The 72,089-nt window shown below is 38.6% G+C and overlaps 1 protein-coding gene across 1 annotated transcript; it reads left to right on the forward strand.

Annotated features, from left to right (window-relative positions):
* The first annotated feature begins 11,887 nt into the window (after positions 1-11,887).
* NUF2 (NUF2 component of NDC80 kinetochore complex) lies at positions 11,888-44,243 on the forward strand. Its single transcript, XM_003415027.4, has 14 exons — positions 11,888-12,149; positions 15,753-15,895; positions 18,246-18,320; positions 19,469-19,545; positions 20,220-20,281; positions 25,482-25,579; positions 29,486-29,559; positions 30,754-30,850; positions 31,735-31,797; positions 36,018-36,155; positions 37,940-38,080; positions 39,018-39,193; positions 40,133-40,268; positions 43,875-44,243. Exons 2-14 carry the CDS (start codon positions 15,773-15,775, stop codon positions 44,007-44,009), a joined length of 1,395 nt encoding a protein of 464 aa, XP_003415075.1. The 5' UTR covers positions 11,888-12,149; positions 15,753-15,772; the 3' UTR covers positions 44,010-44,243.
* Positions 44,244-72,089: the final 27,846 nt, after the last annotated feature.

Raw genomic sequence — 72,089 nt, forward strand, 5'->3', positions numbered from 1 at the left:
AAATACAGAGAGAATTGTTGAAGATATGTCGGCAGAAAACTTTCTTGATATCATGAAAGATGAGAAGATATCTATACATGATGCTTATCAAATCCCACACAAGGTAGACCCCAAAAGAAGGTCAATAAGACATATTATAATCAAAATTGCCAAAACCAAAGATAAAGAGAGAATTTTAAGAGTGGCTAGGGATAAATGAAAAGTCATCTACGAAGGAGAGTCAATAAGATTAAGCTCAGACTACTCAGCAGAAACTATGCAGGCAAGGAGGCAATGGGATGATATATATATAAAGCCTTGAAGGAAAAAAAAATTGCCAGCCAAGAATTATATATCCAGCAAAACTGTCTCTCAAACATGGTGGTGAAATTAGGACATTTCCAGATAAATAGAAGTTTAGGAAATTTGTAAAAACCATACCAAAACTACAAGAAATACTAAAGGGTGTCCCCTCTGGTTAGAAAATCAATAACATCAGACAATTATCCAAGACTAGAACACAGGACAGCAACCAGATATCAACCCAGATAGGAAAATCACAAAAATAAATCAAAGCTAAAATGCTCAAAACAGGGAAACAGAGACTTCATTATGTATAATATGACCAACAGTAAAACAAAAAGAGGGACTAAAACATGTAGTCATAGATCTTTCATATGGTAAGGAACTAAAAGGTTGGTTTAAACTTAGAAAAATAGAGGTAAATATATATAAATATATATACTGCCTACAAGAGACACACCTTAGGCTTAAAGACACAAATAAACTAAAACTCAAAGGATGGAAAATATATATCAAGCAAACAACAACCAAAAAAGAACAGGATTGGCAATATTAATTTCTGACAAAATAGACGTTAAAGTTAAAGCCACCACAAAGGATAAGGAAGGACAGTACATAATGATTAAAGGGTCAATATACCAGGAGGATACAGCCATAATAAACATTTACGCACCCAACAGCAGGGCTCCAAAATACATAAACTCTGACAGCATTGAACAGAGAGACAGCTCCACAATAGTAGTAGGAGACTTCAACACACCACTTTTGATAAAGGACAGAACACTCAGAAAGAAGCTCAATAAGGACATGGAAGATCTAAATGCTACACAATCAACCAACTTGACCTCATAGACATATACAGAACACTCCACCCAACAGCAGCCAAATATACCTTCTTTTCCAATGTACATGGAACAGTCTACAGAATAGACCACTTATTAGGCCATAAAGCAAGCCTTAACAGAATCCAAAGTACCAAAATATTACAAAACATCTTTTCTGACCATAAAGCCATAAAAGTAGAAACCAATAACAGAAAAAGCAAGGAAAAAAAAAAATCAAACACATGAAAACTGGACAACACCTTGTTCAAAAACTACTGGATTATAGAAGAAATTAAGGACAGAATAAAAATATTCACAGAATCAAATGAGAATGAAAACACATCTTACCAGAACCTTTGGGATGCAGCAAAAGCAGTATTCAGAGGCCAATTTATAGCAATTAATGCACACATCCAAAAAGAAGAGCCAAGATCAAAGAATTATCACTACAACTAGAACAAATAGAAAGAGAGCAGCAAAAGAAGCCCTTGGGCACCAAAAGAAAGCAAATAATAAAAATTAGAGCAGAATGAAATGAAACGGAGAACAAAAAAACAATTGAAAGAGTTAACAAGACCAAAAGCTGGTTCTCTGAAAAGGTCGACAAAATCGATAAACCATTGGCCAAACTGACTAAAGAAAAACAGGAGAGGAAGTAAATAACCCAAATAAGAAATGAGATTAGTGATATCACAACAGACACAAATGAAATTAAAAGAATCATAACAGAATACTATGAAAAACTGTACTCTAAGAACTTTGAAAACCTAGACAAAATGGACAAATTTCTAGAAATACACTACCTACCTAAACTAACATAAACAGAGGTAAAACTACTAAATAAACCTATAACAAGAGATTGAAAAGGTAATTAAAAAACTCTCATAAAAAAAAAAAAAAACCCTGGCCCTGATGGCTTCACTGGTGAATTCCACCAAACTTTCAGAGAAGAGTTAACACCACTACTACTAAAGGTATTTCAGAGCACAGAAAAGGATGGAATACTCCCAAACTCATTCTATGAAGCCAGCATAACCCTGATACCAAAACCAGGTAAAGACACCACACACACACAAAAGGAAATTACAGCCCAATAACCCTCATGAACTTAGATGCAAAAATCCTCAACAAAATTCTAGCCCATAGAATACAACAACATATCAAAAAAATAACTCACCACGACCACGTGGGTTTCATACCATGTATGCAGGGATGGTTCAACAGTAGAAAATCAATCAATGTAATCCATCACATAAATAAAACAAAAGACAAGAACCACATGCTCTTATCAATTGATGCAGAATGGCATTTGACAAAGTCCGACACCCATTCATGATGAAAACTCTCAGCAAAATAGATACAGAAGGGAAATTCCTCAATATAATAAAGGGCATTTATACTAAGTCAACAGCCAACATGATCCCAAATGGAGAGAGTATGAAAGTATTCCCCTTGAGAACAGGAACCAGACAAGGATACCCTTTATCTCCACTCTTATTCAACATTGTGCTGGAGGTCCTAGCCAGAGCAATTAGCCTAGATAAAGAAATAAGGGCATCCAAATTGCACTGTAACTATAGATCGCTTGGGGTAGAATAGACATTTTCACAATGTCGAGTCTTCCTATTCTACCCCAAGTGATCTATAGATACAATTCAATCCCGTTCCAAATTCCAATGATGTTTTTTAATGAGACGGAGAGACAAATCACCAACTTCGTATGGAAAGGTAAGAGTTTCCAGATCAGTAAAGCTTTACTGAAAAAGAAGAGCAAAGTGGGAGGCCTCACACTACCTGATTTTAGAACCTATTATACCGCCACAGTAGTCAAAACAGCCTGATACTGGTACAACAACAGATACATAGACCAATGGAACAGAATTGAGACTCTAGATGCAAATTCATCCATTTAGGAGCAGTTGATATTTGACATAGGCCCAAAGTTTGTTAATTGTGGAAAAGGTAGTCTCTTTAACAAATTGTGCTGGCGTAACTGGATATCCATCTGCAAAAAATGAAGCAAGACTCATACCTCATACCATGCACAAAATCAAACTCAAAATGGATCAAAGGCCTAAATATAAAATAAAAAATGATAAAGATTATGGAAGAAAAAATAGGAACAACACTAGGAACAATAATGCATGGCAGAAACAATATACAAAACATTACTAACAATGCACAAACACCGGAATACAAACTAGATAACTGGGAGCTCCTAAAAATCAAACACTTATGCTCATTCAAAGACTTCACCAAAAGATAACCTACAAATTGGGAAATTATCTTTGGCTATGACAAATCTGATCAGTGTCTAATCTCTAAAATCTACAAGATATTGCAAAAACTCAACTTCAAAAAGACAAATAACCCAATTAAAAAATGAGCAAAGGATATGAACAGGCACTTCACCAAAGAAGACATTCAGGCAGCTAACAGGTACATGAGGCAATGCTCACAATCATTAGCCATTAGAGAAAAGTAAATCAAAACTACAATGAGATACCATCTCACCCCAAAGAGGCTGGCATTAATTCAAAACACACAAAATAATAAACGTTGGAGAGGTTGTGGAGAGACTGGAACACGTATACACTGCTGGTGGGAATGTAAAATGGTACAATCACTTTGGAAATGGATTTGGTGCTTCCTTAAAAAGCTAGAAATAGAACTACCATACAATTCAGCAATCCCACTCCTTGGAATATAACCTAGAGAAATAAGAGCCCATACATGAATAGATGGATGCACACCCATGTTCACTGCAGCACTATTTACAACAGCTAAAAGATGGAAACAACCTAGGTGCCCATCAATGGATAAATGCATAAACAAATTATGGTATATTCATACAACGGAATACTACTCAATGATAAAGAGCAAAGATGAATCCATGAAACATAACATGGATGAATCTGGAAGGCATTATGCTGAAATTAGTGAGTCACGGAACTACAAGTATTATATAAGACCACTATTATAAGAACTCAAGAAAAGGTTTAAACACAGAAGAAAACATTCTTTGATGACTACGAGGGTGGAGAGGGAGGGAGAGGGGTATTCACTAACTAGGTAAAAAAAAAAAATGATAGTAGACAAGAATTATCTTTGGTGAAGGGAAGGACAACACACAATACAGGGGATGTCAGCACAACTGGACTAAACCAAAAGCAAACAAGTTTCCAGAATACAATCAAACACTTTGAAGGCAGAGTAGCAGGGACGGGGCCTGGGGGCCATGGTTTCAGGGGACATCTAGGTCAACTGGCATAACAAAGTTTATTAAGAAAACGTTCTGAATCCCACTTTGGTGAGTGGCATTTGGGGTCTTAAAAGCTAGCAAGCGGCCATCTAAGATGCATCCATTTGTCTCAACCCACCTGGCACAAAGGAGAATGAAGAACACGAAAGACACAAGGAAAATATGAGCCCAAGAGACAGAAAGGGCCACATAAACCAGAGGCTCCATCAGCCTGAGACCAAAAGAACTAGATGGTGCCTGGCTACCACCAATGACGGCCCTGACAGGGAACACAATAGAGAGGCCCTGACTGCAGGAGAAAAGCAGAGTGCAGAACTTAAATTCTAGTAAAAAGACCAGACTTAATAGTCTGACTGAGACTGGAGGGACCCTGGAGGACATGGCTCCCAGACTCTCTGTTAGCCCAAAACTAAAACCATTCCTGAAGCCACTCTTCACACAAAGACTAGACTGGAATAAGGCAGAAAATTATACTGGTGAAGAGCGTGCTTCTTAGACACATGAGACTAAGTGGGCAGCTCCTGTCCGGAGGCGAGATGAGATGGCAGAGGGGCACAGGAGCTGGTTGAATGGACATGGGAAATACAGGGTGGAGAGAAGGCGTATGCTGTCACATTATAGGGAGAGTAACTAGGGTCACATAACAATGTGTGTATAAGTCTTTGTATGAGAAACTGATGTGAATTGTAAACTTTCACTTAAAGCACAATAAAAAGAATTAAAACATACTAATATAAAAGAATATATAATTTTGTGCTATAGATAGTAAGTATACATAACAAGAGACCAAATACAAGAAATATCTATACATACTAGAGTAAGAAGTAAAGCATTAGTGGAAGAAGGGGTAGGTGAACTGAATTTAGATAGGAAAGAGGGCAAAAGAGAAGCCAGAATGGAAACAGAACAAAACACACAAGGTTGAAAGTAAGCTGATAAGGGCGCTACTGACATAAGCCAGAATCGTAAGGGCACCAACCTGATTAGAAGAAAGGATATGTTTTAAAAAGTAGTTACTGTAAGATTAGGTTGGATATAAAGGTGGTCTGGATAATGTGAGCAATGGAATTGTTAATGAACTGAGCTTGGGCAGATAAAAAAGCATTACAGTGTCTCACATAGGAAAGGATCCAAAGTTAAAACATTATTTTGCACTGACAAGTAGTATGTTATAAATTCTGGTTCTGAAACATGGTGCTAACACATACAAGTCCTGAGTCAATTTCTGTTGAAGGGTACAATGGCCACTACATTTATAATCTATGCATACTCTTTGCAATGTCAAGTCTGGTTTAGCCTAGGAAAAAAGAATCTTAGTTTGAATTTGTACTGTACTTCGCCACCCGTGAGGTTTGCCTCTTTGCTTTCTCACTCCAAGCCTAAAATGAAAACATTAAACAAACAAACAAAAAACTGTATTCCACAGGATTTTCAGTGGCTGATTTTTCAGAGGTGGATTGCCAACACTTTCTTCTGAGGGGCCTCTGGGTGGACTCAAACCTCCAACCCTGTGGTTAGCAGTAAGAACCTTAACTGTCTGGACCACCCAGGGACTCCAGTGAAACATTGCTGTTGTTGTTGTGTGCCGTCGAGTCCATTTTGCCTCACAGCAACCCTATAGGACAGAGTAGAACTGGCCCATGGGATTTCCATCGGAGCCCTGGCGGCACAGTGGTTAAGAGCTACGGCTTCTAACCAAAAGATGGGCAGTTCGAATCCACCAGCTGATCCTTGAAAACCCTATGCAGCAGTTCTACCCTGTCCTATAGAGTTGCTATGAGTTGGAACTGACTCTACATCAATGTTTTTGTTTTGTTTGTTTGTTTTTGTTTGGGTTTCCAAGGTTGTAATCTTTATGGAAGCTGACTGCCACATCTTTCTCCCACCAACTGGGTGGTGGCTTCAAACCTCTGACCTTTTGGTTAGCTGAGCACTTAGCCACTGTGCTACCAGAGCTCCTTAATGAAAACATAGTAGGGTGAAATAAAATGTCCTTATCCACCACACTTACATGCCCCCATTGTGGTTAGGGAAGAAGTAAAGTGACTGAAGATAAATAATTCATTGCAACTCAGGGTAAGAAGGGCTGAAATGTTCTCTTAGCATAAGATAGTCTCGTTTTATTGCTAAGAAATGAGGTCAAAATCATGTTAATACTATGGTTATGAATTCCTCATGTACAGCAAATAGGGGTTTTCTTCAGGAAATTAACTTTTGGGGTGTTAAATGTTTTAATTAATATTAGTTACAGGAGAAAAATCAGAGGTTTACCCCCTTCACAGGGGAAGCAGACACTGAGTCCTCTCAGAGGAGCTCTCGTCAACCGGTAGAACCAGAAGCAATTAGCAATGTGTAAGACAAAGGAAGAACCTGAAAGAGCCTGGGACTTCATCCTTCCTCCTTAGGCTGGTAGTACATCCTAGGCGAACAGGAGCTGGGAGAAACCCTGGAGTTTGGCAGAAGTGTTGGAAAGGAGGGTTGGGGAATGAGAGAATACCCATGTTGGGCATTTCTGAAGGCTTAGAGAGGGCTGTGAGACTTCCAGCCCACTCAAAGATCTGGGAGACCACGAGCCTTGTACAAAACAAGGGAGCAAAGTAGCTAGAGCAAAGAATCCAGTCAAGTAAATCCTTCCGAAAAGATATGCTTAACCCTTTGTAGGTCTCAGTGAGTATTTTGTGTGTGTCGTAAGGAGGTGATACAACCTGTGAAATACAAAAAGGGTCTATTGCACAGGGTTCAAGACTGGGCAGAATTATAGGTCAGCTAAGGACAGAGCTTCAGCCATTGAGCTATTGTTCTTGCTAGTTGCCTTCAAATCGATTCTGACTCATGGCCACCCCATGCGTTACAGAGTAGAACTGCTCCCTAGCGCTTTTGTGGCTGTAAACTCTATGCAAGCAGATCGCCAGGCCTTCCTTCTAATAACATCGATGGGTGGTTTCCAACTGCCAACTATTCAGTTAGCAGTCGAGCACAAATTGTTTGCACCACCTATCGGCCTTACTCGAGTTTAAATTTTGGCTCTCTGATTTACTAGATATATGACCTTGAGCAAATTGTTTAAGTTCTCTCATATAATTTAAATTTAAGTTTTTGTTTTTCCATATAAAAATGGGATAGAAACTACTTCATGCAGTTGATGTGAGGACTAAATGAAACATTTGGAAGCCTGGGTACCTGGGTATCTTCTATAAATGTGAGCTATTATTATCATCATTTAAGGTACCATACGAAAAATGCATATAAATGGAAATTATCTCAACAGGTTTTCCTGGGAACAATATTCAGGTACTGGGAATTCTTAATTTATATGGTCAACTGGTATTTACAAAGCACTCTATCTGTTTAATGAATACCAAAAAACCCAAACCATTGCTGTCAAGTTTATTCCAACTCACAGTGAGCCTATAGGACAGAGGAGAGCTGCCCCGGAGGGTTTCCAAGGCTAAATCTTCAAGGAAGCGGACTGACACATTTTTCTTCCGAGGAGCGGTGGCTAGTGTTTGACCACTGCAACCACCAGGGCTCCTTATAAAATAAAATAGCTGGGAGAAAATGGTAGTGCTGCTGTTTTTCAAAAACCAAGTATGAAATTAGATATTATTACTTGGTACCTACATAGAAATATCTGGATAAAACACTCAAATGTAGTCTGCTTTACAGACAGAATTATTAAAAAAAAAAAAAAATCCGTTGTCCTTGAGTCGATTCTGACTGGTAGGGACATATAGGACAGAGGGTTTCCAAGGAGCTGGTGGATTTGAACTATCAACTTTTTGGTTAGCAGCGGAGCTCTTCCACTAGCCGTCAGGGCTCTGCATAGACAGGATTAAGACCTGTGGAAAGATGCTGAGAACTTAGAAGTTATTATCTTCTAAGGGTTCACTGAATAGGGTCTATATTAGAGGTTTACTCTAGATAATAAAAATCACTAGTATAAAATAATGCGTGGATGGTAACATGGACACCAGACCGTGACTAAAAAAACGTTATCCCAAAACTTTTCTGACTTCTGATACTGTCATTGGTTTCATTTTTTTCAAACTTCCCCTTCCAAAGTAATGATTAATTTTTAAATTAAAGTGCATTCATACAATTTTTTTTCCTTGAGAATCTCTGTAACTCCCTGGAAATTACTGGAAACACCACAGGGTAGTTTAATACCAGTATTGGAAATGGTATAAAAATTGAATTTTTTTTAAAAAGTCTCATTGGACAAGTCTTTTAATCAGCGTCCAATACTCCGCCGTTAATTTCTAAGGGTCTCATAACTATGTTAAAATGATACCACTTGATGTAAAAGTAGGGGAAAAGGATACTCACTAACCGAGTTACAGCGTAACACTCCAAATTTCTGCTTCCTTGGATTTGGTTTAGACCTCTTCACAAATTAGCAAAGGATATGTATTTTATAGACTCAAACTAAAAAGTTTATCTGAGTCCTCAACAAAGATACTGTTTAAAGTATTGCAAACGTCTCAGTTCCCAAACCCACCAATAAAGTTGAACACAGCTGAGGCGTGGGCGGGAATGATTAAAGGGTAGTAAAAAGCCAACAGCTACTTTGAATTCAATCCTATTTTTCTTTAAGCCTGAACCCTAAACGTGTATCTTAAAGCCAATAAATTTACAATCTATTTTTTCTTTACCCCGAACATTGTCTTCAATGTTTATCACTCTAATTCTGTTTACTCATGGAAAAGAAAAAGAAAACTTACAGTTTTTAAGGTTACCATTGATACAACAGCGCCACCTAGTGGAAAAAAGTATACTATAAATATAAAAATGTTACTAGACTTCACCAGTTTAAGTATTAGTGTATTCTCAAGGTATCTATAGCACAAGGGTTAAGGCTGGGCTGCTAATTGCAACATTGGCAGCTTGAACCCACTCAGTGGCTCTGTGGGAAAAAGACCTGTCGATCTGCTTCCATTAAGATTCTGGAACCAGACTCACTGCGGTTGAGTCAATTGCGACTCATAGTGACCCTACAGGACAGTGCAGAACTGCTCCACAGGGTTTCCAAGGCTAATCTTTATTACCAAAGCAGATTACATCTTTTTCCCTGCGGAAGAGCTGGTGGGTTCGAACCGCTGACCTTTCGGTTAGCAGTTGAGTACGTAACCACTGTGATACCAGGGCTCCTCTGTAAAGATTACAACCAAGAAAACCTTACAGGGTAGTTCTCCTCTGTCACGTGGGGTTCCTATGAGTCAGGATTGACTGGACGGCACCCAATAACCTTCTATAAAAAATTATCAAGTAAAATACTATTTAAAAACTATATAAAGGGATTATACTTTTTTACCCACTCATTCACAATTAACTATAGTTAAGCTGTGCGAAGGATATTCCAACACTTTTGAGTGAAGGGCTTTGCATAATAAATGTTGCCATTAGGTGCCATTGAGTCAATTCCAACTCACAGTGACTCCACGTGACAAAGCAGAACTGTCTCAGAGTTTTCTTAGTTTTGTAATATTTATGCGAGCAGACACCCAGTCTTTCTCCCACGGAGATACTGGGTGGGCTCCAACCATTAACCTTTCTTTAGCAGGTGAGCACTTAACTGTTTGTGCCACCAAATCGCTGTTGATTGTGCCACCAGTGCTCCTTAAATATTACCTGTAATATTGGCAATCAACTAAATGTTAGTTGACAGGTGACAGACACGTCATTGTTTCCTCCACCATGACACGTTACTCAGGGATAAAACTACAAAGTAGCTTTTATCTATACCTCAAATATACAGTATCAGAGGCTTTTTGTTTGATGCCATGATTACAGAATGCATGTTCACAATTTCACTTCACCCTGTTCTTCGCGGTCAGTCATCAGTTTTTAAAATATTATTAAATACTCATGGAGTTCCTGTGTGGTGCAAACAGTTAAGCACTCGGTAACAGAAAGGTTGAAGGTTCAGTCCACCCAGAGGCACCTAAGGAGAAAGGCCTGGTAATCTACTTTCAAAAAAATCATTGAAGACTCTATAGAGCCCAGCACTACTCTGACACACGAGGTCGCCATGATTCTGAATCAGCTCTACAAAAACAGCTACTGGTTATTAAATATTATTCACTATTCATATAAGTGAACTGGACGATGGCATCAATGATGTACTCACAGAAACTGTACATCAGCCAACAACATGACGTGGCCAATAACACTAAGATGATCTCAGGTTGTATTAGTATCCCACTCTATACTGATCAGACCAGAGCTAGAGTATTGTTTTCAGTTTTAAATCCATAAAAATTGAAGGGAACACTTTTTGTCATCTTTTTACTTCTCATAGGACATACATGCACATGGTGAGGTGGGAAGGGGATATAAAAAGAAACAAAGCACATATACAATAAAAAGAAAATCTCTTTTTTATTCTGACCCCCAGCTTCCCTTTGCAGAGTCTACTACTATTGCCAATTTCTCCTCTTGGATGCATGTTTAAAAAGAAGTGTTTCTGTTCAACAGCATTACCTAGGTGCCCAGTTGTGCCAGGCACCATGTTAAGTGCTGGGGAATCAAAGAGCATTAAGAACCAACTCTGTATAGCAGTGGTGAGAGAGATAAAACAGATCATTCCCATACCATACAAATTTTCATTTTTCAAGTATACAGAGAATCCACCTGGGACCTCTCTTCTTGCATCCAGTTGTCAGGTATCTGGACGTTGCCACGTGTATGCCTTACAGGCATCTCAGGCTAGACATGTCCAAAACTGAATCACCAGTCACCTCCCAAAATGAGGTCACCTCTGTCATGTGAATCGCGATTCCGGAGACCTGGGTTCTACTCCAGACAGTGCCTCTTACTGTCTAACTTTGGGGAAAAATTACTTAGATCACTGAGTCCCAGTTTTCTCGTCTGTAAAAGTGAGAGGGTCTGAAAACATGAATTTTTGGGTTCCTTCCACCTCTCAAGGTCGTGCTTATGAACTCAGAATCAGAAGACCTTTTCCCAAATCCCGGCTATACAACTTGTGAACTACTACGCATGTCTTCGGGACACCTGCATTATGTCCCCGCGATTCAGAGTTCTCCTTTGTAAAAGTGGGATAGTGACAGTGCCTATCTGCACCCCAGCCCCTTTTTAACGAAGCCAAAATGAAATAATGCCAAACGTCCCTATTATTATTACTCTGGGACGCTATGCCTTACTCTTATCCCATTGAGAGCCCCACGTCCTCTCTCCCTTGTTACCCTGAGCTTTGCCCAAGTCTCCTGAAACTCTCCATTCGCTTTTGTTCTCCACTTCCGGACCCGGCCCAAAGGTCTAGGGGAACCCGGGACCAACTCCGCAGAGAGCCCAAACTCGGAACGGACCCTTCCTCTAAGACTTGGTACCACCACTTCCTGCGGGATCGAGATTCCGACTGGACGCCAGCTCCGCAAAAAATGGTTCCCACCTGAGCTTGGCGCCTCCCCTGTAACACAAGCCCGCGCGCCTTGAGTCTGTTGAGCCCTACAGGCACCCGGCGCGGCTCGAGCGAAGGAAGTGGGCGGGCTGGAATGGGCGGGACTTCCGGTAGGAGGCGGCAAGTTTGAAAAGTGACAACGGTTGGAATTTGTTTTTTTACTTTGCCTGCAGCTGCTCCCCGAACTCGCCGCCTTCTCTGTGGACGGTTAGTGAGCTCGAACGGGCGCAGAAGAACGGAGGAAGGGAGACCGAGGGCGCCCTCTCCCTCCGAAGGCGCGGGCAGGGAACAGGACGCTTAGCCTTTCAGTGTTTCCGTTCTGCGCAGCGCTGGGGAGGAGGCTGGAGAATCCAGCCCTTGGGAGGTAGGGACGAGCTGATACTTCATTTTTATTTGTTTTTAGCCCTAGGAACAACAAAACCAGTGGGTGTTGTCTGATGCAGCATAAACTGTAGGCGAAGAGATTTGAACTGGAACTGGTCAATTTGAGCTTGTGTTTATGGTTTTTTGTTTGTTTGTTTTGTCCCTTCGTTTGGAATAGCGGTGGTTAGGTTGCTGTTTGATGTCTCCTAGTCGATTCTGCCAGATTCAGTCAGACTGCTCACTGGAAGCGAGAATGGCAAGACTTCGTCCTACATACTTTGGACATGTTAGTAGAGGCACCAGTCCCTCGAGAAGGGCATCATGCTTGGTCGGGTAGAGGGTCGGCGAAAAAGAGGAAGTCTCTCAAGGAGATGGATTGATAACAGTGGCTGCAACAATGGGCTCAAGCATAACCGATTGTGAGGATGGCGCAGGACTAGGCGGTGTTCCCTTCTGTTGTACATAGGGTCGCTGTGAGTCGGAGTCGACTCAACAGCACCTAAGAAGTCGATTCTGACTCAGGGCGACCCCATGTGTACAGAGTAGAACTGCTCCATAGGTTTTTTGAGGCTGTGACCTTTTAGAAGCAGATTGCCAGGCCTGTCTCCCACGGCGCCTCTGGGTGATTCTAACCGCCAGCCTTTCAGTTGGTAGTAGAATGAATGCTTAACCACTTGCGCTATCCAGGGACTCAAAAAGGATAGACAGATATAGATATAGATATAGATATATCATACATACAGATATATAAGCAGCAGGCAGTCCCCGGGTTAGGAATGTCAGACTTACTGCTATTTATGAACCAACCCCAACCCAGTAAAGACTATTACATTGAAAATTCAGGGTACATACAACGGTTCATAATAACAAACAGGTGCTACTTTGCAACATGCATCAAAATGTTATTATTATGTTAAAACTGTTTTAGTGTATCTAGAAGTGTTTTTTTAACTTTTCTTTTTATGGATAGAAAGGTACACTGTATACTACACAATAAGACAAACATTTGATAGACTTTAAATAAGAACTATACCTAACTATTCCAGTTTACCTACAAATTCGACTTAGGAATGAAACTCATTGGTAATCCAGGGACTGCCACTTACTGTATAACGGGAATATATATATATATATATATATATATATATATATATCATACTGTCAAGGAGGAAAATTAATAACAGACATCTTACTTTGATTTGAAGTTTTTCTCTTACCCACAAAACCAAGTATTAACCATAAAAAAGCCTGACACAAACACTCCCCCATGCTTCCCCACCAGACGTTGCTTTACAGCAATGTAAATTTGTCTTTTGCTGCTAGAAAAAGGTGTTGTTTTTAGGTGCCCAGTGGATTCCGACTCATAGGACCCTGTACACAACAGACCAAACACTGCCCGGTCCTGCACTGTGTTCACAGTTGTTGCTATGCTTGAGGCGGTTGTTGCAGCCGCTGTGTCAGTCCATCTTGTTGAGCGTCAATTACAAAACCATTGCCTATTTATTTAATGGAAAAGACTCTAGGCTTTCTCAGTTTAAATCTCACGAGGTTTGATGACGGCAGGTGGGTGGAGGGCCAAATTTTTAGCAGCTACTTTTTAGTGTTAGGAGCCAGTGATTAAGAGCTTGACTGCTAACCAAAAGGTCGACAGATCAAAACCACCAGGCGCTCCTTGGAAACCCTGTGGGGGAGTTCTGCTTTGTCCTGTAGGGTCGTTATGAGTCTGAATCGGCTCGACAGCAATGGGTTTGTTTTTTAATTTTAACTCAGTAACCAGTAAGTACTTGGTAATCATGGAAACTTATATTCAGTAAAATATTTAAAAAAAACATGGCTGTGGAGTGGATTCTGACTCATAGCAACCCTATAGGATGGAGTAGAACTGCCCCATTAAGTTTCCAAGGAGCAGCTGGTGGGTTCAAACTGCCAACCTTTTGGCTAGCAGAAGAATACTTAACCACTGCACCACCACGGCTGTATTCAGTAAGGAAAAAATTTTTAAAACTTCTGTGAAATGTCAGAACTTTGGGAGTGCTCCTATTTCATTTTTCCTTCATGCATGGGAGACAGGTGCTTAACAATTTGGAAATTGTTTATTAAATTATGAAACAACCATGTTATATTACTGTTTTGAGCTAATTCGAAGGTTTGCTTTTAACGGTTCAGCTTTGTTTTTTTTTAATCAGAATGGTCTCCCTACGTACATATAGAAAGACTGCTCAGAAAAAATTTTGTTTCAGTTTCTTTGAATTTTGATTTTTTTTTTTTTTTTTGACAATACTTAACCCAGAAGTCAAAGGGAGAGACCCATGTAAGTGTGGCACCAGAATGCATGACACGATCGCTTTCCTGAATGAGTTCAGGCAACTTTTTACTGAGTTCGTTGAGGCTGGGAGTCATTTCTGTTTCCTTTTTGTTTAATATCTGCCTCTTGACATTGTGATTTTCACTAAGTAATTTGTTTTAGCAAAACCTAGTCTACCTAGGATTTTTGGTGTTGTAGATGACGTAAAAAACAGGGTAGAATTAGCAGTTAATTTCTGCTACGTGCTATGCTGTCTGAGGGGTGTTGTGTATATATTAAGTCATTTATATACTTTATCCCACCAAAGAGCTCAAACCATGTGGTTGAAAAGGTCAGCAGTTCAGATCCATCAGGTGCTCCTTGGAAACCCTGTGGGCAGTTCTACTCTGTCCTGTAGAGTCGCCGTGAGTGGGAATCAACTCGATGGCAACGGGTTTGGTTTGTTTTTGTTTTGCTTTTTTAAATATAATTAAAGAAATTATGCTTAACCTTAGAGAAGAGAGGGCTTAGCAGAGACATGATAGCTTTCTTCACATTTGTGAAAGTGGTGCCGTGTAAACAAGGGATTTTTTATGTAGTTGCAGTGCCAGTTAACAGCATTCTATTCTCGTTTTTTTCTCCCTCTGTCTTCCTACTTGTATCTTAAACCTTATTAGCCATCTCGCTGTGTATATGTTGAATAACCATGAACCCATTGCAGTCAAGTCGATTCTGACTCATAGCGACCCTATAGGACAGAGTAGAACTGCCCCATAGAGTTTCCAAGGAGCGCCTGGCGGATTTGAACTGCCGACCTTTAGGTTAGCAGTCATGGCGCTTAACCATTACGCCACCAGGGTTTCCATATGTTGAATAGGATGTCAAATCAGTACAACTTTTTTTCTACCTTATATTGCTATTATTTATGTACAGCTTCTGCTTATGGTGTTGCCTATCAGCCTTGCTTTGAAGATTCTCAGGATTTCGTTAAACCCTCTGCTCCCCGAAGTTTTTAAAAAATGCATATACATATGGTTTCTCATCTGTCTATTCAGCCAAAATCCTCCTCCCATGAAGAGAGCAGCATTAGAAAAATGAGCAGAAAATGACTGGATCACTTTAGAATAAAAATTCTTTTAGGCTATATAGATATATATAATTTGTGTTTATCTCACTAGGATGTTTGATGATAATTAAATTACTACGAGTAGGTCCACCTTGCCTTGCTAATTTTGTTCTTATTCATATATTTGTCGTCTCCCAGGTAGTGAGAACTGCTGGATGTGCCATGTTTCTAATCTGTGTGTTTTCTTCCTTCAGACGAGCAAGCGACTTCCAAGATGGAAGCTTTGTCTTTCCCCAGGTATAATGTAGCTGAGATTTTAATTCATATTCGGAACAAGATCTTAACAGGAGCTGATGGTAAAAACCTCTCCAAGAATGATCTTTATCCAAACCCAAAGGTAAAAGTGGTTGTGTTTACATGTGGCATGATGCTATTTGAGAACCAAGTCAGCTACAAGGTGTATCATCTGGCAAAAAAGCATGTACCTTATGCTTTGATATAGGCAAGCCATTTTATCCAGAGAAAATCTCTCACCTAATGTAATTTTAAAGTAACATTAAGTTTCTATGTGGGGCTACTTCTACATACCCATTAGGAATTTGATGCTTTCTTCAAAACATAGCCTCTAAACCATAGCCTTGTTAAAGTATATTACATTTTCTATTATTATTATTGAAGTGGTGGTCTGAGGGTATCATTTATTGGTAGGGCTTGAAGGAACTTATTTCAAGGGGCTTCCAACCATAAAAAGCACTTAGAAACAATGCCCTTTGGAAGCGTAGAGATTCATTTTCTTGCATTATGACCTGGGGTGAAGTGACTTGTTTTGACAGGCATTGTTCTCTATATCTTTAGTTATTAAATGCAAAAATGAACTATTTGTGTGTCACAGAAAATCCCAAAGCCTCCTTCCAGTTTCCTGTGTTGATGCTGAACTGATAACATAGTAGAACCTGGTGTAATAGTGCAGGATCCAAATTTTTGGTCACGGTACCCTGTTAATTAAAATGGAGCAAATAATCAGAGTAAATGACAGGCCTTTAAACTGAATAAATTTAAGTTTATGAAAAAAATACCACATATTTTTCTCACTTTACTGCTCACCTGATGAACTTGCCTGTGCACCAGAATAGGTTGCTAGGCCACATTTGAAAACCACTGATTTCAAAGATGAAACTTTAAAAATCTCATACTACCGATTGGGGCTGGGGGTCTGTGTTCCCAAGAGGGCCAGCAGGCTGCAGGCGGCGGTGGTGGCAGCTGCTGCGAGGGCCCTAGGGCTTTTTTCCAGACTCCAAAGTCCATTTCTAGCCATAAGAACTTTTTCCACGTCACAGCCCCCATGTGAGGTGGCAGACTGTGTCTGGAACCTGGGTCAACTCAATCATGTAGCCCCAGCAGTGCCAGATTTGGGAAAGGCCTCAGCATTTTATAAGAATATTCTGGGGGCCGAGGTAAGCGAAGCAGTCCCTCTTCCGGAACACGGAGTATCCGTTATTTTTGTCAACCTGGGAAATACCAAGATGGAACTGCTTCATCCCTTGGGCGGTGACAGTCCAATTGCAGGTTTTCTGCAAAAAAACAAGGTTGGAGGAATGCATCACATCTGTACTGAGAAACTATCTCAAGAGTAGATTTGATGCATTGCACATTAATGACCGAAGACCAGACGAATTGTGGGATGACATCAAGGGCATCATACATGAAGAAGGCAAAAGGTCATTGAAAAGGCTGAGATGGATGTTAGAAGAGATTCTGAAACTTGTTCTTGAACATAGAGCAGCTAAAGCGAACGGAAACGATGAAGTAATAGAGCTGAACAGAAGATTTCAAAGGGTGGATAACATAAACATAGCTGTGATGGATTTGAAAAAAAAAAGAAGATCCGTATTATAACTGAAGAGTCCAAAATAGGAGCACGTGGAAAACCAGTGATTTTTCTCCATCCCAAAGACTGTGGTGGAGTTCTTGTGGAACTGGAGCAAGCTTGATTTATATTTGCAGGAAACTTAACTGATCTAAAAAATTCTTATCAAAATTGAAAATGACGACAGCAACTCAAAAGATTAGATAGAAACCTTCGGGAGCAGTGGATTTATGTTAATGGGGGAGGAACAACTCAGAAAAGCAGGGTGAGAATGATTGCACAACTCGAGGAATGTAGTCAATGCCACCGAATCATACATGTAGGAAGGGTTGACTTAGGTATGTTTGCTGTGTATGTTCTCAACGACAACAACAAAATAGAATTAAAACAAACATCAAAAAAAAAAAAATCTCGTACTACCTTGTTAAATATATTCTCCTTGGGTCACAACGTTCACTTAAACTTGAACTAATTTAAGCATCAAACAAGGTTTTCCGTGGTCTTTTTTTTTTTTTTTTTAATACATTCTTAATGTGCCATTTTTTCTGCCACATATGTGAGAGCGTGTCCTGAAACCTGGCCCTGGTTTCTCCACCCCTACGTGGGTGGTTACGTAGGCTGGCTTTGGGTCGACTTGCTCTCCTTCTGTCTATAAGCTTAAGCAACTGGTCTCATTGTCCACTTATTACAATGAGCAAACTGATAAGCGTCAAAACGTTTTAAGATTTGGAAAAATTAAGAACTGTTTCAAGGGAAATAGAGTAATTTAGTCATTCTTTTCTTCTTTTTACCCATTGATGGTAATGTAGGATGGCAATGATAATGGTGGTTTGACTTTTGAGTCATACACAGAGCATTGAAAGTTGTTTTTCTCCTGTAGCCTGAAGTCTTACACATGATCTACATGAGAGCCTTACAAATAGTATATGGAATTCGACTGGAGCATTTCTACATGGTGGGTTTAAGATGAAGCAAAATTGTATTTCTTTTGCTGTGTTTTTCCTGCTTATAATGCATACCTTGTTTTTAGGATAGGGAGTTCTTGACTTTATTTTTAACAGATTTAAGGCTTGTATAACGTTAATGTTACTTGCAAAGAAGTCTTAGGCTTATTAATGGTTTTTCTATATTGATTACCTTTAATGTATATTTAAGCTAAGATGAAAGCTATTGTAAAAGACCTGACTGACATTTACAAATTATTGACGCTGTGCAATTATTCACAGTTTTACAGGTTTGTCTTCAGAGACAATAATAAAGCAAAGTGTCCACAGACCTTGCTCTGTTCTCAGTAAGGTCTCATAGATTAGAGTAGAAGACAGGCAGTGAGAATGAATACAGTTGAAATGAGGCAGTTGAGCTTTTAGCAAATTCAGTATTTCCAGTAGAAAAGATCATTTCTCTTAATCGTTTTGTTTTTGAATCATCAAGGAATTATCTGAAGTTGCACAAATAATGTAATGCCTTTGAAATCTAACCATTATGATTCCATATTATTAAAAATCAAAGGCTTTGCCCCTTACTAGCTGTGAAACCTTGTTAAGGCTTAGTTTGTCTATGAAATCAGGATAGTGCTTTCTCATAGGGTTGTTTTAAAAATTAGATGAGAATGTATGTAGAACACTTAGCGTAGTACCTGATATTTAGTAAATCCTCACCATTATGCCTTCATTTTTTCATTTATTAAGAAAATCTTTATTCTGTACCCACTGTGGTGTGCAGTGCTTAACCATTCAGGGGCTAACCAAAAAGTTGGCAGTTCAAACCCACCAGCCGTTCCACAGGAGAAAAACGTGACAGTCTGCTTCCGTAAAGATTATACCCTTGGAAGCCCCATGGGACAGTTCTACTCTGTTATATAGGGTTGCAATGAGTCAAAATCAACTTGATGGCAACAGGTTTGGGGTTTTCTTTTGTTTTGTGAGCGTAACATTATTAATGTTAACAACAACCCTAATTTTGTGCTAGGATCTTTATCGTTTGTTTTAATTATAATAAGTTATATATTTTGATTTTAATGTATGACTGAGGTTTCTTGGGGTTGACTTTTCTCGTGTCATCTAATCAATGTATAACTTAGATTTTGTGATTTATTACATTTAGATGCCAGTGAACTCCGAAGTCATGTATCCACATATAATGGAAGGCTTCTTACCAGTCAGCAATTTATTTATTCATCTGTGAGTAAAGAGCATTTTATTTACATTGCGTTAAGCTTTCTTAGATGTCCTAAGGTGGCACAAATGGTTTATACTCAACTACTAAACTAAAAGTTGATGTTTGTATCCACCCAGCAGTCACATGGAAGAAAAATCCTGTGGAGCAGTTCTACTGTGTAACACATGGGGTTGCCACGAGTTGGAATCGACTCAGTAACAACTGTCAAGAGCCAGCTTTCTTAATATGATTTTTTCGTGTGTGTGTGTGAAGGTGTTTCTACCATTTTCCTCATTACTCCATCCCATGTACGTTTAAAACCCTAGGCTTCCGTGAAAGAGCTAACTGCCTTAACCTGTGCTAGTTTCTCAGGGTGCTTTAGTTGAAGTCCTAAGAAATTTTACCCTAAATTTGTTTGCTCTCTTTTTGGAAGGTTTTGAGTTCTTAAAGAGTCTTAGTACGTCTGAGAGTGTGTGTTGTTTATCAGAATCTATAACTGTACCTTGGTATTGCCTGGATACTTGTATAATCAGAAAAAAGATTTCAGTGCCATAGGATTATGCATTATAGCAGACTTCTGACTTGGTCCTTTGACACTGAGAAATATATTGAGAAAGCTCTTTTTGATAATAAAATACTTCCATCCTGTGGCTTAGTATTTAATTTACAATACACTTTTCAATATTCTTTCTTGAAGGGATTCATTTCTGCCCATCTGTCGGGTGAATGACTTCGAGATTGCTGATATTCTATATCCAAGTAAGTTAGAATTCAAGACAATTTTTATTTTATTGTCTGCCTTCATTCTAATATTTCATCTTTCCACTGATAAATATTAAGAAAAAAAAAAAGGAAACTACCCTGCAGAAATTTATATCAACACCACTTATTTAAGTGATTACATCTAAAAATGAGAAACCTCTTCAAAAGGGAATTGTCGAGAATATTGCTTAACATATTAATAACATTTTAATTTTTTAAACTTTTAAAAACAGCGTGGTTTATTACATGAACTAAACATTGAGTTTTTGCTTTGGTGGGATCTTGCCATTTTGGGTTGGTCACATGGTATAGTAGAAAATAAAAGATCTTTAACAGGACTACCTAGGTTTGAATCTCAGTTCTGCTAATTACCAGCTCTGTGACTAGCAAGTGACTTAGCATCTCTGACCCTTAATACCTACCTGTCAGGCTCAATGCGAGAGTTGGCTATTTAAGACAGTGCCAGGCACATTAAGATGTTCCATATGTGCCAGCGAGGTAGAGCTTTAGACAGGAGTCGTTCCTGGGATTTCAGTATAGCATTTGTATTTTATGATACTTTTGAATTTATTTTCTAGGAGTTTTTTTCTCTTTTAAATGGACTTTTAGATAGTTTATCACATTTTTAAGGAAGATTTTTTTAAAATCCTATTATTGGAAATTTTTTCATTTGTAGATCCACAGAAAAGCGTTTTTCTGCTTATTTAAAGAATGTCCTGACAATTTGAGTACGCAAATAACAGGCATCTGTGACGTTGCATAGTGGATTCATCATACCAATTTTATCAAATGTAACAATTACTTTTACCCTGAACAAAGTATCTTTTAGCACTATGGTAAGAATAGTCGTGATATTATATTAGAATGTAAAATTGTCCTAGCTTTATTTAAGTGTCCCATAATTCACTTGACTCTCTGTACTTAAAGTTGGTTTATGTTGCAAAAGATCTGGTGTAATACTTTTCATTTTTTAAGTTTTTATTGACGTAAATTTACACAAAATAAAATTCACCAATTTTAAGCATATGACTGGATGAGTTTTAACAAATGTTTATAGTCATGTAACCATGATTTTGTTGGTGACATTGCCATGACCCTCAGAAATTCCCTTCGGTCCCTTTGCAGTCTGTCTCCTTCGGCCACCTCCTTTGCTTTCTATCACTGTAGTTTCGCCTTTTCTGGAATTTCATGTAGGGTTGCTATGGGTCGGAATTGACTGGATGGCACACAACAATGGAACTTTTATGTAAATGAAATCCTAAGTCTAGTCTTTTTGTGTCTGACTTCTCTAACTTAGCATAACGCTTTTGAGATTCATCCTTGTTTTTGCGTTTATCAGTCCTTTGTTTCTTTTTATTTCAGAGCAGTATCCTGTTCTAAGTAATATAACAATTTGTCCATTGGTGGATGTTTGAATTGTTTGCAATTTTTGGTCATTATGAACAAAGTTGCTGTGAACGTTAGTGTGTAAGTCTTCTGTGGATGTATGATTTTCTTTCTCTTGGCTAGTTATCTAGGAGTGAAATTGCTGGTTCGTGTGATAAGTACATGCTTAACTTTAAGGAACTGCCCTATTTTTCTAAAGTGGCTGTATCATATGGCCTGACTACCAGCAGTGTACGCGAGTTTCATTTGCTCCGTATCATCCCTGAACTTTATGTTGTCAGTTTTTAATTTTAGCTCTTCTAGAAGGTGAGTAGTGTTATCTTGTGGTTTTAATTTGCAATTCCCCGATGACTAGTGACAGTGAGCAAATTTTAATATGTTTATTTGCTATGCGTGTATCATCTCTGGTGAAATTTCTGCTCAAATTGTTTGCCTGTTTTGTAAGTGAATCATATGCCTTATTAAGTTGTAAAGCTTGTTCATCAGATATTTTAGAAACAATTCGCTTAGTAGACTTATGTCGTGCAAATATCTTCTCTTAGCCTGTCACTTGCCTTTTCAATTTCATTGCAGTGTCTTTTGAAGAGTAGAGAATTTTTTAATTTTGAAGAGTCTAATCAATTTTTTCCTTTATGGTCATAAAACCATTTTTCCTGCCCTATTAAGAAATCTTGCCCTAATCCAAGGCCACTAACATTTATTCCTATATTTTGTTTTAAAAGTATTATAGTTTAGCTTTTATTGTTTGATGTTTGAATTTTTGTGTATGGTGTGAAGTGAAGGTCAAGGTTCTTTTTTTTTTTTTCTGGCATATAGATATCAGATGACTCCAGTACCACTTGTTGAAATTGATTTATCCCCCCCATACGTGTGTGTATGTCTGGGCTCACTCTGTAGCTCTGTTGATCTATACGTGTTATCTCTATGGCAGCCATATTACCTTGATTACTGTAGCTTTAGCGTAAATCTTGAAATCAGGCAGTGTAAGTCCTCTAAATTTGTTCATCTTTTTCAAAATTATTTTGGCTATTCTAGGTTCTTTGCATTTTCATAAAAATTTCAGAATCAGTTTACTTTAAAAAAAAAAAGAAGCCTACAGGGATTTTAATTAAGACTATATTGAATGTTTAGTTCATTTGGGGACAATTGACAACTTAAACAATATTGGATTATTTAATGAACATGTTACATCTTTTTAGGTGGTCTTTAATTTCTCATAACAATGTTTTATAAACTTCAGGGTATAGGCCTAGTATGCATTTTATTAAATGTATCCCTAAGTACTTCAAATTTTTCATCATAGTGTACTTTTTTTTTTAAGTTTATGATTAGTCTTTGCTAGTCTGTTGTTAGTTGCCGTCAAATTGCTTCCAACTCATGGCAACCCCATATGTGCAGAGTAGAACTGCTCCGTAGGATTTTCAAAGCTGTGACCTTTTGGGAGTGGATCTCCAGTTCTGTCTTCCAAAGCACCTCTGGGTGGGTTCTAACCGCTGACCTTTCGGCTAGTAGTCAAGTACCTAACCATCTGCACCACCCAGGGACTTTGATATCTAGAGGAATGCAGTTAACTTTTATATATTGACCTTGCATCCTGAGATCTTACTAAATTCACGTATTTCTAGTGGCTGTTTTGTAGATTCGTTACGATTTTCTACATTGATGATCATTTGTGTGAGAACAAAGATAATTTCACTTTTTCTTTTCCCATATAGATGCCTGTTATTTCTTTTTCTTGCCTTCTGCACTGGCTAAGCCTTCGAGTATAACATGGAATTGAGATGATGAGAATAGATAGTACCTTGTTACTGATCTTAGGGGGAAAGCATTCAATCTTTTATCATTAACAGTACAATATACTTTTAATTTCCCTACTCTTGGCCTTTGCGCTATTGTCATGAATTTTACCTTTCCAGGTATTATAAACACCATGATACAGTATTATTATTATTAAATTTGCTTCAGATAGCCAATTTGAAAAAGATTTTTTAAATGAGGAAGATATCTTTATGTTTATTCACATTATATGATTCCAAATTCCTGTCTGGTATAATTTTCTTTATCCCTGAAGGATTTTATTTAACATTTCTTGGAGTGCTGATAAAAAGTTCTTATTTCCCCCTCATTTTTGAAAGGTGTTTTTGTTGAGTATAGAATTCTAGGTTTACTCCTTTAGTGCTTTAAAGATACCGTCCATTGTCTTCTGACTTACATTGTTTATGGTGATAAGTCCATTGTCATACTTATCTTTATTCCCCTCCTTTTTGTGGAACTCCGGTTACTCATTGTTATGCTGCTTGATATTGTCTCATAGCTCACAGATACTCTATTCATTTGTTTTCTTTCCGGGCTTCATTTTAAATAGATTTTATTGCAGTCTTCAGCTTCACTAATCTTTTCATCTCTGGTTCTAATTTGCTGTTAATCCCGTTTGGTGTATTTTTCATCTCAGATATTTTATTTTCAACTCTAAAACCTTGATTAAGGCCTTTTTTTCTTTCTCCTCTTTTTCTCCTCACTGCAGTCATGCCTTACTCTACCTTCTTGGACAAAGGGAACATACAGGTAGTCCCTGACTTACAGTGGGGTTCCATTCCGATGACTCTGTCATGAGTCAGTTCTGACATAAGTTGAAAACCTCATTTTATTTTATTTTTTTTTAGTTTTCATTATTACTGTCTTTTATTTTAACTTTAAGAGACTGCCAAATTTTTCTAAAGTGACTATATCATTTTGCTGTATCAGTGTCTTTATAAAACCAATTTTTGTTTGTCTTTGGGGGTTGGCGTGAGGATGATCCCATAAGCGTGTTACGTGCTGTGACATTGTGTGTAGTACATATTACTAATGACAAGATGAACAACAACAGCAGCAACAAAAAAACTCATAAGCTCAGCTTGTCGTAACTCAGATACTTCATAAGTTGTGAACTACCTGTATTTATAAAGGCTGATCTCACATTCTTGTCTACTAAATCTATTATCTGTGTTATATCTCAGTATGTTCCTATGGATTGATTTTTTTCTCCTTATTATGCATCATACTTTCCTGTTTCTTTACATGCTAAGTCATTTTTATTGGATGTGAGATGTCATAAATTTTACTTTCTTGGGTGCTGGATTTTTTTGTATTCCTTTAAATATTCCTTGTTCTTTCCCTAATTTTTTTTTCATTTTTAGTTACTCATGCAAAAATAATACTGATACTTAAGTTAGAACAGATTTTCTATCAGTTTGTTTATGATAGCATACACACAGTTTTATTCTTGCGTTGATTAGTACTTAGCTGAAGACTTGAGGAGACCTCGTTGCATATCTCCAGTACTCAGTTTTGCACATTCTCACTGCCTTGATCTCTCTAAACTTGATCTTCTTGACTCAGCAGTACCCACAAGCTCTGTTGTGCTCTCCCTGCAGTACAACTTGAATACTGTCCGGCAGCGAGCTGCTGCCTTCACAGGGGTCAGTCACCTCATTTTTGTCCCTTCTCTCATGTCCATAACCTGTTGTTTCATATAGTTTGTCAAGTTTTCTAATGGCTTAAGGTGGGAGGGTAAATGTGGTCCCTGCTATTCCCTCATGGCCAGAAGTGGAAGTCCTTGTTTGCCTTTTCTTTCTTTTTTTTTCCTTTCATTTTTAGTTAGTAATGCAAAAATAATACTTACACAAGTTAGAACAGATTTTCTGCACGTTGGTTAATTATAGCGTACTCACAGTTTTATTCTGTGTACTATAAGCAGAGTATATGGTGGGAGAATTTTCATTTTTATATTATGTTTCAAATAATTTAAGAGTCTTACTTTCTATTTTAGAAGCAAAACGGACAAGTCGGTTTTTAAGTGGCATTATCAACTTCATTCACTTCAGAGAATCATGCCGTGAGACATACATGGAGTTCCTTTGGCAATATGTAAGTTTCAAATATATTTTGGGTCACATACCAGATCAGTAGCATCATTTATGGACTATACGTTGGTTTTGAAATGTTTGTCAGAATTATTAAATTGTTGTGTGGTCTTTAGAATCAATTTTATATTTATAAGAAGTTGCAGATTTTAGTTGGTGGAAAGCATAGCTCAGGATGAGATTTTCTTTGATATTTGGTAACTTTAAGGAGAGGCTGGGTTTCTTATTTGTTTTAATCTTGTAGCTGAGGCTTCTTTTCCTGTGTTAGGAAATGTAAGGAAAAAAATATTGATAGCGTCCACACTTTTTTTCCTTTGAAGTTTGCATGCACAGTGTTTAAAAAAAAAAAAAAAAGACAAAAACTCGTTGCCGTCGAGTCGGCTCCAACTCATAGCGACCCTGTAGGACAGAGTAGAACTGCCCCATAGAATTTCCAAGGAGCGCCTGGTGGATTCAAACTGCTGACCTTTAGGTTAGCAGACGTAGCTCTTACCCACTATACCACCAGGGTTTCCAGATGCACGGTATATTGTTCTTTAAATAACTGAGATATTTAAAGTATACACTTGCCTTTTAAATAATGGCTTAATTCGAGTGATTGTTTTTTTTTTTTTTTATGTGGGTGACCAAAATTGCACTATAAGATTCAGTGCAAAGGAGTCATTTTAACAGACAGAAATTAATTTTCCAGGCTTCAAAAATTTAGGGAATTTGGAAAGATTATGAGTCATCTGTCTGATTTGTCCCGTTTATTCTCAGTTTTCTATCATACTTTTAGAAAAGCACCAGAAAACACTACACAGTTAAACATTAGCCTCCAACTACACTGAAGTATATAAATATTTCCTTGCACAAATCTATCACATGATATAACTTTGCAAGACTAATGACTTATTCATTGCAAATACCTTATTTCAACAACATAAATGGCAACTATACATGTGGACCTTGCAGGATGGAATATACAGGAATCAAATTGACTACTTCTGTGGAAAAGCTGAATATCAGTAAGAACAAGGCCAGGGGCTGATTGCAGAACAATCAGTTGCTTATATGCAAGTTCAAATTGAAGCTGAAGAAAATTAAAACAAGTCCACGAGAGCCAAAGTATGACCTTGAGTATGTTATTTAGAGAATTTAGAGACCATCTCAAGAACAGATTCGATACATTGAACACTAATGACTGAAAACCAGACAGGTTGTGGGATGACATCAAGAACATCATATGTGAAGAAAGCAAAAGGTCATTAAAAACATAGGAAAGAAAGACAAGACCAAAATGGATGTCAGAAGAGACTCTGAAACTTGCAGTTGAATGTAGAGTGGCTAAAGTGAATGGAAGAAATGATGAAGTGAAAGAGCTGATAAGTATTACTATAAGTATTGCAATGAAATGTGCAAAGACCTGGAGATAGAAAGCCAAATGGGAAGAACATACCTAGCGTTCTTCAAGCCAGAAGAACTGAAGAAAAAATTCCAGCCTAGAGTTGCAATATTGAAGGTTTCTATGGGTAAAATATTGAACAATGCAGGAAGCATCAAAAGAAGATGGAAGGAATACACAGAGTCAGTATACCAAAAAGAATTGGTTGACATTCAGCCATTTCAGGAGGTAGCATATGATCAAGAACCAATGGTGTTGAAGGAAGAAGTACAAGGTACACTGAAGGCATTGGTGAAAAACTAGGCTCTAGGAATTGATGGAATACTAATTGAGATGTTTCAACAGATGGATGCAGTGCTGGAGGTGCTCACTCGTCTATGCCAAGAAATTTGGAAGACAGCTACCTGGCCAACCAACTGGAAGAGATCCATATTTGTGCCCATTCCAAAGAAAGATGATCCAACAGAATTCAGAAATTATCAAACAATGTTATTAATATCACAGGCAAATAAAATTTTGCTAAAGATAATTCCAAAGTGGTTACAGCAGTATATTGACAGGGAACTGCCAGAAATTTAAGCTGAATTCAGAAGAGGACGTGAAACAAGGGATATCATTGCTGATGTCACATGGATCTTGGCTGAAAGCAGAGAATACCAGAAAGATGCTTACCTGTGTTTTATCAACTGTGCATAGGCATTCAATTGTGTGGATTATAACAAATTATGGATAACGTTGCAAAGAATGGGAATTCCAGATCACTTAATTGTGCTCATGAGGAGCCTGTGATAGACCAAGAGGCAGTTGTTCTAACAAAACAAAGGGATACTGTGTGGTTTAAAATCAGGAAAGGTGTGCATCAGAGTTGTATCCTTTCACCATACTTATTCAGTTTGTATGCTGAGCAAATAATATAGGAAGCTGTACTATATGAAGAAGAATGTGGCATCAGGATTGGAGGAAGACTTATTAACAACCCGCTATATGCAGATGACACTTTGCTTGCTGAAAGCAAATAGGACTTGAAGCACTTACTGATCAAGATCAAAAACTACAGCCTTCAGTATGGATTGCACCTTAACCTAAAGAAAACAGAAATTCTCACAGCTGAACCTATAAGCAACATCATGATAAATGGGGAAAAGATTGAAGTTGTCAAGGAATTCATTTTATTTGGATCCACAATCAATGCCTGTGGAAGCAACAGTCAGGAAATTGATTGACATATCAAATTGGGCAAATCTGCTGCAAAAGACCTGTTTAAAGTGTTCAAAAGCAATGATATCACTTTGAGGCCAGTATTTTCAATGTCCTCATATGTATGTGAAAGCTGGACAGCAAATAAGGAAGACAAAAGAAGAATTGATGCCTTTGAATTATGGTTTCAGTGAAGACTATTGAATATACCATGGACTGCCGGTGGAATCTTTCTTGGAAGAAGCACAGCTAGAATGCTCCTTAGAAGCAAGGATGGCGAGATTTCATCTCACGTACTTTGGATATGTATTATGAGGGACCAGTCCCTGGAGAAGGATAACATACTTGGTAAAGTGTTGCTGTTGTTAGGTGCCATCGAGTTGGTTCTGACTCGCAACGACCCTATATACAACAGAATGAAACACTGCCTGGTCCTGTTCCATGCCCACAGTCTTCCTCTTTTTCGCTGACCCTCTATGAAAAAGTGAGGAAGACTTTAATGAGATGGATTGACATTGTCACTGCAACAATGGGCTGAAACATTGCAATGGTTTTGAGTATGCTGTACATAGGCTCCCTATGAGTAGGAACTGACAGGACAGCGTGCTACAGCAACAACAACACAAATCATGCCTACCTTATGCCACCCAAACATCACATACCCTCCAACGCCCTCGCCTGGATGTGCCAGCACATGCAAACACATTGTTTTGCTTGACTCATTCCTCCTTATTTCTTAAGGCACAGTTCAGACAGCTTCCATCACCTCAGACAGTCCCTCTCCTGCCTTCACACAAGTTAGGCTGAATCTCACATTTCTTTGTTCATATTATATTCAGTTCTATAACATGCATCTGTCTCTTGAAGGAGACTGAACTACTTAAATGCAGGGACTGTATCATCTTCTTGGGAATTTCCAGCACCTAAAGGAGCCCTGATGACACAGTGGTTAAAGCACTTGACTGCTAACCAAAAGGTCAGTGGTTCGAAACCACCAGTGGCTCCATAGGAGAAAGATGTGGCAGCCTGCTTCCATAGAGGTTTACAGACTTGGAAACCCTATGGGGTTGCTATGAGTTGGACTCAACTCAGTGGCAGTGGGTTTGGTTTTTGGTTTTAGCACAATATGTAACTGGTAAGACCTCAACATTTGTGTTGAATGAGTAAAGAAATTCCTAATTTACTTGTCATGAATGCCTGACTCTGTCTTAAATTTCTTATTCTGATGGTGACAACTGTAGAGTGATCTCTGCTGGTGGATATTTTTTTAACACATCACTGATTTTGTTGAAAAATATTGATATGAGATTATTAAAATTGCTTTACTAGAAATCCTCTTTGGACAAAATGCAACAGTTAAACGCTGCACACCAGGAGGCATTAATGAAATTGGAGAAACTTGAGTAAGTGGGAGTTTTACAAATAAATACAATTTCAGAATCTAAACTGAATTGTAAATAATATTTTTTTAGCCCTACGGTCCGCTTTGAATCTCTTATCTTCCTTACTAGATAGCAGAGTATTGAGGTTTATCTTTTCTAAAAAAGAAAAACTGGTTTTTCTTCCTTCTCACTTTTATTCTATATATTTTCACTTTTTTCTTACTGTTCATGCATCAGCCTGCCTTGTTTAAAGGTGCTAACTACTCCTAAATTATCTCAGGGAATTTTTATCTTAGTGTAGGTGAACAATAACTGCCTAGACTCTTGTCTTTCCTTCAGATCAGTTAATTCCGGTAAAAATTTTACTCCTTCAATATGTAAGTTATTTGGGGTTTTGTTTCATTCATAGGCAAGATAGGAGAAATAATTACTCAAGAATTATTTCTTGGTCTTAAACATGTTGGTTTTTACTGGAAGGGTTTTTTTTTTTAATCCCCTCTAATTTGTTTATGTCTTTGAGTTTATCTGTGTCAAGTGAGAGCTTCTCTAACGTGCCCCTGGCAAAAACTCTTTAGGAGCAGTAGGAAGCTGAAAAGACTGTGACAAGAGACGGATATTCAAATTTGGCCTGGTAAAAGACACCATAAATCAAATCAGAAGAAAAAGGACATACTCGTAGAGGTCATTTGCAGCATATGCAACAAAGCCCCCCTAATTGCTCTAATAACAGAGCCCATGTAAAATTCTTAATGTCCAAAGAGCTCTTAGAAAGTAATAGGAAAGCAGATAATAGAAAAATGTGCAAAGGCTATAAACAGAATTTACAGAGGGGTAAATACCAGTGGCTAATTAAAAATCTGAAAAGGTGTTATACTCACTAGCAGTTAGGAAAATGAAAATAGCAATTCCGTACCATGTGCCACGTATCACTAGTCAAAAACCAGCATTGAGAACGTTTGTATGGTAGAGACTTGAACATGTTTAAATGCTGAGAGGAAGGTCTAGAGGAGCGGGAGAGGTGGGTGACCTAGGAGTGAACCGTGTGAGAAGATGAGAGCCAGGTCCTCTGTTTTAAATGCTGTAACGTGAAAGGATGGTAACTCAGAAACATGAAAGGAGATGGCTGCTTCGCTTAAGTTATCTGAGGGCAGGCATTTCACTTTGGCCTTCAAAGTTAAGAACTCAGTGAATATTATTTTACTTGGCTGTGTTTAGTTCTGTGCCAGTTGAAGAGCAAGAAGAATTCAAGCAGCTTTCGGATGATATTCAGGAACTGCAGCAATTGCTGAATCAGGAGTTTCGTCAAAAAACAGTAAGTTTATGTTGTTAGATATCTTAAAATTTAGAATAAAAAAATTTTTTTTTCTTTTTTTTTGATTTTTCATAGGTGTTGAGAGCCATGTAGTGTGGATAAGAGCACATTGCTTTCAGTTACTGAAAACACAGGCCCATTCGTGTCCCCCACAGTGGGTGCATGGTCTGTCAGCCGCGATGGTTTATTTGTGTTGCCAAAGCTACGTTCCGTGTTGTTGACTACAGTTTTTAGCATTTTCTTGGGTCTAATCCTGCTGTTCCTGAACTGTGCACTGCGGCACCCTGATGCTGCAGCAAACCCTCGGGGCCGCCTCAGGATATTTTAAGCTCTCCAGGGAAACACTACAGTTCTCAGCATCTTTCAGCTGCTGTTGAACTATAACTCAAGATAGTTCAGTTTCAACATTATATCGTGCTAGCTTCCTTTCAAATACGTTCTTGGTGAAGCTGAGTTTCTGGTGTTCACTGTGATCTAAAGCACATACCACAGGAAAATCATGGAACGGGGAATGATAGTGTCTCTCCAATCTGATTCCAAGGTCTGGGGGTTTGTGGAGTGCCCTATACACACACACATCCAATTAGGAAGTCATTGTGGTTATTTAGGAATAAAATCCAAATACTATTTTTCTTTCAGTTTATATGTATTGTTTTTCCAAAGGCTGTTGGGATGTACATACTTAATACAGCTATTTGGAGTTACTACTTAATGAAGGAACTGTTAGATATTCCTTTTGGCATCAGGAACAGAGAAAGGTTGAGGATCTCTGTTCTAATCCATTTAACTCTTCTCCTTTCTTTATTTTATAGAAAGAAAGCATTGAGTGGATGAGCCTAAATTTTTTTTGAATCAGTACAAAACGGTTTGCTTTTTTTCCGTAGATAGTGCTGCAAGATGGAAATTCCCAAAAGAAATCAGATATTTCAGAGAAAACCAAGCGTTTGGTAAGCATCTTTTCATATAACTAGCATTTAAGGTGTGGATATTCTGTGGAGGAGTATCTTAACTGTGTGAAGTATAGTCAAATGTTTTTCCCCCATCTTTTTTCCTCCAAGATGAAAATAACTTTTTTTTAAAATATAATAAATAATTATTCTTTTAAAAATATGGAAACACAGAAATATGTGCAGAAAGTAAAAATCACCTGAAATTTCACCACACAATCTGGTATATATCACAGATTATATTTCTCTATACAAATATATATGTGTGTAATTTTACTAATGAAGATCAAAGACCACAGACTTCAGTATGGATTGCACCTCAGCATAAAGAAAACAAAAATCCTCACAACTGGACCAGTGAGCAACATCATGATAAATGGAGAAAAGATTGAAGTTATGAAGGGGTTTCATTTTACTTCGATCCACAATCAACAGCCATGGAAGCAGCAGTCAAGAAATCAAAAGATGCGTTGCATTGGGTAAACCTGCTGCAAAGGACCTCTTTAAAGTGTCAAAGAGCAAAGATGTCACCTTGAAGACTAAGGTGCACCTGACCCAAGCCATGGTATTTTCAATCGCATCGTATGCGTGTGAAAGCTGGACAATGAATAAGGAAGACCGAAGAAGAATTGAAGCCTTTGAATTGTGGTATTGGCAAAGAATATTGAATATACCATGGACTGCCAAAAGAACGAACAAATCTGTCTTGGAGGAAGTACAGCCAGAATGCTCCTTAGAAGCAAGGATGGCAAGACTGTGTCTTACATACTTTGGACATGTTGTCAGGAGGGATCAGCCCCTGGAGAAGGACATCATGCTTAGCAAAGTATAGGATCAGTGGAAAAGAGGAAGACCCTCAACGAGATGGATTGACACAGTGGCTGCAACAATGAGCTTAAGCATAACAACAATTGTAAGGATGACGCAGGACCGGGCAGTGTTTTGTTCTGTTGTGCATAGGGTCGCTATGAGTCGGAACCAACTCAACGGCATCTAACAACAACAACAACAATTTTACATAAATTATGTTATACTCTACATGTTCTCAAACCTGCTTTTTTTTTCACGCAGCAGTGTAGTGTGGATGGCTGTCATGTCCACATAGATCCTCATTCTTTTAATGGCAGCATATGATGATGCCTTGTATATATGTACCATAATATAGATCCTTCAAATCCACTATTAATGGACGTTTGCATTGCTTCCAACTTTTTTGTTATTGAACATAAAGATGTATATGAGTATGCTGCACACATACACCACATGTACATATATATTTGTGCACCTTGCTGCTTTTCATCTTTGGATAAATTCCAAAGTGCAGGATTTCTGAGCAAAGTAAATACACGTTTAAAATATACCACATTATCAAACTGACTTCCAGAAAGATACCAATTTACATTCCAACCAACATAATATGAGGGTATACCTTTTCCTTGCCAAAACTGAGTTTTTTTAGTTGTTTGTGGGGTTTTTTGAAAAACTTTTTTGTTTGTTTTTGTTTTAGTTTTTGTCACTTATAGAAAAAAAAAAACCCTTATTTTAATTTTTATTCCTCTGTAGTAATTTTGACTATCTTACTCAGTAGTTGGTATTTCTTATTTTGTAAACCACCTATTTGTGTACCTTGCTTATTAAATTTTTAAGAAACTTCATAAATTAGGAATTTTAACTCTTTTCCTTTTGAATTAATAATTTTTTCCTATCAGAAGGTTTATGTTTTTATATAGTGAATTTATAGGTCTGACCTTTATGGTTTTTGGTCTTAATTCTATATGTAAGAAGGCCTGTCCCATTCTTCAGATTATTATTATTTTTAATCCCACAGTTTCTCATTATACTTTTATGGTTTCCCTGTTTGTTTGTTTGTTTTCTTTTTAATAGACTTTATTTTTTAGATTTACAGAAAAATTCTGCAGAGAGCACAGAACACCACCATATACCTCTTCCCCCTGCCCACAGTTTCTCCTGTTAACATCTTGCCCTATTTAGGATTTTTTTCTCTGGGTATGTAGTGGTATCTCATTGTTGTTTTGATTCCAGTTCCCTAATGTTGTATAGGAGCCCTGGTGGCACAGTGGTTAAGAGCTCAGGCTGCTGACCAAAAGATCAGCAGTTTGAATCCACCGGTTGCTCCTTAGAAACCCTACGGGGCAGTTCTACCCTGTCCGGTAGGATCACTATGAGTCGGAATTAACTTGATGGTACAGCAACCTTATATGAAGTTGAACATTTTTCATATTTTTATTTGCCATCTGTATATCTTTGGTGAGATTTCTGCTCAGGTCTTTTGCCCATTTTGTAACTGGGTTGTTTGTTTTCTTATTGTTGCGTTTTAAGTGTTCTTGACATATCTTGATACAAGTCCATTTCCTTATTAACACTTTAGATTCGTCTGGAGTTTATTTTGATATAGGTTTTTTTTTTTTTTTTTCTACCTCTCTTCTTGTTGATAAATGCTTCTATCCAAGTGGTACTGATTATTCCTTTTTTTTTTTTTTGATTTTTTGTTTTGTTTTGTTTTTCTGTTCCATTTAAAACTAGGTTAAAGCAAAATCACTTTATAATATCAGGTTTAGGCTTCTCACCAGGGAAGAAAAGTTAGGAAAGCCAATGCCCTTATAAGGAAAACGATTTCTAATTTTGTAGGGCATTAAGAGAGAGCAGATAGTGTGATGATTTGCCAAACACGAAGAGCCAGGTCACAGAAATAGAGTGTTCAGGTTTGGCCTCTGAGTAGCTGATCTTAGAGGTAAGTGTCTTTAAAAAAAAAAAAAAAGAATACAAATTCCACAAGCAGCACAGCAACGTGTTCCTGTTCCAAAATACTCAACCGGCGTGTATATAGAGTCAGACAGGAACAGCCGTCTTCTCTCAGCCCTCTCCCCATCTAAAAACAACACCCTTCCAGTCCTTCTTCTGTGACATTTCATGCATATATCAAGATGCATGTAGATAAGTGCCCTGATTTTGTTGTCCTGTTTTTACAGAAATGGGTTTGTCTTCTAGTTGATCTGTGAATTTATCATTAATATTTCTTAGAAATCTTTCTATGTCAGTACATAGCCATAGAGTATCCAAATGCAATGTAAATATGGTTTATCAACACATATTTGGGATACCAAAAATAAAAAGAAACCCGTTGCCATCAAGTCAATTCCGACTCATAGTGACCCTATAGAACAGAGTAGAACTGCCGTATAGGGTTTCCAAGGAGTACCTGGAGGATTTGAACTGCTGATCTTTTGGTTAGCAGCTATAGTTTTTAACCACTATGCCACAAAGATTTCTGTATTTGGGATAGGGGTTCATATAATTTTTTTTTTTTTGCATAATTCTGGATTAGCACAGAAGTTTTAAGAGAATTTCCAGATACTCTTCACCTTAATTCACCAAATGGTTACATTTACTTTTGACATCCAGGACAAGAAGGGAATTTGTTTTGACTCAACATGTGTTGAACACCTTCTCAGTGCTATTACTGTGATGAGTTCAGAGAGATCAAAGATAACTGTTCATACCACTAAGTTGCTCAGTCAATTAGGAAAGACATATTAAACATGTAATTATAGTATAATGTTGCATTGACAATAATTATAATGTTTATAGAAGGAATGTAGAGAAGGTGGGGACAGGATTTTCAAAGATTAGTAGAAATTCACCAGGCAATGGGATCGTGATATTCTAGGAGGGCCATATTGATCTAAGAGAAGGCACTTCTGACTTTCCATACCTAAGACTGCTATTACCAAAATATAGAGCTTCATAGGGATCTGGTGGGAGATGAGACTGGAAAGGAGAATAAGAGCCAGATAATGAAAGACCTTGAATGTCACACTAAGGAGCTTGATCTCTGGCCTGTAGACAAAGACAAATGTGAGCGATTAAGCAGGGGAGTGATGTAGTTAGAGTTTACTTCTACCCCCACTACAGTGAACATGGATCTGATTTTCGTTGTTCTTGTCCATTATTGGGATAGCAAATCACCAATTTTATTGTTCTATCTAATATATGGAAACCCTGGTGGCATAGTGTTTAAGTGCTACAGCTGCTAACCAAAAGGCCAGCGGTTCGAATCCACCAGGCACTCCTTGGAAACTCTATGGGGCAGTTCTACTCTGACTTGTATGGTCACTATGAGTCAGAGTCAACTCAATGGCAATGGGCTTGGGGTTTTTTTTTTTTGGCATATCCGATATATAAAAATGTTTTCTCAACAGAATGAACTAAAATTGTCCACAGCATCTTTGAAAGAAGTACAAGAGAGTTTGAAAGCAAAAATTGTGGATTCTCCAGAGAAGCTAAAGAATTATAAAGAGAGAATGAAAGATACAGTCCAGAAGCTTAAAAATTCCAGGGTTAGTTTCCTTATTTTTATGCTTTTCTATCTTTTTTCTTTTTAGCCAAACACTTGTTTAAACAGGTGTTTTCTAATTTCTGAATTGTCTATATTTCTTATCCTCTTTGACCTGGTCTCTAATTTGTAGCTTGTCTCTAAAATGGGTATGGAGAAAACAAATATAAATTCAAGACGTTCATTCAATTACACAACAAATTTTTGAGGCTGTGCAATGGTGATCAAAACAGAAATGCCCTGTCCTCATGAGACTTAGTTTCTTTCTTACAAGAGAGAAAGGTATTAAATAAATTTAAAATCAATTATATAATTATAAACTGTGAATATATTCTATGAAAAAAATATAGGATTTTTTGAAATAATGTAATAATGGGAGCCTAATTTAGTATTGTGGCAAAATCGGGGTGGAGTGGAAAAGGAAGCAGAAATTTATGCTGACAGTTGAAGGAGGTAGAGGTTATCTGGGTAAAGTGTGCATGAAAGAACATTTGAAACAGAGGGAACAGTATATGCAAATTTTGTGGGGTAGTTGGGAACAAGGTATGTTCAAGGAACATAGCACAGCCAATGAGGTTAGTGGCACAAGATAATAATGGAGAAATAGGCAACTGGCAGATTATGTAGGGTGCTGGGTTTTATTTAAGAGGAAGAGCACACTATTGACTAGAAAGGATGTAGGGACACGGTGTGATTTCTGTTGAAACATTTATGGGTTACTATGGGAGATGGATTCAGGTGGGATGGGGCTAAAGTGGATAGACAATGTACCATTCTTTATGGGGCAACATTTTAAACAATTATTTAAAAAGTATTGGTTTATCTTTGCACTTATTATCTAAGTCATTCTTGATAATTAAGAATTATCACACAGGAATAGACAAAGATCAGCAGAAAAAAAATAAGAGCTCAGAAAGAGATCTGAGTATCTATGAGAAAAGAATGGTTAATGAATATTTCTGGCCCAACTGGCAATTCTTCTAGAAGAAAAGTGAGGCATGCTTGCACCTTGCACCATTTACAAAAATAAATGTCACGTGAATTAAAAACTGAACAGTTTTAGAAATTTTAGGAGAATATTTGTATATTCTTGAACTGAGATAAAAAAAAATTTTTTTAAATCAATATTGGAAACCTAAAAGCTAGACTTCTGAGAATATATTTGCAATGCACATATGCTAGGTATCTATAATATGGAAAGATGGACAATATGTGATTGGGTGTTTCACTCCAAACAAAATCCAGCTGGCTGATAAACATGTTGTGGGAGGGGTAGTCCAGTGAGGAAAAAGGAAGAGTTTGAAGAGAGATTAAATTTTAAGTATTTATCTTTGTATTATTTTTGTGGTTGTGATTAACATGTTTATTCTGCAATTTTAGAAGGAGAACTCATCTTTTTAAAAGAATTAGCTGTAAGTAATAGTTATTATAAGACACAAATGAATAGGAAGATTATAAATGAGTAATATAATTGCACAGGAGTAATCATGAGTAGTTTGAGTATTAACAGAACTGAAATCTTTTTAATACCACCATGATATTAAAGGTACTTGAGTTTTCTATTGTTTAAGGAAATTTGGCAATTAAGGAGCCTAATTGTATGTGCTTAGACATATGTCAATAATAGTGCTTTGTTACTGACCTAGAAACTTAATTGTTCTCTGCTCTTAAGCTTTCAGTAGTAAGTGTAGAAATTATTTAAGAGCAAACAAATTGATACTACTGCAGTTACACAAAGGGGGCATATCTGTGTGTGTGTGTGTGTGTTTTTTTTTTTTCCTTTCAAAGCAAGAAGTAATGGAAAAATATGAAACCTATCGAGACTCGGTCGACGGCTTGCCTTCATGTCAGCGGGAGGTGCAGTTATATGAAAAGAAAATACAAGACCTTGCAGATAGTAGGGAAAAACTAACCAGTAACTTAAAGGAGGTTTGTGTTGTGTGGAATTTTTATATGTTTATTATGTCATAGTTTATTGTTTTTTCTTAGATTCACTTTTATGTTCTGTTAGCATTTTCCTGATGAAAAGCAGAATCATGCTAGAGTGTAACACATGTAGCAGTGTACGCTCAGGAATAAAACACTTTTCTTTTTGAATGAAGCGGTAATAAGACCCATTTTAACCTTCAGATGAAATGAATACTGAATTATTGAACATAGCACAGTTGTTCCCATGTATATATCGAAAATAGTAATAGAATTTAAACTTTTTCTAATAGTTGGAAATGACCTTATAATCAATAAGCATAAAACTCCAACTTTGTGCCCAGCGTTGTACCTAGGCCTATAAAGAGATTTTCAAGTTTACGATGTGGTCCCTGCCCTGGAGAATGGGCGCTAATGCCAACATTGTTCAAGTTTCTTGGGCTAGAAACTTGAATATCAGTGTTTACTTTGTGAAGGTGAAAGTGCCTGAGCTGTTCTTTTCCAACTACATGCTATCTGCCATCAAGAGTCACTGAGAAAAATTGAGATCCACTGCTTTTAATTGTTTGTAGGGTCTGCCCTTTTCGCTTCATTCCTTTCAGCTTAGTTTAGATCCCATCCCCCCTCAACTCTAGCCTCTTAGCTGATCTTCCTAATGTCTTTCTCTGTTCCAGTCTTTGCTGATAGGATATCATGGCAAAACCCGTAGACTAACAGGATAAAAGCAGCAGCCTAGTTGGCATGTTCTTTCTCAGGACTCACGATGCCTTCCTCTTGTCTCCCTGGCTCAGTCCACAGTCTTCTGCCTGGCTTCTGGGGCTTGTGCAGTTTTCTCTCATTCTAAAAATGTATTTTATTATCGCTCATCCTAGGAAATATTCTTGTGTCTATAAATCCAAATTGACTGCACTGACTTTAAAATACCTCTCATAAAATACAGAGCATGAACTTGGAGGACCAAATTGAGAGCGAAGAGTCAGAACTGAAGAAATTGAAGGCCGAAGAAAATTCATTGAAAAGACTTCTGATCGTGAAGAAGGAAAAACTTGCCACAGTGCAATTCAAGATAAATAAGAAGCATGAGGATACCAAGCAGTACAAACGCACCGTGATCGAGTATGAAGCCATTTTCAGTTTAACGTCTTAGAAAGTAATTAGGAAAAGCTCATACATTCTTCCCCAGGATTCCAAAACTACTGCCTTTTCTAAAAGATATATTCCACCTTTAGGTGACTGAAACAGATGAGTAAATTATGAAACTCATAATGCTGTGTCCAGATTTAGAGTCCCTCCTCCCCCCCCCCCCCCATACGACAATTCCAGTTCCCCAGCATAATTGTTCAGAAGGGTTCTGGTGCTAATCCTTTATCAGTGCACTTTCGACACAGTGGTCTAGACCTGCACTAGAATGAATCACCTGATCCACCTTATAGCTCAGCTGGTCTGTGGGGTTAGAGCGTAGTATGTTGTGGAAAAGTCATTTTTTTATTCAGGTAAGAATTAATATTCCACTGAGCTTTTTGGGTTTTTTTTTTTATATTGGAGCATTTTCATTGGTAGGGTCTTCTCCCCCTCAGTTGTAAGAGGGTGTTTTTTAGAATCAGGGCCTCAGCTATGCCTGTGAGATGTCATTACTTCAGCTCCTAAAAACCGCACAAGGATCTCCTCAGTATTTCCTTCACTCTTTCTCATGCAGATGAAGAAAAAGGGCAGAGCCTAAGGATTTTGGTATTTGTTGCCAAACTGCCTTCCAGAAAAGCTGTACCGATTCACATTCCCACCAAGGGGACATGAGCGTTCACAACTGGGGATATGTAGTAACTTAAAATTTCTGTTTTAAATCATAGCCTTTGGGTAAAAGGATTCACTAGGTGTCATGACATGATTATAGCACAACACTTTGGGGATTTTCATCTATTTGTTTTTATATCTTGAGAAGAGTTTTAGGTTTGTTAAGCAAATACACATGAGCACTTGAATCAAAATTAGAGCTAAATGTTTGCCTATTTAGAAGCTTAAGAAGAATTATAATTTAGCTGCCTCGCTTTCCTATAGGGATTGCAATAAAGTTCAAGAAAAAAGAGGTGCTGTTTATGAGCGAGTAATCACAATTAATCAAGAAATCCAAAAAATTAAATTTGGAATTCAGCAGCTTAAAGATACCACTGAAAGGGAGAAAATGAAGTCTCAGGTGAGTATTGTTGATAAAAAATGAATGCCAGATAATCTCATGATTTTAAAATGTAAATTATGTCACCCTCACTGTGAGGGCTTTGTTAATCCCTGGAGCAGAAACTGACACCACAGGTCCTTTGCTTTTATTTCCATTTTTAGCACCTTTTCCATTACCCTGGTATAGTTTGCATGTATGTCTCCCCCATACCTCTTTTCTTCCTTGCCTTTTTCCCCCCAAAAGCACCTAGCAGAGTACTCTGCTTTGCGGTCATAATAGTTGCTCCATAGAAGTTCTCAATTTTTTTGGTAAATGAAATTGGATAGTGATTTTAAGTAATATCCTCTAAAAAGTTTCTCCATTGTGTGTGTGTGTTTTTTTTTTTCTTTAATAATAAAGGGATCTCAAAAGTGTTTGATAGCATCAGTGGTAAATGCAGCTGCTTAGACTGATCCCTGGACGTTGAGACTTTCAATGATATCTTTACCATAATTACCTAAAATTACTCAGTACTTTTATTCTTTGCTTAGTTCTAGTGTGTTTATTTTATCATGTTGTGAACAGTCCTAAGCTTAGTAAGGACAAGCATCTTGTCGTCTACACTTTTTATCTTTTAAAATGCTAGTACAGTGTCCGTGTTTACCTGTTCGTCTTTTGCTTAATTGCCAATGTCTTAAACAAGTAGTTTATTCCTGACACATTTATTCTATCTCCATTCTCTCCTTAGCTTTTGAAGTTTGACTTATATCCTCAAGATTGTCCCAGATACCTCTGCCAGAGGTCACTAATAATAGCCCCTTATTATGTAAAATCCCTTGGCATCTTTTGCTTTTCTTGCTCTAACTACATTGAAACCTCTGATACCTGGTAGATACTTAAACACTTCCCATCACTACCTTCCGCCATCCACACCCAGTTTGCGAGGATTCCTAATACTAACCAAGCCTCAGTAGACAATCCCCTCACCTGCTCTCAGGAACCTTTATCCCCCCGTAAAATTGGACTGCTAGGCCTCGCACATGTAAGTATATACATACATACAAACCCAGGGTTATCTCAAGGCTAATTCACAAGAAAGAGAGGGAGGAAAGGAAGAAAGAAAACCAAAGTAAAAGAAAATAAAATGGTGTGGTTTCCTTCCATGTCTACCGAATACACTGCCCTCCTTCTCTGGTCTTCTCTAGTCTTCCTTTTCTTTCTGTATTTCAACTACTTTTCTTTTTCCTGCCCCTGAACCCTCTGATCATCTCTGGAGTGGAGTTAAAAAGACCTTAGAAGATTTCTAATCCTACTTGTTAACCAATCAAATCAAATACTTATTTGTGCTTACAGGATCTAGTACAGTTACCAGCATAAGCACCCCTTGTCTGTTAGTCTTAGAAGACGTCCACACCTGCCTTGTATCACTGTTAGCTTGGGGCAAGTAGGTCTCATCAAAAACATTTAAAGTTCTTGACAATAAATATCATGTTTGTTTTATCTTTTTTTTTTTTTAACTTTTGTGTGCTATGTCAAATCAGGTCTAGAACAGTGTAGTATACAATTTAAAGGTCATCTAGCATAGTGGTTCTGAAAACTGGCTATATTTAAAAAATGAACAAACAAATCACACCCAAATATAATGAACTAGAGTTTTCAGCAATCGGATCCATTCACCTGTATTTTGTAACATGACCTTTGAGAACCACTGATAAAATTGCTGTCAGAGGTACAGAGCTCGTAACTACACATGCTGTTCTACTAGGACAGCTTTGATTGTTAAAATTTTATTTCTTACTTGGAGTTTAAAACCTTCATTTCTTTACCCTAGTGGGCCAAGGTTTTCTCTCAGAAATAAACCTATACCCTTGTCTACTTAATGACCCTTTAGACATCTGAGGATAGTGGTCATGGATTCTTTCAGCCTTCTCTTATCTAAGGGAATTAGCCCTGGTTTTCTCGCCATTCTTTATGTAGCTTAATTTTCAGATTCATTACTGTCCTGTTTACTGACTACAATACTGTGTTTTCTGCTTGTCATTACTCTGTTTAAAATGTAGAACCCAGTATTAAACACAACTTTCCAAGTAATGTGACCATCCCCAGAGCACAATACTTCTGTTAATGAAGCATAATATTGGGTTGAATTTTTTGTCTTAATTAATAGACTTTATTTTTTAGAGCAATTTTAGGTTTATAGAAAAGTTGAGCAGAAAGTAGAGATTCCCTACATACCTCCTCCCTCCACACACACACACACTGTTTCCTCTATTAATATCTCCCGTTCCTGTCATACATTTGTTAAAATTGATGAACCAATATTGATATGTTACTAATAACTAAAATCTGTGGTGTCCATTGGGGTTTTTCCTGCTGTGCAGGTCAGTGGGTTTTGATAAATGCACGGTGTCATGTTTCCATCATTCCAGAACAGTTTCCCTGCCCTAAATATCCCCTGTGCTTTACCCCATTGGCCCCCTATACCTGAACCCCTGACAACCCTGATATTTACTGCCTAGATTATCATATAGCTGGAATCGTACACTATGTAGCCTTTTCAGACAGGCTTGTTTCACTTCGCAGTAGGCATTTAAGGTTCTTCTGTGTTTTTCCATGGTATAGCTACTGGCAACGTGGCTGTTTATATTTAAATTTAATACAAAGAAATAATATTAAAAAATCAGTTCCCCTTTGCACTAGCCATATTTCAAGTGGTCTGTATCCAGTCTGGTCTTGATTATATGTTCTTTTAGGATAGAAAGCATAATTGTGTCTTCTGATGAACTATTTACTGTGCCACCTGTAGAAGGTACCCAGTAATGTATTTGGTTGATGGATTAACCACTGGGCCACCAGGGCTCCCCCGTTAAGGACTGCTATTTTATTTTACTTCAGTGGTGAAACACCTTCTGTAACTTTGCTCTGAATATTATTGTCTCTCGTATCATGGTTTGACCATTGTTTTGCCTAAGAAAAATGAATGGTAAAAGGAGATCAAAATTGCATTGACAAACATGAGATAGAAAATGTATAGGAGCTAATTTCATTTTATTTAATCTATAAAAATTTTTCTGTCCTCATTTTTTTTTTCTTAATTCTTAACACATCCATATAGGTTTATATGAAAACTCATTATTGCCTGTAGTAGAACCACCTGATCAGTTTATTAAAAGAACTCTAAAAGGTGTTAATTTATTTTTCAGTCCTATAGATTTATAGACTTACTTAATAAATCTGTGTATCTTTTAAATGATGGTCAGGTTTAAATGTAGAGGTTACAGTTATCTACATGGTAAAACCGGGGAAGCTCCAAAGTTAAATTTTTTCTTAATAATTATAAATATGTTTGTTTTTAATGTCTTGTAATCCTAGCCATTATCATGTCTCTGCTTTGTTCTTTCTAAGTAGCAGACTTCTTTGATGTGCCCTGCAGCTTGCTGAATTAGCTTTTAGTAGGAGTAGGGGTGTGTGTGTGTGTGTGTGTGTGTGTGTGTGTGTAGTGAGTGTGTAGTGTGTGTGTGTGTGTATAAAAGATAGTTTAAGCTTTAAACTATTATATATGTGAATGAAACTGTTGGAAGTCATATAACTTGTTTTTAGGTTGTTCCTTGGAATAATTCTTATTCTATTTCATCTTCCTACTAGGAAATATTTCTAAATTTAAAAACTGCTTTGGAGAAGTACCATGAAGGCATTGAAAAGACGGCAGAGGACTATTGTGCTAAAATAGATGAAAAAGCAGCTGAACTGAAGAGGAGGATGTTCCGATTTTCAGCATGATTACCAAAACTTCATCTCTTTTCTAGGTGGCTTGCCGTCCTTTAATATTCCGTTCAGAAAGGGAGTAGTTAAGTTGAAGCTAATGGCAACGCAAGTATCAGGATCGCCAAGTAAAGCTGGCGCAGTCTGTTTGTATATACGCTCATGTGTGGTTATTTTCTAAGGTAATGCATTTTGTGTAGACTTTTGTTAACTTACAATTAAAATAACTTGCAATTAAAACTCCGGTCTCTACTCTGTCCCTTATTATAAGTAGTGGTTGGCGTAAAACAAAAATAGTTGTATTTGAAATATATGTTTTCTGTTATTGTTTTGGCTTTTGTTGCTTCGTTTGTTGATATACAGAAATGGAACATTTATTGAACCCTGGCTGTATGATAACCCTTGTGGTTGGGAGCTCATTTGATGGTCATCCGAGCAACTCTAGGTGGCTGTTTTCATGACTGCCTCATAGATGAAGTAACTATGAAGGATTAAGTGAGTAACTGAGCCAAGACATGGACTGTGTTCTTTATGAGACCCAAGTCTGTAATGTTTCTACTATACCACACTTTCTATTTGAATTACTTGAAAGAGAGTTTGTGTGTAGTTGTCTACTTCTTCACTAATGCCTTTGACATTGTTATATGGAAAATAATTTGAAACATGTAAAATGCTTAGAATGCTGCCTGGCGTGTGGTAGACACATGTAATCTATTAGAGTCATGGGAGTTCTAAGTACTTTACTCTTCATCAGAGATAAAATCTCATTGTAGGTGGAGACCAGGCTGTCATTGATGGGAAAAGCCCTGGAGAGGGGAGAGTGGCCAAAACCAGAGAGGAAGAGATCAGGGTACAAAATGGAGCTATTTCCCTGTCCCTTCCTTGCTGCTTCCTTTATAGTCACACGTTTTAATCAATAGAAGGGTCTGCTTTGGACACTAGGTAACAGGTACAATCATGACCAAGTCCCTCTCGTATTTTAAAAAAATGTCATCCCCTTGGACCTTATATCTTCTTTTGCTACTGCTCTCTTTTCTGCAATCAAATTTCTAGAAAACTTAATATATACTTGTGGATCTATGTCGTTGCCTGCCCTTCACAGCATTATTCTGTCCATACTAATCCTCTGAACTTCTAAGGTCACAGAAAAAGTCACAGTTAACAAAATTGCATGGACACTTTTTGGGCTAGTTCTACCTGTCAGATACTTTTTTTGTGGTTTCAGTAACAACCCTCCCTTGGTTCTCTTAATTCTCTCTCCCCTTTTTTTTGTTTTTTCTTCCTATTGAAACATGACTGTTTTTAAAATTTCATCGTTTGAATAGGTTTTTGCTGTTAATTCTTGAAACAACACAAACATTTATCAATTTCATACGAGTGTATTTCTAACAAACAGCATTATGACCCTCTGAGTATTACTAAGGGGAAAAAATTCTAATCCAGGTTTCAGTCATAGGAATCCTTAGCTGCTTCCAGTATCGTCACTTACTGTCCAAACATTATAAGCACTCAATGAAATTTCATACATAGCAAAGTGATGTCCTCAGGATGATTTTGTCGTTCAAGTTCCTAGGTTCAGTGTTAAATAAAAAGTGAAACGTCTGAGGTAATGTTCTGAGAAATCACCATCCGTTTCTCTGTGAGGCTTTCACTCCGAGGTACCATTTTAGATTCCTGCTGCCTCTCTGTCATGATGTTCTTTATACTGAAAAGCCTAAAACCAAACTACTTTTTAAAAATGGCAGCCTATTTGGTCAAAATACAAAATATACTTACATAAGAACATTTATACATTAAAAATACAAATATTTAAATGTTTTATAAACTAGTCTTTCTAATGTATTCAACACGAACAGTTCACAATCACATTTTAATAGATACTTGAAAAAAAATTTTTTTTTGATTATTGGTATAATTTCTGTTTTATAAATAATTCGTTGTTTTTTTTGCAAAGCATAAGGTGGATATAATTTACAGCAGTTATTTACAATCTAAGGTAACAAGATAATAAATACTTTCTAATTTAGATTTTACACTCTTTCATGCTTCTGAAGGTTTTTGCTGTGGGACTTTTTTTTTTTTTTTTGCTTAAAGATAGAGGTAGGTTTGTGAGCGTGCCAGACTTTTACCACCAAAATGCAATTAATAGCCATACTGCTAATACACAGTTTCTAAGAATGCTTGAAAAAATGCAGAACCACTATGTAATACTTTACTGAAGGTCTCCTTTTCAATCTTAAATTATTAAACGATTATATAATGTAATTATTCACAAGTCAGAAAAATCCAAAACAACAAAAGACATAAATATACAAATACAGGAGATAAGTATAACAAAAGGTTACATTTGCTTTTTAAAAGTGCATCAACTTTCTGTTCTGTTTAAAAGCACATCAAACGTTCCTACTGACACTGGCAACAAAGAAGAGCTACATGCAGCTACCTTTTTCTAACCATTACTTCCCAGCCTCAGCCCTGCGGAGTTAAACATGACACTCCCCTTGGCGCATCCTGCTGAAATGCAAACTTGATTTTCATCCATCCGAGGGACAATGCTGGCGTGTTTTACTTTTTTTTACATCAATGTCCCATCAGATCAAAAGCCTTTTGGTAAATGTCCTGATTTTTGTGGCCCTGCAGAAATTCCATTTTATCAAGAGCATGTTTTTCAATGAGAGCACAGTATGAATTAACACCTGTTGCATTCTGATTAGATTCTTGTTCTCTAAGACAATTATTTTCAAATTCATTCAAAGCCACTTAGTTTATTTTTAAGTCCATAACAGAGATATAGGAAACCTTAGTGGTGGTGTAGTTAAATGCTACAGCTGCTAACTGTTTCGGTAACAGAGATATAAGATCCCTAGGTGGTGCAAATGGCTTGTGCTTGACTGCAAATCTAAAAGTGGGCAGTTCAAACCCATCCAGCAGTACCGTAGAGGAAAGGGTCTGGCAATCTGCTTCTATTAGGATTACAGCCAAGAAAGCCCTGTGAAGCAGTTCTACTCTAACACATGGGGTCACCATGAGCTGGAGTGAAGGCTACTGCAACTAACAAAAACAAGGCTACGAAATAGCTTGTTCTGGAGTGCCTCCTGATGGTACTTAGTTATAACCCAAGCTGCTACTTCTCTGGTGCAAAACACCACTTTCTGAAGAATCAATCACAACAGGAAAAATATTTGCATCTATAACAGCCTGAATCTATCAAGTTCAATAGTCCAGCGGCAGCTTTTCTAATTGACCCCTTCTGGGTGCTCAGTGAAGTGTTAGAGGGTAATGCCTAGGAATTCGAAATTACCATTTCAGGGTCATCACCTGTCACCACCAACCACTCAATGCAGGTAACACCATTTTATAATCATTGCTCATCAAAAATTCCACCTATCTTTGACAGACGCCAGAATCAATCACTGCTTAGATTTTATTGGGGTCTCTGTCTTGTCCTTTTTATTGACTTTTTTTTTTCCCTTAGAGCCTCGTTCTCTGTTCTCTTATGTGTGTGTGTTTTTCTAGGCCTCTGCCCTCCGCCCTCATTTCAACCTCTGTAGTCCTCCTTAAAAATGTATTTACATCAACGGCTTCCATCACAAATTAAACATGCCAGCAAATTTTATAACATGTATGTTTCACTTAGGTATATTTCTCTTGACATTCAGACTTGCATAGCCAATGTCCAGTAAAAACCTAAACCTACTGCCGTCGAGTCTATTCCGACTCATAGCGACCCTATAGGACAGAGTAGAACTGCCCCATAGAGTTTCCAAGGAGCGCCTGGTGGAATTGAACTGCCAACCCTTTGGTTAGCAGCCGTAGCACTTAATCACTAAGCCACCAGGGTTTCCAATGTCCAGTAGGGGGTTTTAAAACTGTTTTTGGCATCCTGGTGAAGCCTAACAGACCCTTTTCAGAATGTTTTTTGTTCAGGAAATAAAACGCAGGATTACAAGGGAAACCAATTAGATTCAAAGAAAATTTCAAGGTATTTAAAAACATACTGCAATGAATAGTATCACTAACTACTCTGCCCGAGGTCGAAAAGGTACTTGTCCACTTTCTTTCTTGTGGTACTCCACCTCACTCCCTTATAGCCATTTACTCATCAAGAACCGTGAATTAAGGCACCCAGTGCTCCCTCTCACATCTCCTGTGCCTGTATTGTAATCTGCACCCTCATCACTCATCAGGCAGTCTCTGGATTACGGATGAGTTCCCTTCCTAAACCTGTCTTTACATCAAATTTTTATGTAAATTGAACAGTTAGGTATGGTTCATATCTAATGTCAGTTAGCCAAATGTGTTTGTCTTAGTATACACTACATAGTGTGGCTTTCTATGGATAAAAAAACTTTAAACACTTCCAGATACACTAAAACATCTTTAACGTAATAATACAGTAATAATAATAATGTTTTGAAGCGTGTTGCAAAGTAGCACCCATTTGTAGCACCCATTTGTTGTTACGAACCATTATACATACCTCAACTTTTTCATATAATAGGCTTTATGCGGGTTGGTTCATAACCACATGTGTTATGTAAGTCAGGTGTTCATAGCCCTGGGGATGGCTGTACTTGAAATTATCTTAACTTCTCTCTCAGTGTCTAACCTCTACAAAGACTGTTTGAGTATTCTAACATGCAAATTAGATTATGTCAGTGATTTGCTCAGTTTTTTGGCTTTTCAAACTGCTGCAAAGGTGCCACAGTGAACTTGAAGAGGAACCATGGAATATTTTAAATTTTCAAAGAAAACGTGGTAAAACCTGGTACCTGTCAAACGCCACTGCGAACTACTAGCTCGTAGCAGTTTGCAGTTTTCAGGTTAGATCACGCTACCTGCCTTTTGATGACACCAGATCTTTGTAGCGCTGGGGTTTGGGGTTTTGCTGTGATAAACAACAAGTATTATGTGAAAATCATTATGGTACAGGAAATGAGAGTCTATATCCAATCCGAAGGAGCCCTGATGGAACAGTGATTTACCCACTCGGCTGCTAACCGAAAGGTTGGTGGTTCGAATCCATCAGCCAATTTGCAGAAGAAAGATGTGGCGGCCTGCTTCTCTAAAGATCTATGGCCTTGAAAACCCTACGGGGCAGTTCTACTCTATCCTACAGGGTCACTGTGAGTCGGAATTGATGGCAATGCACATGTCCAATCTTGATTCCAAGGTTTAAGAAGTTGTACTGTTACCAAGGGCCCCTTACTCGGTCAAACCCAACAGGATTCGTGCCACCCAATAAGACTATTGAGGCAGCCTGGGGTCACACAAGCAAATTTATTTCACCAGCAGCTAGCAAAAGGAGACAGTAAGGGCTAGAACCTTCAGAGAGACTGTCTCACTGATTTGCCTAAAAGCCAAGTATTTAAAGGTTTCAGCAAGATGGGAAGGAAGGGTTTTGATGTTTATTCATGAGGTTCTGGGGTGGGGAGGCAGAGATTTTCTGAGGTGGGGTTGGGTTATGCAAATGCAGGTGCCCACGCAGGATTTCTTCCAGATGGAAGTCCTTCAGTTCCCTCTTGACATGACTCATTATGGGATGTGATGCAGGTGCACTGTGTCCCTTTGTCACATCGCCCCCTTTAGCAGGCACGGGAAGGACAACAGTGGTCGCTTTTACTTCTTTTGCACACACTCTGCTCCTGTGGTGACCCGAAAGAACCACATTAACAGTTTATTTGCAACATTTCAGTTCCTACCACCCCTCAGCTGGTACACTTTGCTCACAGGGCCTGAGTGTTCTGTTCGGATCTCCAGGGGGTGGGCCAGGTAGTTTATTCGCTCTCTGTCCTGCTTGTCTCCCCCCGCACCCCGGCCTGTGTGCACGGGGTGGAGGAAGAGGGGGAGGCGAGGAGCCAATGGGCCAGCCCTGCTCTAACCTAGTCCTGTCGCAGTCCTGTGCCTAACAGGCACACGTGTGCAGTAATTGGCTATTTAAGAGTGACAAAGAAAATTCTCTTAATATGTGTGTTATATATTTTTAAACACATTATTAGGACAGAAATATTTAAGTATTTGGGCCTAACTACTTAATAAACAGAATTAAGTATTTCTTTTTGTCAAGGGGCACAGTGAAAGAATTTCTGAGACATTAAGGCTCCTCGAACTGAGAAAAGTCTCAGAATCTCTTGATTATAGGATGAACTTTCGCAAATCTCAAGACCCTTCATAATCTCTCCCCTTTTGTCTTGCTGCTTTGCACCTGAACTTGATCCCCAAGCAATACTGAACTACTTGTAGTTTCCTTAGCCCCTCACACTTCAACGTGTGTTCGTGTGTTTCTTCCCTCGGCCCATGTCTTTACATGTTCATTTGGAAAATACTCATTTTTAAAGTCTCAGTCTAAACTACAGATGTGATACCTTTTCTGAGTCAGTTGAGGGGTCACTATTCTCATTATTTTCACTGTAATTGATATCATTATATTGTAATTATGTTTACATGTCTCCCACCCTGCTAGACTTTGTGTCTCCAGTGGCTCTGTCTCTTCATTTTAGCACTTCTAGTATAGCATAGGAGCCCTGGTGGCGCAGTGGTTAAGAGCTTGGCTGCTAACCAGGAGGTGGGGAGTTCAAATTCACTAGGCGCTCCTTGGAAACTCTATGGGACAGTTCTAGTCTTTCCTATAGGGTTGCTACGAGTCAGAATCTACTCAATGGCATTTTTTTTTTTCAGTATAGCGTAAGAAGCCCTGGTGATTAACCGTGGTTAAATGCTTGGGTTCTAACCAAAAGATCGGCAGTTCAAACCCACCAGCTGCTCCTCAGGAGAAAGATGTGGCAGTCTGCTCCTGTAAAGATGTACAGCCTTGGAAACCCTATGGGGCATTTCTACTCTGTCCTATAGAATCACTATGAGTCTGAATCTACCTGATGGTGGAGGATGTAGTATAGCATAGTACCACATACCTGATAGTTACTTAAGTGTTTAATGAATAGCCATTTTTCCCTCCTGTGACTGAATAATATAGCTGTTGAGGCCCAGTTTATTTTAACTTAGCAAAAACACTTATCTTTTATGCATTTTCTTACACCAAACATCAACATAGAGTTTACTATATTCTACAAGTTTGTTATCCTCCCTCTCATTTATTTTTGCCCACAAACAGGTAAAAAGCCTTATTCAGAGGCACTCAGTATACTCCACATTAAAACCTACATTTGGCTATTTTGATTGAAGAATACATTATAAAATTCAGAATTTTTTTTTCCAGGGCCTTGTTGAAAATGGCTATTTGGGCCATGTAATCTTCTCAAGTGTCTTAATAGTGGGGAAATTAATACTTCCAAGAACCAAATGGTATCACATATATGATGTGTGCTGAGGCCTGATCTTAAAGGAAATGTCATGCAGATACAGAACCTAGGCTTCAGTTATCTTTTATGAGTCCAACTACTTAGCTAGATGTAGAGCAAATATTTAATTTCAAGTTCAACTGACATATTTCAAGAAGCTAATCCATTTTATGACAAAGCAAGGGAAATTGAAATATGCCCCTTGCAGGCTGAAGTTAATACATCTGATTTTAGTTTAAAGGGAACTTTCCTATTTTTAGTAAGACCAGAAAAGTTTTATATGAAATTCCATTTTCAAATTCAGGGCCTGCCACCTATTTCAATTAAGCTGGCTCTGTCCATTTGATTGAAATATGCTTCTCATCTGCCTATCCATATTGCCACCAGGGGGCATAACACAACTTGCATAACCAATGCCAGAATAGCTGTCGGATTTTAAGGTCTGAAACATAGAAGCTGAAAATTTTAAAGTGGTAGTAACAACTGAAAACAAACAAAAATTTACAGGCAGCCTGTTTAGGGTCTATGTAGGTTTTAAATAGTATCTTTAAATTATTTTGAAATTTTTGCTAAAAGGATGACTAATTGCAAGGCTCCAAATCTGGCCCTGTGTTTGTTATCTTTTGTGGGTTATTTTATCTAAGTTATCCTCACATTTTAGAGAATCACTAGGACTTGGTTCAGGATTTCTAGCTCAGATTCTGAATTTTAGAACTGAATTTTCCTGAGACAAGAATTTGAAATGGCCATACAAGCAGTGAGTTACTCAGTGAACCAACCTAGAACACCGCTTGGCATGGGCATCTCAGTGTGACATTTTTTCTGGTAATAGGATGTAACGTCAATCTCTACCAACCTCCCCTAATCCATTCTCTACCACCACATAGAATTCTCTAAAACTGTGTACAAAAAAAAAAAAAAAAATTTTTTTTTTTGTACAATATCCCTATTGCTTAACGCTAACCCATTTCACCATGAAACTCATAGTACTTTGAGGGACAATGGTTTGATGGAGGCCGAACAGTGCAGTACAGTAGTTCTCAGACTGTAGTTGGTGTGAAATGTGTCTGCGGTACTTCTCAAACATGCTACAGACTCGCAGCTTTTGACTCGGTAGGTCCCTGGGAATTTACACTTGTAAGCAGCTCACTAAGTGATTCTAAGGGCCATGATCCTTGGGGATCGCTGCTGTGTGATTAAAAGCAGAGACTTTAGGTTCAGATCTCACATTGCTTCCTGACTCATAAAATGGGAATAACAAATAGCTCACAAACTAGTAAGGATTGCGTGAATTTGGGGGAAAAAATTAGCACAGTTCCTGTCACACAGCAAATATTCAAACGGTCGCCGGTGCTGTTAAACAGCCATAACCACATCACATCACCACCACTGCTGTCGAGTCGATTCCGACTCACAGCGACCCTATAGGACAGAGTAGAGCTGCCCCGTAGAGTTTCCAAGGAGCGTCTGGCGGATTTGAACTACTGACCTTTTGGTTAACAGTGGTTAACACCTAACCACTACGCCACCAGGGTTTCCTTAATACGGATGAGTAAATTGCTCTGGGGACCGGTTTGATAAGCGTTCTATCACAGCACGTCCATTGCAGTCCTTTAGAGCTAGTAGCTGATGAATGAATAAATGTTTGCTGAATTAAGGAATCTAGTCTGCTAGACTAAAATGAGCGCAGGACCCCAAAGCAAATAGCTTGTAGGAACATAAGTCAGCTTTGTATTTTCAGTGCAAAGAGCCAAGATATGACGGTTTTATCTTATCGGGGGAAAAAAAAGCAGGTAAACTGATTGAAAAGATGCAAGCTTCCCTTGGCTCCACAGGGTGTCGCTGTTGACTCCGCTTTCCTAGCTGAGCGCAGGTATAAGGATTGCATGGCTTTGGATCCAGGGTTCTCAGACCTCAGGGTGCAGCAAAATCACCTGGAGGGCTAAATACATTCCTACGCCCCACCCTCAGAATTTTCAATTCAATAAGTATGGGGTGAAGCTAAAGAATTTGCATTTTAATCAAGTTCCCAGGTGAAGCTGATGCTGCTGGTCCTGGGATCATATTTAGAAAACAAATATATTAGAGAAATCCACCCACAGCTGAGATGAGGTTTTTTTGGGTTTTTTCCCGTGGGTCTTCAATAGCAGTGGCTCTCAAACTTTAGCTTACAAATCAGATCTTGTTAAAAGGCAGATTCTGACTCAGTAGGTCTGCGTGGGATTTAAGATTCTCCAGTTCTAAAAAGCTGCTAGGTGACATGGATGCTGCTGGACCACGGACTACATGTTGAATAGCAAGGGAAGATTGCCGTCCCTCATCATCCATCCTACCTTCCTGTCACCAAGTCCTTGGCCCTGCAAGGCTGAGATGACCTCTGCAGAATGTGTGGCACAGTACCTAAAGCACAGTCAAGCACTTTATATGTGTAATGTATCTATGTATTTTCTCAAGAGGCATTTAGTAGTTCAGTGGTTAGGAAGGTGGTGTCTTCATGAGGCTAGGTGGGCAGCTGCTGCCCGGAGGTGAGATGAGAAGGAGGGGGGACAGGAGCTGGTCGAATAGACAGGGGAAATACAAGGTGGAGAGGAGGAGTGTCCTGTCACATTGTAGGGAGAGCAATTAGGGTCACATAACAATGTGTGTATAAGTTTTTGTATGAGAAACTGGCTTGAATTGTAAACTTTCACTTAGAGCAGAATAAAAAAAAAAAAAAGTGCTGTCTTTGAGCCTTAGGTTCCTTATCTGTAAATTGAGAATTATCATAGTTCTTACTTCATAACGTTGTATGTATTAAATCACTCAATAAATGTAAACCACTGGTAAGTGGCCATTATAAGAATAAGAACCCAAAAGTCGAGATAACAAAAGTCACTACAGCAGGGGTTAGGTGAGCTTTTACAGTCTGAAAAAATAGGATCTAACAGAAAATAAAAAATCGTGCAGCACCCACGCTTGTTACCTACCCGCCCCACTAGCATCCATTTATTGCTGTCAGGCAAAGGAGAACGGACTTAAAGTACCGAGATGCTTCAAGCCATCTTTTTATAATAGACTTGTAGAAAAAACAAATTACAGAATCATTAATATATTTTCAAAAGTTCTTAGAAATCAATTGCATTTTATCAGAGCAGGTAAATTTGTCTTACATAGTCAGGGCGACTTCCTATCAGTGCTCTTTCAAGCCAGGGACCATAATTTAATTTTCTACCTACAGATCTTAACCCATGATAGGAGCAAATAGATACTCGGTGAAGAAGTGAATGAAGGAACCCCATCATATGCAACAGTGTCATAGGCTGTACCTCGTTTCTCCCATTAAGTTCCCTTGTTTTTCTTAAGCGGTTCCTTTGGTTCTGTCACTGGCATGACTTTAGCATGGAAAGTCTCACGTCCGGGGAAACCCTTCAGTCCTGAGCAAACCAGGATGGTTGGTCTTCCTAACTTACATATCATACATGTAGCTCCTATCTGCCCCCCTCTTCTAATACCCCATCCTTGGGCTTTCTTTAATTTCACGGAATTTAGACCCCTTTTCTTCTTCACTCAGGAGCTCTCGTGGTGCAACAGTTAAGAGCTGGGCTGCTAACCAAAAGGTTGGTAAATCAAATCCAACAGCTGCTTCTTGGAAACCCTATGGCACAGTCCTACTCTGTCGTATAGGGTCGCTATGAGTCAGCATCAACTCTATGGCACATAGCAACAACTTCCTCACTCAGAGTTGTGTCCTTTCATCACACCTATTCAATCTGTGTGCTAAGCAAATAATCCAAGAAGGTGGACTATATGAAGAGCGTGGCATCAGGTTTGAAGGAAGACTCATTAACAACCTGCGTTGTGCAGATGACACAATCTTCCTTGCTGAAAGTGAAGAGCACTTGAAGCACATACTGATCAAGATCGAAGACTACAGCCTTTAATATGGATTATATCTTAACATAAAGAAAACAAAAATCCTCACAACTGGACCAATAAGCAACAACATGATAAATGGAGAAAAAAGTTGTCAAGGACTTCATTTTACTTGGATCCACAATCATCATCCATGAAAGCAGCAGTCAAGAAATCAAACAACGCATTGCATTGGGCAATCTGCTGCACAAGACCTCCTTTAAAGTGTTAAAAAAACAAAGATGTCACTTTGAGGACTAAAGTGCTCCTAACCTAAGCCAGGATGTTTTCAATTGCCTCATATGTATGCAAAAGTTGGGCAATGAATAAGAAGACCGAAGAAGAATTGATGCCTTTGAATTATGATGTTGGCAAAGAATATTGACTATACCATGGACGCGCCAGAAGAATGAACAAATCTGTCTGGGAAGAAGTACAGCCAGAATGCTCCTTAGAAGCAAGGATGGCGAGACTTCATTTCACTTTCTTTGGACATGTTATCAGGAGGGACCAGCCCCTAGAGAAGTACATCATGCTTGGTAAAGTGGAAGATCAGTGAAAAACTGTCAATAGATGGATTGACACAGTGGCTGCAACAATGGGTTCAAACACAGCAATGATTGTGAGGATGGCGCAGCATCAGGCAGCATTTCGCTCTATTATAAATGAGTTCACTATGAGTTGGAGCAGACTTGATGGCTCCTGACAACATAACAACAACTGCTTCACTCAACTACTCAACAGATGTTTACTAAGAGCCCACTATACACCAGGCCTAATTGAAGTACACTGGAGGAAGATAAGGTTAAAAAGATATGGTTGAACAGGTAAGTTCTGTTCTCGAGAAGTATCCATGGATATGCCGCCTCTTAAAGGCTTTATCAAATTTTATTAGTCTTCATTTCTGCCAAAATCCCTGTATTCATTGTCCATTGCTACGTAACAAATTACCCCAAATCTTAACAGTTTAAAACAAAAAGCATTGTTATCTCACACAATTTCTGAGGGTCAAGAAACCCAAGAGCAGCTTAGCTGGGTGGTCCTGGCTTAGGGATTTTCATTAGGTTGTGGTCAAGCTATTCACCAGGGTACAGTCATCTGTAGGAAAGGATTGGGTTAGAGAATCTGTATTCAGGATGGCTCACTCAAACAACTGTTGACAAGAGGTGTCAGTACTTGCTGGCTGTTATCAGGGGGCCTCAATTCCTAGCCACATGGGCTTCTCTATAAGGTTGTTTGACATGGCACTTGGCTTTTCCCAAAATGAGTGACCCTGAAGAGAGAGAGAAAGACCAAGACAGAAGCCACAGTGTCTTTTATAACCAAATCTTGGAAGAGACACACCATCACTTCTGCCATATTGTTTTAGTCACATAGAACAATTTTGGTAGCATGTGAGAGGGGATGCCACAAAGGTGTGAATACCAGGTGGCAGGAATCTTTGGGAGCCATCTTGGCGGCTGGCTACCACAATTCCCAATGCCTGTACCAAGGGTTCAGGTGTTTCTCTGTCCTTCCTACCAGCGTGTAGGAAATGTCATTTTAAGATAAAGTTAGGGGATTTTTCCTGTGATTGTTCTGTTCAGACTGCTGAATATATCTCAACACACTAGCGTATCTCCTTTGTTACAGCAGCTCTAAGGAAACAATACACCACGGTTTTTCTTTGAGGGCTCAAGACCAGCCTATCCTACAGTAGTCACAGTGACTTGACAGCTACAGACCATGGCCAAAATAGACTTTCCTCCCAACAGTGATTTCAGGGTAAAATAGGACCTCTAAGGTAGTCCTGCTTCCATCAACCCCAGGGGACATGACCCCCTAAGTCTTTTAAATAGATCAGCAGCTTGCAAGGTCATTGCTGTTGTGAAAGAGGGCCAGGAATTAGGTTTCAGTCTTGTAAGTACCCACTGTGTAGTTTTCCCTGACTCTTCCAGCTAAAATCATTCACTGCTTTCTGTTTTTCTAATGACCCCCCCACCCCTTTTTTCTTTTCCTGGTTAAAAGTGAATTTCTATTAAGGAATTAAAAACACTTGACACGGGTCCTGGCCAGAAACCCTAATACAACATAAATTAAGGCTGGGCTTTAGTTGACACTCTACCAAATCAGAATAATCAGCATTTTCAATGCAATGAAAACTGTATAATGTACTTAATTTGTCATTACCCAGTTGAATCTTTCTATTCTAGAAGTAAATATTCAGAATGCCAGATATTTTAGTTTTTTATTTTTTAATTTGGTTATAACATTTAAAGATCAAAATCTTTACATAATGCTTAAATTTGAAGACATTTCTACTGGAGCCCTGGTGGCACAGTGGTTAAGAGTTACGGCTGCTAACCAAAAGGTCGGCGGTTCAAATCCACCGGCTGCTCCTTGGAAACCTTAGAGGGGCAGTTCTGTTCTGTCCTGTAGGGTCACTATGATTTGGACTAGAAGGCAACAGGCTTATTATATTTCAAATGTTGACTAGGACTTTTTTATGTTCCATCATATTGTCAAGAAAGCCACCAACAACTGGGGCTAAACATGATTTAAAAAAAAATTATCTAGGGCTTATTAAGGGTTAGTAGAACCGGTTTGACAGGCCCTGGGTGGAGCAAACAGTTAAGCAGTGGACGACTAACCAAAGGGTTGGCTGTTCCAACTCATCCTTGGAAGATAGTACTGGTGATCTGCTTCTGAAAGGTCAGAGCCTTGGAAACCCCATGTAGTCACCATGAGTCAGAATTGACTCCACAACAACCAACAACAACATTTCAGACATAAACAAGGCTTCTACATTGTGAATAATAACGAACATCCACGTACTATCACCTAACTTAAAAAATTAGACATTGACAGTATGCTTGACGCCCTCTGCATTGCCCTCTGTGGGTATACCCTCTGCTCTCAGAGTTAACCACTATCCTGAAATTAGAGTCGATCCTTTCCATGAAGTCCTTTCATCTTTTTTCTCCCTGTATGAAGCGTCCCTGACAATATGTAGCACTGTTTGCATGCTTCAGACTTTGGATGACACACTTAATAAGTTCTTCTGCAACTTGCTTTTTTCTCTCACTGGGAACAACGTAAGAGTGAGGACTTAGTTTTGATCCCTGCTATATCCACCTCATTTAGAACAGTGACTGACAGGCAGGAGGCACTTGCCAAATATGCCATGAATGGAATAAGCATTATATTCATGAGACATGCCCATATGTGTAGCTATTTTTTGTGTTAGTTTCATTTCTGTGTAGTATTCCGTTGCTTGGCTATGCCACATAGTCCTTTTGAAGGAAGTTTAAGTTACTTCCTATATATATATATATATTCTGCTATTATAAATGTACTAAAGTGCTATGCACTATGAAAATTTGTTTGCATATTTCTTTATGCACATATGATAAAATACCTCTGGGATATATACCAAGGAGTAGAATTGTGGGGTCTTCAAAGTGGTTTTGTCATTTTTTATTACCACTAAGTGTGACATTTGTATGTTCTAGTTATTTCATATCTTCGTCTTCACGTAGTATAATCAGACTTCTTAATGTTTGCCAATGTGATGGATGTGGAATGATATTTCATTGTGATTTTCATTTTTACGTCCTAGTTTTTTTTTTTTTTTTTCTTTACTAATGGAGATAAGCATTTTTTCATACATTTATTGGCTGTTCATGTTTCTTCTTTGGTGAATTGTCTGTTCATAATATATATTTCAACAAGTAGATGCAGTGCTGGAAGTGCTCACTCATCTATGCCAAGAAATTTGGAAGGCAGCTACCTGGCCAACCAACTGGAAGAGATCCATATTTGTACCCATTCCAAAGAAAGATGATCCAACAGAATTTGGAAATTATCAAATATCATTAATATCACAGGCAAGTACAACTGTGCTGAAGATCATTCAAAAGCAGTTGCAAAAGGACATCGACAGGGAACTGCCAGAAATTCAAGCCGGGTTCAGATGAGGACAATGGAACGAGGAATATCACTGCTAATGTCTGGTGGATCTTGGCTAAAAGCAGAAAATACAAGAAGGATGTCTGGTGGATCTTGGCTAAAAGCAGAAAATACAAGAAGGATGTTTACCTGTGTTTTATTGACTACGCAAAGGCATTAGACTGTGTGGATCATAACAAATTATGGATAACATTGCAAAGAATGGGAAAACCAGAACACTTAAATGTGCTTATGAGGAACCTGTACATAGAACAAGAGGCAATCATTCAAACAGAACAAGAGGATACCGCATTGTTTAAAATCAGGAAAAGGGTGCTGCAGGGTTATATCCTTTTGCCATCTTTATTCAATCCGTATGCTGACAAATAATTTGAGAACATGGATTATGTGAAGAAGAAAGAGGCATCAGAATTGGAGGAAGACTCATTAACAACCTGGAATATGCAGATGACACAACATTGCTTGCTGAAAGCGAAGAGGACTTGAAATACTTACTGATCAAGATCAAAGACTGCAGCCTTCAGTATGGATTGCACCTCAACATGAAGACAACAAAAGACTTCATAACTGGACCACTAAGTAACATTTTGATAAACAGAGAAAATACTGATTTTGTCAAGGATTGCATATAACTTGGAGCCACAATCAATGCCCATGGAAGCAGAAGTCAAGAAATAATCTATTGCATTGGGCAAATCTGCTGCAAAAGACCTCTTTAAAGTGTTAAAAAGCAAAGATGTCACTTTGAAGATTAAGGTGCACCTGATCCAAGCCATGGTGTTTTCAGTCACTCATATGCACGTGAAAGCTGGACAATGAATAATGAAGACCGAAAAAAATTGACACCTTTGAATTGTATTGTTGGTGAAGAATATTGAATATATCATGGACTGCCAGAAGAATAAATAAGTCTTTCTTGGAAGAAGTATAGCCAGAATTCTCCTTAGAAGCAAGGATAGCAAGACTTTGTCTCACGTACTTAGGATATGTTAACAGGAGGGACCAGTCCCTGGAGAAGGACATTATGCTTGGTAAAGTAGAGGGTCAGCGGAAAAGAGGAAAACCCTCAACAAGATGGATTGACACCCTGGCTGCAACCATGGCCTCAAGCATAACGATTGTGACAATGGCGCGCTACAGGCAGTGTTTTGTTCTATTGTACGTAGGGTCTGTATTAGTCAGAACAGACTCAACGGCACCTAACAAAAACAACACACACACACACACACATATATGTATATATACATGGATACATAGATATATACCCCCACTCCTCATTTATCGACATGGTTAGGTTCCAAAGACCCAGTCGATATGTGAAAATCAACACTATGTGAAAATGGAGGATGAACACATCAGATCACAAAATGGAGGATAACTAAATCATTACATAAATGCAAAATTATATCATCACATAGCTGCGAAACCATTGAGAATCATGGCCAGCCGAGGTGACACGTAACCATCACAGCCAGCATTACTCTTGCCTTGCACCTCAGCATTCATTACTGCCAGACGTATGTCCTTAATGCACAAAGTAGCCAGATAGTAGATTTTTTACTATTGTCGTAAATGCGAAATGCCGGATAATGAGATAGAGGATGAGGAGTAGGGATATATATATATCTTTACCATTTTTCTATTTGGTTATTTATTTTTTTCTTTATTTCTTTTAAGGATTAAAAAAAAAATTCTGGATCCTACCTTTTGTTAGTTGTATGCTTTGCAAATATCTTCTTCCATTTGTGGTTCATCTTTTCACTTTCTTCTACCTGTATCACAATTTTAAACTTTGTTCTTGTCCCACCGAATTGTAATTTTTAGTTTATTTCACTAGATTGTGAGGCCCATAAAGGCAAAACTAGCTTTCACTCAAGATTGAAAGCCCAGCACTGTGCTTTGTGCTTGGGGCTCCGTAAATGCTTTTTGATTATTTTTGAAATGCACAGGGCTCCATTCCCTCAGACAGGATGAAAAGTAGCTGGTCGGGGTTAGTACAGTGGTCAGCAAGCTGCAGCCCACAAGCGAAACACAGCCCGCTACCTGCTTTTATAAATAAAGTTTTATTGGAACACATCCATGCTCTTTTGCTTATGTATTGTCTATGGATGCTTTCACACTACGACAGCATAGTTGAGTAGTTTGAGACAGCGACCACCCACAGATCCAAAAATATTTACTCTCTGGACTTTGGCTGAGAAAGGCTGCTGACTGCTGGTCTCGTGGACAAAGGTGAATGCCCTGGAAAGCATGCTACCATCACGAATATAAGGCTTTAAAAGAAAAAAAGTACACCTAATCTCTTTTCTGTTACCTAACATTTGCCAGACTACTTATTTTGTAGCTCCTCACCTCATTCTGTATTAGAAGGATAAATAACAAAATAGACTATTTAAAGACAATCTAAGTAAATTTAGGCTCCAAATAATGCCGTTGGGCCCCAAATAATGCCATCATCCTATCCTTAATCTACCAATAGAGAAATGGGTCTTATTTCATCAGAATTTCTACCAAAAATTGCCTTCTGGATCATCGGCTATTTAAGCACCCGTCTTTCCTCTGCCCCAGTGCCTTCTCCAGTGTTCTGCTCAGTAAGGCCTCTCCACAAATGTTGACTTATGATGAGTGTTGTTATAGCACATTAGTTACCTGTTTGCACTTTGTAGGAAATAATTGGGGCAGACAAAGAGGGACTAGGATGGGAGCGAGTGGAGGGCGAGTATGGAGAAGGCAAAGGGACAGAGGGAAGCAATGAAGAAAGATGGCCCTAAAAGCGTTTGCTAACTTGCAACTTCTGGGAATGTTTTTCTGGGAGGGATGTTGAAACCGCTTTCAAATTTTGCAGCCTTTGACATTTTTGCCATTTTTCCATGTTCTTGCTGCTGTTCCAGGATGACAGATAAGAAACCTGCAAACCTTGCTCTGTTCTGGAATAATGAGACTGGAAAGAAAAGATCTTTTTCATCTTTTTAACATAAAAAAAAAAAAAAAAACTAGTCAAAGCCCAGCAGTTCAACAAATATTACTCATGTCATTGGCAAGAAGAAAAGAGGACTTTTGAATTAAAGAAAAAAAATGAAAAAGACGAACACAAGAGGCATTGTTTGCATATCAGAAAAATTAATCTACATAGGAAAGTGTAAGAGCCTGCAATTCAGAAGGCAAAGAATTAGGACAGCCCAGCTGAGAATAATTTTCTAGCCAGTTAATTTAATTGCATAAATCATTCCTTTGTTAGCAATAAAGAGATATAATTAAAATGAGATTGCTTCTAGTTTCTATTCTCTAGAAACTAAAGGAATTGATTTTGGGCAAAGCATTCTTCCAAATACGAGATCGGCAAATTACATTTACCTTTTTAGAAAAGCTAAATTATTTTGCCGTAATATCATGGTGGGTTTAATTAATTATAGATCTGCCATATGATCTTAAAGAAAGAATTTATTTAACGTCCTTAGAACAGAAGTTTGCAATCATGTGTGTATCCCTTTGGCCGATGGTGTGCGGATTTTTACAAACAGGTCAGAAGTTTAACAGGCAGCTGTCAGGAGAAATTTGAGGCACTCTAACAATTGTTTGGGGTTTTAGTTGGCTGCCCTTGTTTAAAATAAAAAACGCTGCTACTTAGTATTGCATAATTTAACTGAGCTCATTTAAAAAAAAAAAGAGCTCATTTAGGTTGGTTTTATTCTAAAATTGCTACTGGTAATTATTTGCTGTCTCTGAACCTTTGGGATTTAAAGAGCCTATAATTGTCTATTAAATAGGGGAAAAATCAGATCAAAGAGGACTGCAAAAAGTCTCCTACTATAAAGCACAGGTCTGCAGATCAGTCAGTTGAGTGTCAGAGAGAATTGCAAGCTGTGACAGAGAAAAGGCTCATTTTTATGGTAATGAATTTGAATTTTTTAAAATGTACTAAGCTACACTTGCTTGCTCCAGATTTTTGAAGTTCACTGGCATTACTTGGCAGCAGAGATTTGTACAGTGGTGGGAGGGATGCCACCAGCCTTCAGAGGGCCTGTTGTTAGTCGCAGCAGAGTCATTCCACTCCTGGGCTCAGGGAGCCATCACAATTCTCAGAACTGCCCGAGCCTCGGACAGGCCGGTGATATCTTCCCCTTCCTTGGTCATGATTGCAAAAGGTTCGGATTCGTTTTTGAACTAGATATAATATCTGGTTTGGCTGTTGGAGATTTGCATTTACTGACCTTTAGCAACAAGAAGTACAGACCCCAGTTTATCAGGATTTCTACAGCTCATGAGGAAGAAGCCAGAGGAGAAAATTAACCCAGGACCTAAGACAAATTAGTCTTCCCTGTATGATTTCCTTTGTTCGGTGCAGGTCTCCTACCAAAAGGGGTAGACAGTGAAGGAGGCTATTCAGGCACTCTTTAATCTAGATGGATCTGAGCTTCTTCTGCTTAAAAAGTCAGCAGAAGATTCCAGCTTCTGCTGGAGTCATAGCTGCTTTTGACATCCTCCAAGTGGGTCTAGGGCAGGGTTTAGCCCTTAGACTCCTTTTGGTACCTTGTAGACTTTTCATCTAATGCCATGACTTTCACTCTCACATTCCTTCTCCTGCCTCACTGCCTGACTCCTTAACTGATTGGCTGGTTCCTCATTAACCCTTTCAATGTGCTGGAAGCTGGCATTGTCTCCTTTATACTTAATCGTTTGTGACTAAGACCACTGACTTGAGCAGGTTATTAATGCCACCAAAATAACTCACAACTCACATTGAGATTAATCCGTAAATGTCCTAATTACTTGGGAAGAATTAATGTGGAGGGCATATTTAATGATAAAATGGTATCTTCAGCCAGAACTAGGTTAAGGACTCTAAATAACATTACATTGTTAGGATTCAAAACAGCTTTTAATCCTGGAGTAATTTCAACTAATGACTTGGATTAGTTGGGTTCTGGATAATATCTGCTAATTAATTCCAACCTCAGACAATTTGGGTCTTGTTTCTATAGATTGATATTCTTATTGTTTTTCTTTATCCGCATCGGGAGTCTGGTGCAGATGGCTAAGGCACTTGCCAGCTAACTGAAAACTTGGAGGTCCATGTCCACCAAGAGGTGCTTCTGAAGAAAGCCCTGATGATCTGCTTCTAAAAAACCAACCATTGAAAACCCCTTGGAGCCCAGTTCTGCGTGGACACACACAAGGGGTCACCACAAGTTGGGCTGACGCAACAGCAGCTGATTTTATTTATCCACATCAGCCAGATGAGAACTCTGACTTGTTCTACGAATAACGTGGCTTTGATCATGTTTTCGAGTCAATAAGTTTATTCATGGTTAGTAACGTTGCTGATTAATTGGGTAAGTCATGGGATATCCGAGGACTTTTGTCTAGTCTCATGTACTTCAAATGTGAGGTCTGTTATGAAGATAAGTCCATAAGTATATATTCATAGCATTGTCAGGTATAATACTCAGGATATACCGGGCCATCTCCTGAGGGTTTGATGTGCTTCTGAAGCCTCACAACATGCCTCCTCATACCATGGACAGTGTCACATGCCATTAACCTAGATTATAGATGAGGGACTTAGGGACAGAGAAGTTTAACGTTATACATTTAACCTAGCTTCAAGGGGCAAATTATCAGCAGTTCCCAATAACAGCCTCTGGCTTTTCAATGTTAGAGCTTAGAACCTTCTGTTACCTGATATGGACCAGGTGGTAGTAAGCTGATATTTAATCAAATTATTTTTCATCAGTATCATAAGGGTTTCATTACTGTAGTCTTTGAAATAGGTTCAAAATTCCCAGCCCATGAGAATTTAATGAACCCGAAAGAGTTTTGGGGTCTTTACCCATGTTAGAGCTGATTTAGGGTTAGTACAATGACTTGATACTACCTGTCTGTATCCTAGAGTAAGGAAGTTACTGCAACCTTGGATCAAGCTCACCATTTCCTCTCTGTAGTGTTCCAAACCATCCTCATCACCCTGCACCCCCTGCCAAAACTGATTGCCTTCTCTTCTGTGTCCCCACAGTATCCTTTACCTAGCTCAGCACACACGGCAGTGTTTTGTCATTATTTTCCTATATAGATGGTTCCATTACCATCTGTGAGCTTCTTGGGCTCAGGGATAGAAGCTCATTCACTGTTTGACCTTCAATATCCAGCACAGTGCCTAGCACATAGACACTCAATTACTGTTTATTGTTGTTGCTAACCAACACAGAACAATTTTTAAAAAAAACAAAAACTCACATCTTGGCCTCCTTGGCCTCCTATTCGCATCCTTGGCCTCCTAAACACAATTCTTACTAGGAGATATGGCTAATGCCTTCTACCACGCCTACACAGGACCTTTCCAATGCTAGATATTTAGTAATTTTGCAGAATGAAAGTCAGAGTGCACTGTGGCAGGCTTTTCAGCAGCCGGCAGGCTGTGTGTTTATAGGATGTCTAGTGTGCATAATCCTGGACATGGAAAGGGTCACACTCCTGAGTGGCTGAAGTCTCGCATTCCTCAGAGCTCTGTGGGAGACACTCTTTTCATGTCCCACGTTCCTTAGACTTTAATTATCAGCTTTTTCTGATAGATCTCAATTCCAGACCTTCCTTCTGAGCTGTAGATACATCTATCCAACCCTCTTCTGAATACCTCTGCCTGATATACCACCCAAACAAAAACAAAACCTGTTGCTGTCAAGTCAATCCTGACTTATAGTGACACTATAGGAAAAAATAGAACTGCCCCACAGGGTTTCCAAGGAGCAGCTGCTAGATTTGAACTGCCCACCTTTTGGATAGCAGCTAAATTCTTAACCACTGTGCTACCACAGGCACCTTAAATCCAACCCATCCAAAATAGAACCCATCATTTTCATCTCTCTTTCTTTGCAAATGGTACCACTAGTTATCCAGCTTCTCAAGACAGAAAAGGAAAAAAAATCTTCCCCCATTCTTCACTCTTCCCCATCCCCCCAAAGTCAATCAACTCCATTTCCTAAATGTTTCTGGACTTAGTCCTTTTTAGCCCCATCCCTTGGACCAACTTGCCAAATTCTGTCTTACTCTTCTCCAATCAAGACCCTACAGCCTAGCCAAAATAACCATCATTTGAAAAAAATAAAGTTACTCCTCCACTTAAAAGCCTGTACTATTTCCCACTGCCCTTTGGATAAGCCCCTCCCTAGCGGGGCTTTCAAGGTCCTTGATGATCTTCTTTGTCTCATGACGTTTTTGCCCTCTTCAAACCTTAACATGGCTGCTTCCTCTCAACATGCAGACCTCAACACAAATGTCACCTCCTCAAAGAGATAGATGCCCCTGGCCACCTTGCTGAATATAGCCCCGCCCCCAACCCACTCAGTCTCTTTCTCATTGCCTAATTTGTTTTCTTCAATGAATTTATCAGTACCTGAAATTATCTATATTTCTGTTTGACGTCTGTCTTCTTAAGTTCTTTAAGAACAATAACAATGTCTGTCATGTTTGTGGTTGTATCCCTAGATTCTAAAACAGTGCCTACCATGTAGTAGTCACCCTATAAATATCTGCGGACCTGCTGATGTCTTTTTAAATGTTCTGGTCATTTCCATGAATACCTCATACTCTCTCTGTCTTCTTAGGGGCCTTTGTATATGCTATTTCACACCTTCTCCCTGCTCCTTTTCTTTTCTTTTAATCTTACTAGCTCTTACTTAGCTTAAATATCACTTCCTCTGGGAAGTCTTTCCTAAACTATGTTAAGGCCCCTTGTACCGTCTTCCCATATCATCTTATACTTCTCCTGCCAAAAGTGTTCAACATTCTTTATTGAAATTATGAAATAAGTCACTACCCTTCACACTAGACTATAGTTATTAGGTGTCTTTGAGTCAATTTCTCACTTTTAGGGACTCCATGTGACAGGATAAAACTGCCCCATAAGGTTTTCTAGGCTGTAATTGCTAACCAATGGGTCGGCAGTTCGAATCCACCAGGCCCTCCTTGGAAACTCTATGGGGCAGTTTTACTCTGTCCTGTAGTCGGAATCAACTTGACAGCATTGGGTTTGTTTTGTTTCGTTTTTTAATTTTTATGTGAGCAGATCACCAGGTCTTTCTCCCATGCAACCGATAAGTGGGTTTGAACCTCCAACTTTTTGATTAGCAGCAGAGCTAATCATTGTGCCACCAGGGCTCCTCCACACTAGACTACAGGGGCCACTTTTCTTTTGTTCACAGTTAGACACCCAGGGCCTAGAATACTGCTTGGTAATAATTTGTGTTTAGTAGTGACTGGTGGAAGAGTGAATGAATGAACTCAAGGTTTCTGCTCCGTGGGGAACTGATTTTCAGATCGGACCCCAAAATTGAAAACAGCACTTTCTCCCAAGAGAATGGATGAACACCTCCTGTCGGCCCAGTACGTAGACAGTCCAGTGGGGCAGACTGCTGATTACACAGGCAGCTGAGATCCGAGAGCTGAGCTGCAGCCCCAAGAACACAAACAGAGCAGTTATTCCTAGGGTGGCAAGCAATTAGCACACGTTTGGCAGAGCGTATTGGAAGGAGGTGCCCTTGGAAAACACTCAGGACTTAAAGCTGAGAACAGACTTGGAGCAATTGCAGACAAATACTGAGAAAATTCTTCACTTAGCAATAAGGACCTCGGTGTCTGGAAGCATCATCCTAAAAAGACCATCATGGAATAAAAAGAGAGAGTGGAATCTCCAAAACTAGGACTGGACAAAAGAAGAAAAATCTGGATGTCACTAAAACAGAATATTTTTTCTTGGCTACAAGAATTTTTTTTTTTTCTTATTCCTTAATGATTAAAGAATTGAAGATGAGTGTCCAAATCCTATTTTACAGGAGCTCTAGATGATGTATAGGCTCAGCTGGGTGGCACAAATGGTTTGTGCTCGACTACTAACCAAAAGGTTGGCAGTTCGAATCTACCCCGCAGCACCACTGAAGAAAGGCTTGGTGATCTCCTTCTGTGAGATTATAGCCACTGAAAACCCTATGGACCCAGTTCTACTCTGAAACATGTGGGGTCATCATGAGTCGGAATCAACTTGACAGCAATGGGTTTAGATATTGTAGAGGGAGTTCTTCGTAAATGAATCATATTCCTGAAAGTGAAGATTTTCATTTGTAGCTCATATTTTGTGTTCTCATAAAGTCCTAATATTTTCTTTGGAGGAAACTCTGGTGGCATAGTGATTAGGTGCTATGGCTGCTAATCAAAGGGTCGACAGTTCGAATCCGCCAGGTGCTCCTTGGAAACCCTATGGGGCAGTTCTACTCTGTCCTATAGGGTCTCTGTGAGTCGGAATCGACTTGACAGCACTGGGTTTGGTTTTGGTTTTAATGTTTTCTTTAAACTCCAATGTCATTGTACATTTGGACTGGGTTGTTGCTACCATGACTGATGGTCAAAACATTGGCTCTCAAATTAGTAAATTGAATAATTTGTAATTTTGCTTAAACACGCTCATTTCTCTGAGTGTGCTACCTAAAATCCCTGAAATCACTTGGAAGATAGTGAAATTCATCAAATGACTTTCCCAACCAGACCATACCAGGGTGTTGTAGTGAAAGAGAGCTCAGCTGATTCCTGCCTTTGTCCTGCCATGACTGTGCGTGACTCAGATGTGTCCACGCATCTCTGTTCCCCCACAAGCATTGGTTATCCTGCAGTGCCTCTAAGAAAGGGCCTTTGCGGTCCCAGGAATGCATTAAAATTAGGGCTGGCAGATAAAATACAAGAGGCCCAAGTAAATTTGAATTTCAGATAAACAACAAATGTAAGTATGAGACATAACTTCTACAAAAGAATTATTCATTGTTCATCTGAAATTCAAATTTAACTGGGGCTCTTGCATTTTATTTGCTAAATCTAAGGACCCTAATTAAAAGGCATTCATTTGTAAAAGAAAAATACCCATTCCCTCAGTTCTCTCTCCCCATAACCTCATAAAGCCGCTGAAAGTTGGTGAAGGAAGTAAATGAACATTCATTGAGCCCTTACTAAGTGCCAACTGCTTTCACGTGCAACATAAATGCTGTTACTTTGACTTCTGAAGAAGGAAAAAGGGGAGGTAAGAATCCACTGAGAGCAAAGGCCTTCAGAAGCTGGTGATTAGATTTCCACACGTGATCTTTCATTGCTCATGTCTCTGATAGCATAGCAGGTTGTTGTATTGTGCTGCACTTTTGATGAGGCTGTGAACTCAGTTCATAGGACAGGCTAACTTCTCCTAGTTTAGGGACCACAGTCTACATTCCAAGGAGCTCTGGTGGTGCAGTGGTTAAAGCAATCAACTACTAACAGGTCAAAGTTCGAAACCACCAACAGCTCCGTGGGAGAAAGATGTGGCAGTCTGCTTCTGTAGAGAATTATAGCCTTGGAAACCCTAGAGGGTCGCTGTGAGTGGGAATCAACTCCATGGCACTGGGTTATTTCTTTCTTTTTTTTTTTTTTTTGTCTACATTTTACACCAGATACACTGGGAAGAAGACAGACTTTTGATAAGTCATAAACAACTAGCTGATTGGTTCTAGGGATTTAAATATCTAGGCATTCATTTTAATTAAGAACTTCATCGGAAAACACATAACGTAGACTACAGTCACTAGAACCATGACAGCTATATTGCAATTTTATAGCCCAAAATTTAATCAGCAGGTGCTAATTAATCCTGCTCTAAAAATCTTCCATAGCAAGGCAGTTCCCCAGATTCTCTATACTTCAAGAGAAGGGAGGGAAGTGGAGGTGCTGCTGAGAGAATCGATTGTCAATCTCTTATTTTCTCCCTAGTTATCTGGGAGTTTTGATGGGAGCTGAGGGCAAATTCCCCTCTTTAGGACCAGTATTCACATTACCATAATTTAATATTTTTAAAACTTTAAGAGAGAACACCCTTCCTAAAGTCTCCCACTCAGATTTGTAAAGATTGGGTTTACACTTGTCATAGCTTACTTTTCAGTCTGTAAAACATAAGCCTCCCCACCCCCACCTCCTTTCTGTACTCTTCTCTCAAACGAGTTTCCCTCCATGACCCTTTCTTCAGGGGCATCAGAAAAGGTGACATCAAAATGCCTGTCGAAAAAATTTTTGTGCAGTGTTTCAGCAAAATTTATTTTTTATAAAAATATCCTTGTAGTTAGTTATAACAGCAAAAACATTTTTCCTAAGCCCAGCTTGCGTGTATCAACATATCTACTAGGCCAGAACTCTATGCTAATTTACTTTTTGAACCTTCTAATGAGTTGGGTCAGAGCTGTCATTATTATCCAATTACAATGACTCTTCGAATCACGTGGTTTCGTCTGCTGGCCGTGCTGTAAGCACATGCTGTTTTCACTGCTGCTGGTGTTTTTATAGTCGCTGATCTTGTCAAATGTTCTGGTGTGTTAGCTGCAATATTGTGGTAATTAGCATGGAGGGGGTGTGACACCATGAGTTATCGCACTGGGTGACACCAACCCTAGTGACGCCACTGCCTTTCTTCATTCTCTCACAGCTCCTGTCTGGGTCATCCCTGCCTTGTCATTATCTCAGCACTCTGATTTTACTCAGCAAAACGTTGTCTCACACACACGTCATGCTTCATCTAGAATGTCCCCACTTGCCTTTGCGTGGCCAACACTCAGCTCAAATGTCATGTGCCCTAGGAACCCTTCTCTTTCTCCCACCTCAGACTGTGCCACTTGCTCTTCCTCTGTCATCACACAACTAGTTGATGTGTCTAATCACTAGATGTATATATACTACATATACATTCTTAAATGTTTGTTTTTGTCTGGAAACTCTGGTGGTGTAATGGTTAAGAGCTACAGCTGCTAATCAAAAAGTCGGCAGCTTGAATATACCACACGTTTCTTGGAAACTCTATGGGGCAGCTCTACTCTGACCTATAGGGTCCTATGAGTTGGAATCGGCTCAACAGCAATGGGTTTTGTTTTGTTTTGTTGCTTTTATAAAAGTAAAGCATGCTTGTAGAAGAGCTGGAAAGCAGAAAAGTAGAAGACTCTAAAATCGCCAGTAATTCTACCATTCAGAAATACAATGTTAATATTTTGGTCTATTACCTCCCAGTATTATTTTTCTATGAACATTGTGATAGCTTAGTGGCAAAAATGGCCCCAAACCTACACCCCTACCTGTATTCTTGCCTTTGCAAATGAGACTTTGAGGCTCCTTCCATCGAGAGGTGGGATTTATTTTCCCTGCTCTGAATCTGGGCTGGCTTCATGACCTGATGTGGACAGTAAACGTGGGAAGGTGGTGGTGTGCTAGTTCTGAGTCTTGCATGCTTCAGCTCTCCCTGCATCATGGGAACAAGCCTGGCTAACCTGATGGGGATAAAATATCATGTGGAATAGAAATGAATCATCCCAGCTGAGGCCATTCTAGACAAGTCAGCCCTCAACTGATAGGCCAGATAATCAAAGATGCCCAAAGAAACCCCTCTGAGATAAACCTAAGTGAAAAGAACTGCCCTGCCGAGCCAAGCCTAAATTGCCTGCAATATTATGAGCTAAAAAATGGTTGCTTTAAGCCACTAAATTCTGGGGATGGTTTGTTATGTAGCTATTGCTAACTGATACATACATATTTTTACATAGTACAGAGCACACCAGTTATAACAATGTTGTACCCTGCTTTCATCATAGCCATATTATTAAAAAAAAAAAAAAAAAGCTTGCCACACATTATGTTTATCAATGTAAAATGGTCTATCCTATGGATGTAGCATAAAACTTTACCATTTTCTGTCATTCTAAATTTACATTGTTTTTTAAATTTCTATAATTATAGAAAGCACTGTAATGAACATCTTTAAGCTAGGAGTAGAATTACTGGGTTAAAAATGAACATTTTTAAAGCCCTTGATACACATTTTTCTTTCCAGAAAGATTATAAGTGTCTTTGCTATAATATTTACAGAAAGATTATCATATTTTCAGAAAGGTTATCACCTTTTCATAAAGTTTAT

This window comes from Loxodonta africana, chromosome 3 (assembly GCF_030014295.1).
Source record: "Loxodonta africana isolate mLoxAfr1 chromosome 3, mLoxAfr1.hap2, whole genome shotgun sequence".
In the NCBI taxonomy this organism is placed as follows: domain Eukaryota; kingdom Metazoa; phylum Chordata; class Mammalia; order Proboscidea; family Elephantidae; genus Loxodonta; species Loxodonta africana.

Coding starts and splice junctions, on each gene's coding strand:
- NUF2 (XM_003415027.4), top strand. CDS start 15,773: ATGGAAGCTTTGTCTTTCCCCAGGTATAATGTAGCTGAGATTTTAATT. Junction 15,896..18,245: donor ATCTTTATCCAAACCCAAAG/GTAAAAGTGGTT, acceptor TTTCTCCTGTAG/CCTGAAGTCTTACACATGAT. Junction 40,269..43,874: donor GGGAGAAAATGAAGTCTCAG/GTGAGTATTGTT, acceptor TCTTCCTACTAG/GAAATATTTCTAAATTTAAA.